Source organism: Brassica napus, chromosome C3 (genome assembly GCF_020379485.1).
Source record: "Brassica napus cultivar Da-Ae chromosome C3, Da-Ae, whole genome shotgun sequence".
Taxonomy (NCBI): domain Eukaryota; kingdom Viridiplantae; phylum Streptophyta; class Magnoliopsida; order Brassicales; family Brassicaceae; genus Brassica; species Brassica napus.
Window position 1 is genome coordinate 24947845 of NC_063446.1, and position 68194 is coordinate 25016038.

A 68194-nucleotide genomic window follows, 5' to 3' on the forward strand; every position below is an offset into this window, starting at 1 on the left:
GGACGTGGCCATGGCCACTATAACACATTTGGCCGTGAGAATCACTATGGCAGAGGCCGTGGGTATCAACCCAATTTGAGCCATGGTCAAGACAGTGGCCGTGGTATATCCTTTAAACCACAAAGCTCGACCAAATCAGTGTGCCATAAATGTGGAATGGAGAACCATTGGGCTAAGATATGAAGGACTCCCAAACATTTTTGTGACCTCTATCAAAGAGAGTCTCAAAGGGAAGAATCCTGAAACCCACTTGGTCTATAAAGATGGTGAAAATAATTTCGAACATGATCAAGATAAATCTAATGGAATATGAGACTTATGATTGCCTAAAAGAATCAAGTTGATAATCTGATTTCGACATCAAACTTGTGTGATTGCTTTGCTTGTATGCTTTCTCTAATTTTTATCTCCTTGAATTTGTTTATATTACATTGTCTGCTTAGATTAAATGAATGAATGATTTTTCTATATGAGTACACTGAAAAACGCCAATATAAGTACTAAAGCAGGTATCGCCAGTCTGAAAGAAGACTATGCCTAGGCTAATATATTATTTGTTGGGGTCGAAAACGGTTACGACGAAGTTAACGTCCAAATCCCCGCAAAATACAAGTATGTCTTTTCGCAACAAATCATGCTCGATCAAGAGAATGTCGCAACGTATGTTCCCGAGATAAAGCTTCGTTCGAATTCTGTTTAGATCAAACATAAGCCCTCGGAAACATACCCAGACTAGTTACGGATAGGTCCGAGTATGACGATCGGAACACGGACGAACAAAGCTCGGTCATTACGCTACTACCGGACATGCATGCTGTCCGGTCGCTACATAGCGACAGAGCGACCGAGCGTCTGTTCCGCTCGGTCGCTACGTAGCGACCGAGCGTTCGTCCGCTAACGACCGAGCTCTTTCGAAACATCGATACGACAATTAGTCCATGCATTCTCGTCTACCCTTTGATGCTATCTCCCGAAGACCGTAGCGAACCCATTTCATGTTTCCCGCCATTCTAAGTCATCGATCAAACTTTACAGTAAAAACCGCGGAAAGTTCGTTCTTTATCGAAAGAAGCCGTAATAAACGCTTCGAGTCAGAAGACGGCCCAAAGGGACCTAAGACATGACTCGAGCCCCAGCTTACGATTTCTTAACCTAACATCCCGTAAGCCGCATGACGGTTTACGCTTGGTTCGCAAGAAAATATAAATGTCAAGTTGCCGCAGATAAATACGAAATTTTGAAGATAATTATGAAGATCGGAAAAATGGAATATCTCCATTTTTACGCTATGACGCCTTAAGGACAGAAGAGGAAAAGCGTAAACCGACCTAGGAGCCAATATATAAGGAGTCCTAGGCGAGAAGCATGGGGAGAGACTTTTTCAGAGCAAACTTAGCACTTAGAGCAATTAGGCAACTTTCCGTTTTTGTTATTTCGAGTTGCGACTCAACTAGGTTTTGCAGTCTTAGGTTGTTAGAACTAGGAATCTCGCCGATAGCTCTCATAGCCAAGGCTTCTACCTTGTTGTAATGCTCATACGCGGATTCGGATTAAAACTCATTTTGCTCTCTTTTACGATTTCTTATTTCTTTTCGTCTTTAATTGTGTGTTCTGATTGCTTGGCGTGTGGTTTAACAGATATCCGGGACCTCTGGAAAATTAGGGTTTTCCTAACTTTCCTAATTTAAACGGAAATCGACAGTGCGAATTTCGGTTCCCACAGTTTGGCGCTAGAAAGAGGGGGTACGGATCAATCTAACTCTCAACCACATCACGCTCAACCAGACACGTCAACTGACGACGCGGATAACGTGCAGACTCCTCTTAACGGAAGCAGTGGCACTGACCTCCACACTCCCGCAGCAGACGTATCCGCAGCCAACGCACCAGCCAACGCCGCGGCGCTCGAGGAGTTTAAAAAGATGTTCGCCACCTACAAAAAAAGGTCGGAAGAACAGGATAAGCTCGTGAGCACCTTGACCAAACAAGTTGAAACTTTAACGGCAAGGACTCGAGCAATTCGCCCCCGAGGAACCACTAAAGTCCGCGGGAAAAGACTTGACTTCGCAACCCACTCGACAGGCCTGGAGCCGCGCAGGAACGACCTTCGGGTCAAAACTCTAGCGAGAAATCTCCCATCGAAAAGGGAAACCCTGAAAGTCCTCTGCCTCCCGCGAAGGCTTCGGAGGACAACGGAGTCGAGCACGTCGACCTGGATCCTAGCGATGTCTCCAACGATACTGATGAGGACGTCGACAGACATCCAAGGAGGACCAGAAGCCGATTCGCTTGGGAAAGCTCTCCTTTCGACAAACCAATGACAGAAGAGGAGGAAATCCTCTATTGGAACGAACAAGAAGAGCTGGCTGAAAAGCAAACCGAGCTCACTCGCAGTAAACGCCGACAGGTTCGGAAATCTGCTGGCGAGACGTCGGATATCCGCGATCTTCGCGACTATATCACCAAGACTGCGGCAGAAGTAAGAGCCATGAAATCCCAAATCCATCACGCTACCACCGCTGCACCCGAGATCGAGAGGCTGCTGGAAGGGGCTCAGAAGACCCCCTTCACCACTCGCATCTCAGATATGAGGGTATCCGATCCGAGGAAATCAAAGTACAAAAGTATGATGGTAGGACCAATCCGAAAGCGCACCTTCAGGCTTTCCACATCACGATGGGAAGAGCGAGGCTGAAGAATGGCGAAAAAGACGCCGGCTACTGCCGCCTGTTCGTCGAGAATCTGGAAGGGGCAGCCCTCGAATGGTTCGCACGCCTTAAGCGAAACTCTATGTTCATAGATAGAGAAACTTCCGATGTCGATCTCTGGAGACTGTCCCAGAGGGAAGACGAACCCCTCCGCGAGTTCATCAGCCGATTCAAGTTGGTAATGTCCAAGGTCAGTGGGATAAGCGACAAGGTGGCCATTGATGCGCTTAGAAAGGCGCTCTGGTATAAGTCGAAATTCATAAAATGGATAGCCCTCGACAAACCGCGGACGATCCAGGACGCCCTCCACAAGGCAACAGACTACATCATGATTGAGGAAGAAACGAAAGTTTTATCGCAAAAACATAAGTCGGCGAGACCATCCTCGAAAGATGTAGATCCAAAAACGAAGAAGAAGAACCCTCGTAACGACAAGTATGTCCATCACGAGGGGGAAGATCTCCAAGGAGCGCACAATTACGCGATCAACTCGGACCAGGGCCGAACCACGGGTAATAAGTGGACTCGCAATCAAGGATATGATGAAAACACTTTCTGCGAGTTCCACCAGTCCCGAGGACACTCCACGACTAACTGCAAAGTCTTGGGAGCAAGGCTGGCCGCGAAGCTACTAGCTGGAGAGCTCTCGGAAGTGACCAGCGTGAAAGATCTCATCCTCGAGACCGATCACCCCCTGAAGGCGGACAGAAATCCTCCCGCGGAGAAATCTCCTCAAAGAAACCAATCTGGGGATAAACGCGGCAGAAGGCCGGACGACAAGGGGAACGATAACAAGCGTCGCAGAGTCAACATGATCATTGGAGGATCGCAATTCTGCAACGATACGGTTTCGACCATCAAGGCTTACTAGCGGAAGGCGGAGTCGACCGCAAACTGGCCTACATGGTCTCCTTCACAAAGGAGGAAGCCGGTGGGATCGATCAACCTCACTGCGATCTGCTCGTCATAGATCTCGTCATACGAGATCTGGAAGTCAGCAGAGTACTCATTGACATGGGAAGCACGGTCAATGTAATATTCCACGACACTCTCAATCAGATGAGCATCAAACTGGGAGAAGTAACTCCAACGCCGAAACCGCTCACGTGTTTTTCAGGCGAAGTATCGGTGACCCTCGGGTCAATCCAGATGCCAGTCATGGCCAAGGAGATCACGAAAATCGTCGAATTATCTGTGGTCGATCATCCTGCCATCTACAACGTGACCATGGAAACCCCATGGCTCAACGCCATGCAAGCCGTTCCATCAACGTACCACCTGGGTATCAAATTCCCGACCTAAAACGGAGTCGCATCTATCTGGGGATGTCAGAAACAGTCGCGACTATGCTTCCTCACGGAGCACAAGTTAAGGCAGATGACGACTTCTGCAACGGTAAATCGCAAGCGCACGAAGATAGATAAAGCTTCGACCAAAAACTCAACACGACTTCTGCTGACGCAAACGCTTCGGGTGTCAAAACTCAACACGAGTCCGAAGCCGACACTACGACTCAACTGGAACATCCGGAAGAGAACACTGACCCGGCCACGGTCATCACGATCAAGGCGGTCAGCACGGCGACAATCGCCAAGTAAAAACGCTCGCGGCATAAAATAGAACTACGAGATGGCTTGATCCTCGAAAGAGGTACGTAGGCAGCTCGTCGAAAGACGAGTTCAGCTATCCCCCTCTCTAAAAAGGGGGGGGGGGAGTGGGTGCGTATACTCGTATACTCCCACATAGGAAAAGATGTGTTATTGTAATCGAGTTTTTTAGAGATTTCGAAATTTTTTACTACAATATGTGTCGCTCCTTTTTAAGACGCTTGCGCTTCAATTAACGCAAAAGTCTCAGAACACGCTTAGAAAATCTACAAACGTTAAGACTCTTGTCAGCAGCCTCATACGGCCCAAAATCGCAAAACAATCTCTCTTCAGCACCAAAAATATGCGTATAGTCTTAGAAATAACTGCGAGACGTCGCCAAGTTAAAATTCAAGACGATGCGAACAAATTGTCCGAACGCGACCACAAAAACCTTACACTCTGTTCGTCGATTGGCCCTGACGAACACATCAGCCGTCTTAAACAAACGCAACTTGATAACTCTTTTGATCTTCGAACGTCCAACACAAGGACGAAAGCGCGCTACAAAAAAAAATCCAAAATTTTGGTCTAGCACTTCCAGTTGGCTTAAAAATTGTCTCTGGAAAGATGCTCGATTCATGCCATACAAGTCATATAAGCCGAGAACCTATCGCGGACTTTAAATCGGTACGAATCAGGTAGAAATCGCAACAGGAAAATCGATAGCCGGCTAGTCACCGCAAAAACCTTAAAACCGAGAATAAACCTAGGTCTTGCCCCAAACCCATCGCATTGGTCTCAGACATCTCAAGACATGATATCTAAATGATACGAGATCCTAAAACATGTCTCTCCGTTCATATCTTGACGTTTCCGAAAGTCCGTAAGAATAAATAATTTTTACGAAAACTCACGTCTCGAACAAACCAACAGATTGAACGCCTCAACATAGTTAAATATGAGAAGACAACTCATGTTTACTTCAAAACCACTCGAAACAAAGTAACTCAGACAAACATCCATTATATATATATAAACCGCATGGCGGTAGGGGTTCAAAGCCACCAACAGCCAGTCCCGGTAAAGATAAAAACGGCCAAAACAGGCCCATACAAAGTTCGAAGGCCACACTCGGCCGGACACATACGAACAAAAGCCACACTTGGCCGCAGAATACTAGATAGAGGAAAAAATTTCTTCCCGTCAAACACTAACCTCTCACAGATCAAAGTTAAAATTCCCGGACAAGGAAGCTCTGAATGCATCCGCAGGATAGTTCACTTCCTCATCGCCACCGGCAAACTCGGTCGTGGTCTCTACGGTATCAGGAGAAACCAGGATGTGATCCCTGAATCCCAGAATCCTCCCGTCGATCGGAGAAATGAGTGTCTCAGCGTGAGCATGATCCTTCATGCCGCCCTTCATTAACTCCATCTCCCTCTCGAAAACGTAGTCATCTGCCCGCGTCTTCCAAAGGCTCCCGACTGAACTGCGACACTCACGGAAGTCGCCCAGTGAGTTGAAAGCATCCTTGAGGTTCCCGTTCTCAACCTGGAATTGAGAGGCGCGAGTCTTCATCACCTCGACAATCTCCCTCTTGCCCTTCCGTTCCGCCCTACGAACAGCCCTCGCTTGATCATGAGCGAGTTGAGCATCTCGCGCCAACATCTCGTCTCGCATGCGAGCAAGATCCTTTTCCGCCTTCTCCGCTTTAAAGCGATAGATCATGGCTTCTCTATGGCTCGCCTCAACGGCTGATCCAAGCAAGTTCAAGCCCTGTAAAACCGATTGACACGTTATAAGCAAAAAATAATAATATATATACACTTGAAACGATCGTCAAAGTTCTTAAAGCCTATACCCCGTTGATGATACGAGATACTTCCGCGACGACTTTCGGCCTCCCCGACTCGTTCGTAGCCGGAGGAGCATCGAAGCCCGAGGGAAGACCAGCGAAGAAATCATCAAAGTCCGGAATAGGGACCTCGCTCGTACCGCTTCCATCGCTGAAAGCAAGGTCTAGATACCATCCTGGAAGCATGTAATCTTCCACAGAAAACTCCAGGTCGCCGAGGTCAATATCTTTTCCCTTCGAAGAATTCAGCCCCGTCGCAACCGTGGGAGCAGCGTCGGGACCTTGGTCATCGGGCTCAGAATCACTCCCTGTTTCCCCGTCCAAAACAGGACTAGGATGCACAAACCTCAACGTCTTTCGAACTCTCTTCGGCGTGAAGAAAGTCCAGAAAAAAGGACCGTTCCTGAGCATATCCCTCACCGCGATAATGTGGTCAGGAAACGGAGCAAGAGGATTGATGAAGGGACGATCGTTCGGCAACCTCCGGAACAATGGGATACAACTCTTTTCGACAGACGCAGCGTCCACACGAACGAAGAAAAAAAACTTCTTCCACGAGTTGAAGTTAGAAGTAAACCCCTTAACCACTGACATGAAGTTCCGAGGGACCAGCCTGTACTTGTCTGTATCCTTGATGATCTGCAACCTAAGAAGCGCATCGAAATGATCGACGGTAAGGGAGAGACCATGCTCATAGCTCAGGATCAGGACTCCAATGAGGTGCTGGATGCCAAGGGGATTCAGTTGGCTTATCGCCACCCCGAAACAATCCAACACACGGACGATAATTTCGGGAATCGGGAACCACAAACGACAGGGCACTACGAATGCTTCGTAACAAGTAAAGTAACTCTCCGGGGGACTACTAGCGCGCTCTCCTAGACGAGGAACCCTGAACTCCACCGCATCCGAAATATGGTAGAACGACCGCATGATCTCGAGGAATTCGCTAGTATTCCTACTTGGTGCACCTTCCTCGACCGGGCGACGGTTCATGACCGGGAACGATTTCTCTTTGGGAGGCGTGATCGAACCATAACACGCCACCCACCATGCCTCGTTCTCAGCCGAATGAGGAAAGAATTCTATCTTTTGCACACAGAGCTCTTCAGAAACGTTCGCGGGCAAGGACCCTTTCTTCGAACTCCTCTTCTTACTCGACATCTCGTGTTTTTCTTTTTTAAGAAGGAAATGATAGAGAGAAAGAAAAAGAAGAAATAATTTTTCAAGAAACCTCTCTATGAGAATGAGTAAGTGTAAAGGTTGTGAAGAAATTACCTCCCTTCTTATAGGCATAAGAAATTACTATTTACTTGCGGATTTTCGGACACGAACTTCGCCCAAATACACCAATCTCATCCGAACTCGCCACACCGCACGTTGGAATCTCACTAGATATCCACGATCCTAATGAGCTGGGGGGCTAACTGTTGGGGTCGAAAACGGTTACGACGAAGTTAACGTCCAAATCCCCGCAAAATACTAGTATGTCTTTTCGCAACAAATCATGCTCGATCAAGAGAACATCGCAACGTATGTTCCCGAGATAAAGCTTCGTTCGAATTCTGTTTAGATCAAACATAAGCCCTCGGAAACATACCCAGACCAGTTATGGATAGGTCCGAGTATGACGATCGGAACACGGATGAACAAAGCTCGGTCATTACGCTACTACCGCACATGCACGTTGTCCGGTCGCTACGTAGCGACCGAGCTCGAGCCGTAGCGACCGAGCGTCCGTTCCGCTCGATCTCTACGTAGCGACTGAGCTCTTTCGAAACATCGATACGACAATTAGTCCATGCATTCTCGTCTACCCTTTGATGCTATCTCCCGAAGACCGTAGCGAACCCATTTCATGTTTCCCGCCATTCTAAGTCATCGATCAAACTTTACGGTAAAAACCACGGAAAGTTCGTTCTTTATCGAAAGAAGCCATAATAAACGCTTCGAGTCAGAAGACGGCCCAAAGGGACCTAAGACATGACTCGAGGCCCATCTTACGATTTCTTAAACTAACAGCCCGTAAGCCGCATGACGGTTTACGCTTGGTTCGCAAGGAAAGATAAATGTCAAGTTTCCGCGGATAAATACGAAATTTTGAAGATAATTACAAAGATCGGAAAAAATGGAATATCTCCATTTTTACGCTATGACGGCTTAAGGGCAGAAGAGAAAAAACGCAAACCGACCTATGAGACAGTATATAAGGATCCTAGGCGAGAAGCATGGGGAGAGACTTTTTCAGAGCAAACTTAGCACTTAGAGCAATTAGGCAACTTTCCGTTTTTGTTATTTCGAGCTGTGACTCAACTAGGTTTTGCAGTCTTAGGTTGTTAGAACTAAGAATCTCGCCGACAGCTCTCATAGCCAAGGCTTCTACCTTGTTGTAACGCTCATACGCGGATTCGGAATAAAACTCATTTTGCTCTCTTTTACGATTTCTTATTTCTTTTCGTCTTTAATTGCGTGTTCTGATTGCTTGGCGTGTGGTTTATCAGATATCCGGGACCTCTGGGAAATTAGGATTTTCCTAACTTTCCTAATTTAAACGGAAATCGACAGTGCGAATTTCGGTTCCCACATTATTGCCTAAGGGTATGCATCTAGAAATCAGTGATGCCTTATATTCACCCAGCTCTAAGAGCAAGAGCAGCCTATTGAGTTTTAAAGATATAAGAATGAATGATTTCCATATTGAAACAATGGGCGAAGGAAACAAAGAGTTCCTTCAGATATATGTGTAAAATCGCTCAAGGCCATAATAAGTCATAAAGACTATACTTGCATTCTCTACTGACCTAGACTATGCATAGATCAGTATGGTAGAAGCTAAAAGCCTTCGAAAATATACAATTTATGGTACGACCGGATTGACCATCCTGGTCCAAACATGATGCGAAAATTGATATTCAAAAGACACACATTAAAAGATAAGAAGAGTTATCCCAAAGAATCTCACGTGTGTAGCATGTACACAAGGGAAACTCATTAGGCCATCACCAGTAAAACGACTACGAGCCCATTTTTCATAAATAAAGACTATATGTCTAGATAATACTGGTGAATACATGTCTCAAGCGTTTAAATGATTATGATATGTGCATGGGGGTAAGTGTGGACAATTCTGTGATACATGTCCATACCAAGAACGGCTTGGCCGAAATCTTTTAAAACGCAAATAGCTGATTGATAGACCATAACTTATGAGGTCAAAACTCTCATTCGCAGCTTGGACCACACGAAATTTACATGCACCTAAGTTAATACGCATCATGCCGTTTAGTGAGCATAGATATCCCCTATCACAATTATTAACGGGTCAAGAGCCAGACATACCCCACCATAAGACATTTCCGTTATTTTTATAACAGTTTCCAATTTTTTTTTTTTTTTTTGGTTTGTGGTAAGATTTACTTACGGTAATTAATACATTTACACCAAATTCACACGTAAGCACTAGTATTTTTTGTGAAGAAAGCTTTGGAACAAAAATCCTGATTTGAATTTGAATTTTAGACAATTTTTTAAAAAGGTATTATGTTAACCTAAGAAAAATATGATTAACTTGACATTCACATTTAAAGAATATTATCTTACCTATTAAAACATAAGTTATGATTTTTTTACTGTGTGATTGTTTTATTTAAACAATTCCTTAGAAATTCATGATTTTTAATGGTTCTATCGTATATTTTCCTAATAATATTAACGTTTATTATTAACTTTATATATTTTCCTAATATCTAGAATATAAATTTATACTTTAGATATATAATATTTCAAGGAATCAAAGTTTTATCGCATCTAAAATAAATATTCCTTTTGTAGAAAATTTATCTTGACCACAAATACAATTTTTAAAAATAAAAGTAATCCAAATTTGGAATATATTGAAAGATAATGTTTTTATTCACAACTACCAGTACAAAATTTTGAGTATAGTTAAATTTTTCAAATAGAATAATGTATTTACTTCTTCATTTTTTTTGAAACGCTATGTATTTACTTATTAAATTCTGCAATTTATTAAAATGATAGATGCTAAAATGTTTTTAAACATAACATGAAAAATAAATAATCTTAAATGAATATATTTTCTATAGTATAAATAAAAAAAAATTAGAATATAGTGTACGTAAACTTTAAAATTTGATTTATTTAATATTTTGAAAATCATTCATTATTTGACGATTTCAGATTATGAATTTATTGTACTAAAATATTAGAAAATATATTAGTATGAAATAACAAAATAAATTATATATAAACGATAAACAATTATATATTAATAAGTTCGAGCAAATAATAAAATTATAAAGTTAAACAATATATAACACCAAAATGTAAATCATATAATTAAACTAGGGTCGGCCCGGGCTACGCCCGGGCTTTTTTATTTAAATATTAATTATAATCATATATTTATGTTATTTTGATATATAAATATTATATATTTTATTTAAATATTAATTATAATCATATATTTATGTTATTTTGATATATAAATATTATATAAATATAAGTAGCTAGATAATTATAAAATTATTTTTAATTATTTATTGTTTTCTGTCTTATGAATTTCAATTAACTCAATTTCTTACAATAAAAATTTCCGTTGATTTATTTATTGAATGAAACTTGTGTAGCTTAAAATCATGCATGCATTTAAGTTGAATCGAATCTAAACTAAACCGAAGTAAATCCGGTTATTTCTGTCGTTTTTCTTTGAAACAAAAGGCTCAAAAGAAAAGACCCAATGGGAATTGAACGCATTGCTTCCTGTCTATTTCCCTTTTAAGTTTAAAATCTGTATCTCATATCTCACCAACACGCATGTCTCTGCGCGTGTATGGTACTTCCATTCATGTTAATTCCCAATAACTAATTAAAAAATGAAATAAAAACTTTTGATTGCTTCCCTTATCTTCTTATGATTCATTCGGAGCAATCTTTGCTTTGATAATATCTATATTTCTTTGGACAAAAAAAACTATATTTCTCTCTTGATCGAGTCATAGCGGAATTGAAAAACCGATCTGATTTACTCGCCACCGCTTAAACTGTGGAATATTTTTATTAATTGGCTCGATTTTCTTTTTTAACCTCTTCAGTGTTGTTGCTCATCATCCTCTTCCCTCTGCCTCTTCATACTCTGCAAAACCCATCGCCAATAATTTTAAACTCTTGAATGTTATTGAGTTACCGGAGGTGGCGGCGAAATGAACCGTCACCGTTGATATCGCCTCCAACCAAGGCGAAGTCAGTAGCATCCAGAAACTCACGGTACGCTTCTTCTTTTCCTTCTCGTTTCCAAAGTTTCAGTGTTTACATATGTTTTCATTATAGTGGCTATCTCTCTGTATTTGGGCTATATCACGGTGTGAACAAAAAGCCCACTAAACCGTAAACAATTATGTAACGCAGCAACCCACATCAAAAGTTAATGAAACGATGAGTTTTAGGCAAAGAAGACAGGTGTCGCACTAACAATCAACGACTTTATGACGTGGCGCAACAGGAATGAGACAAACATTTTTATATATATAGATTGTTTACTATAATATCAAATTTATACATTTAAAACATACGAAAAAAACCCAAACAAATGTGGGGGTCAAACTCTAGTTAATAGTGCTGGCTCCCCATATCATATACAAGCACGACATAGAACAAAGTACCCCAACACAACACTGGTTTACAAACGGTTTGAAAAGTAGTTGATACTTACAACGACGGTGACAATAATGGCAGATTGGTCGGGCAAGACTACTATTGGGAAGAACATAGACCTTCAGTTTGCCATGTTGAAAACTTTGACCAGGTCTCTTATATAAATCTCCAATTGCACATTCAATGTGGAGTGTGATGCTGCAACTGTTGCATGCATATATCCCCCCTGTATTCATTTGTTGCTCACATACTTCACACCAATATTCTTCAACTTGACTTGTCACATGTGAAATCTTGAGAAAATGGTTGTCGTGCTTGTACTTCACTTTATATGGTAAAGTGGCGCAACCAAAACACGAAGAAAACTCACAAACAATGCAATCTAGGAATCCGCCAGAATCGAATGATGAACATATCCGACAACTAGTGTAAGATTCTGTTACAGTGATTAGGAACAAAGGATGAGGATGACATGAATGACTGAACGGCTCGGAAACCATACTACACCGTATGTCTATATAAAAATAACAACCTTCGGAACACACATATGTGTAACCAATGAGTATACGCCAACAAGCTTCACATTGGTAATGATTTCCAGAATCCTTTTGTAGAATAAGAGGATGTACATGCAATAAATGTCGTTTTTTAAGAGGAAGGTCTGCACATGTTTGATGGAGATTAAAATCGCAATCCTCACATTTGTAAACATTTTCGTCACAAAGAGGAAGAATACATGCTTGGCAATACGTGTTCTCGTCATACACTCCATCGATGTTCTCACAAAGCTTCAAGGGATGATGTGGGTGACTAAAATATTGTATCTTACCATCGCCGAGCTTTTTAAATGACGTAATATCTTCATATTCATCTGGCTTGCCCTCAAGTTCCCTTCCATCCCACACATTTCTTTGTGTTGCACATGAAAAATGCGCAACAAATTCACATCCTTTCACGCAAATATATCCTCCGTAACTTCGGTTCATTTCTTTGTGACAAACACCACATAACCAATTCTCGCAAGGAAGGGCCAAACTAAATGATAGACGATGATCGTGACGAGATATTATTATGACTCGTGGCAAGTAGATACACGTTTTATGGACAATAAAATCACATTGGAGACATATGTAGATAAAGTGCCTCTCATCGTCCAATCCACAAATATTACAAGTCAGAGATGCTTTTCTGTGAAAATACAGGAGCATATGCTCATGACATTTTGGATGGTCGATAGAAAGGAGTATGGCTTTCGTTGTACAAAGAGGATGCATACTAAAATCACATATTGAACAATAATAAAAATAACTTATATTACGGTTTCCACAGCAATGAGATACCATATCTGATAATCTAAAAAAATTATCTGAAAGTTGGAGAGGATGTTTGGGATGATAACCTGGGACATTGATCTTATCTGGAGCCTCAACACATTCTTTGTGGTAACTACAATCGCATTCACCACAGAAATAATAGGTGGTGCCGACTGTTGTTAGCCAACAAGCATCACATGTGAAATCGTTTGGTTCTCCTTCTTTATTATTGCACCCATGTAAAGGTCGAATATGATGATTATTTTGAGGTTCGTTTGAAAAATGTGATCTTTTGATTGTGGCATAGCTTTCACCATGGTTTACATAGTATCCGGGTCCAAACACGCATCGTGTTTTAGGGCATAAGAGGAAAGAAGAACCATGAGAAGGAGGAGGGTGGTCGATGGAATACATGATTTTTACAAAAGATGTTGTTGTGATAAAAGAATTTGAACAAGGAAAAATGAACTTCATATAATTTGTTTTTCTCTAAAGAGAATATTCTTTTCTTTATGCAACCTACAAAATCATACAAGAAAAGAAGGGTGCAAAGAGGGTATCATATTCCTTTCTTAATGTTTTTTTCCCATCTCTTTTTGTGTTGCTTTCCAAGAATATAATTTTAGTATAGAATTTTTATAATACATATACTATATACTAGGTAATAACCCGCGCCTTGCGCGGAATGTGATTATTAGTTTCGTTATTTTTTAATAAGGAGACATTAATCTGTTTAATTTGGATATCGGTTCGGTTTTAGGTTGTTTTTAATCTCCTGAAATATAACTATCATTTTAAATCAATATTTATTTGGTTTGTTCGGTTAAAATGTTTGATGTTTTTTATTTTTTTTTCCTGTGATAATAAAAAATTGCTATTATTTGTTTGTTTTCATGTTATGAATCTTATATAGTCGTGATGTCGAACCAATGGTTTCATATTATAGTTTCTAAACGGATAATAGTTAAAAAAAAGAAAAGAAAATTATTAAGACAAATCATTTTACTACAATTTGGTCGATAGTGAAAGAATCATTAAGAAAAAAAATATTTTAACTTTCAAAAAAATTAGATATTTCAGTTGTGGTAAATACTTAGTTATAAGGTGCTCACGTCAATGTGCACATGTATGTGTATGTAAAAGTATATAAAGATGGTTAATAAATATATAAAGATACTGTTAATTAATATTAAATGACATTTTTTCAAAATAATACATGAAAAATAAAATTCTTAAAATGAAATTATTTTAAAACAAAAATATTATAAAAATTATATAAACTATAATATATAACTTATATATAATTCTTTAAATATATGTATATATATATGCATATAACGGATCAAATTGGATATCCGTTCCTATAAATATTGATATTTGTGATTTACTTCTTTTTTTACGGATATTGCATTTTAATATTTGATTTGCTTCGTAGAGTAACAAATATCCAGATTTTTTGGTTCGAATCAAAACGGATAACGAATCAAATCAAAATTTATGAATAATTTGTCCAACTCTATTTGTAAACAGTAAAAATAACGTAAAGAAGAACCATGCATATGAGTTTTATATTAAAAAAACGTAAAGTACATAGTGTGAACGCATTTATTACAATGCTTGGCTGAGAAACTCTTTACATGTGACATGTGTCCATTTTAGCGTGAACGCATTTATTACAATCCTTCTACACTGACATGTGTCGAGTTTAGTGTGGACGCTTTTATTACAATGCTTCTCCTTTGATATATAAGAGATTCTTTTCTTAATATAGTTGGATATCATTTAAATTAGGAAAGTTTTTTTAGTGGAGATTGTTTATCTTTGGGAAAATTGTCATTTAAATCTCAAACTTTCAAATTTGGTTGAAAAACTATAAAGTTTCGCTTGGACCATTTAAAGCACCAACTTAATTTGAATAGTCACTTTAAACCTCACCTTAATTTGACTAAACAAAATTAAAGACGACGTTAATTCGAATAACGGTTCAAGAGAAATGTTGGTGCTTTAAATTGTCCAAAAAAAGTTCATACTTTTTTCAACTAAATTTGAAAGTTGGTAATTTAAATGACAATTTTCTCATTTGTTTTTATATAATTAATTAACTTTTTTGTTTGACTGCTATTAAGTCCCAATCCCACCAACCCCTAGCTTTGAAAATATTACTATTGTCCAAGACTATTCAAAGATAATAACCCACTAACAATTAAAGCATAGTGTGAATGTTGTGAACAAGACCTTCAGGTGGATTTTTCTTCAAACATCTAATATACTTCCTGTGTTATGATTTTTATACACCTCAAAGCACAAGTGTAAATAGCTGTGCAACAATTCATAATGTAAAGAGAAAAAGAAAAGAAACAAAATAAACAAGAGAGAGAGAGAGAGAGAGACGTGTGGTGTGAGAAAGAAGAAGAATCTTTTTGTGGAGGGAGTAAGTAAAGAATAAGTTATAGTTTCTATGTCTGTTTGGGGAGATGATCACAGATGGATTCCCCAGCTCGGCTATTGTCTAGATGATGACGCTATGTGGATTTGCTCTGATTGTTTGTTGAGCTTCATCACTCCATTCAGAGGCAAAGCTGCTGGGACTGAATCAAGTTCATTCAAAGTGATAAATATTTAAACCCCACAGTTTTAGAGACGTTTCCACCATCATGTATACATCATATATATGCTCCTCCACCTTAATTGTAAATTGGCCAGTTATTTTAACATTGTTCATAACTTATCTTCTTCTTTTAAAGAGATAAAGGTCACATGGGTTCAAAGCTTTTACTTGCACATTTTTCATTCAGAAAAAAAAAAACGGGACCTAGTGACCATTCAAACTTAAGAAATGGCGCGCAGTTTCAAGCTAAAAAAAAAATAGCGGACCCGACCGAACCAATCCGGTTAATCAATTTTCAATAACCGGCCAGATCAGATCTAGGAACCGAAAAATTTGACCAAGTCTTCAACAATACTCAAACAACGAAGCGAAACGGGCTCAGTGTACGTACATTCATAGCAAATCCTCTGGATCTCAAGCGTCAAGGTAATCCTCCTCCTCCTCCTCCTCCATCGCTTCTTCTTCTCCGATCTTCAATTCCGGTGATCGTTTGCGTCTTTATCACTCTACATTGCTTTCTCAGATCTTCAATCGCAAGTTCAATTTTTGGGTTTGTTAGGATCAGCTTAATTGGGTATTAGTAAACGGTAGAGATCTGATCTGGGTTGTGTGATTTCTTCTTCTTTTCTTTTGTATGGAACTTTTGCTTAGTGATTGTATATGTGGATCCATTTGGGGCTGTAAAAATCTTAGCTTTGATTAGTTTAATCGCTGATAATGATTTTCTTTTGTGTGTTTGTAGTGACGATTAACTCAACAATGTCAGGCTTTCACGGGACTCATGTAAGTGCATTTGCATATGCTAAAGCCTCCATTTTTATCATCCTCTCTGTTGCATCTAGTTATGTCGCAAAATGTTCTTAGCCCTACATGATCTCTTGTTGCTTCGTTTCTCCCCTGGAACTTGAATACTCTGTTTTGTCTGTTTGAATAGGATTCATGTCCTTTGGTGAAGAACATTCTTCTTCTAGACTCTGAAGGGAAGCGTGTGGCTGTCAAGTACTACTCCGATGACTGGCCAACTCATGCTGCCAAGTTGACTTTTGAGAAGTATGTCTTCTCCAAAACCTCTAAGACCAATGCTCGCACAGAAGGTTAGAAGACCATACGCATGGGCTCTGTATGTAGTAACAGTCAGTTTCTTATAGATGTGTGTTATGTTTGGTTTTAACATTTTATGTGCAGCTGAGATCACACTCTTGGACAGTAATATCATTGTCTACAAGTTCGCTCAGGACCTTCACTTCTTTGTTACTGGAGGCGAAAACGAAAACGAGCTCGTCTTGTCTTCTGTTCTTCAAGGCTTTTTCGACGCTGTTGCGCTTCTTCTGAGGTATTTGCTCGACTTAACAATCTAATATTTTCCCTTAAACAGATTAACGTTTGATGCATCTCCTTTCTTCACCAGGAACAATGTGGAGAAGATGGATGCTCTTGAGAACTTGGATCTCATCTTTCTGTGCCTGGATGAAATGGTCGATCAGGGGTAATGCAAGTCTAATATCTTATACCTACACGAGTCTTGAGCTTGTGAAAGATTTGGTTTTGAGTTTGTCCTCAGTACTTAGCATTTAGCTATTGTTTGATTATGTGTTTGTGTTCAGGGTGGTTCTTGAAACAGATCCTAACGTCATTGCGGGGAAAGTAGCAATGCAGAGCACAGAAGCTAGTGGTTCACTCTCTGAACAGGTTACGACTATTACAGCTTCCCTTTATATAGTCTTTGATCTAGTTTTGGATCAGTTTCGTATTGGTTTGGCTAATCTTAAATTGGGGTTTACAGACATTAACTCAAGCACTGGCAACAGCTCGGGAACATCTGGCAAGAAGTCTGCTTACATGAGTTTCCTCATATGAACTGCATGCCCATTCATACTATAATGGACTTCCAACTTCTATGAAGAGCACCTTTCATGGGATTTGTCACCGGGTTTTATAATCCTGTAATAATTCAAACGTTTTGCTTACTCTAATATTTGGGGTTATATTATATGAGAATTTTGCTGTGTGTGCAATGCTGGAATATTTTTGCTAAGACTGGATATTGCAGAATGAAGAAGACTTGTTTCTTTACTTGAAAATATTTTCATTACTTATTTCTTCAATTTCACAATCCAATATTTTTTGACAACACATACTTTAGAAAGATACTATATTTAAATATTAACGTTTGGGATCTTCATTACTCATATCCAGGATCCTGATAAAACTAGAAAAATATCATGAAGAAAAGAAAAAATCTTGTCCGGACAAGGTAGTCCAAGTGGAAGGACGGGCCCTGGTTGCTAAAACAATCCGGGTTCGATCTCCCTCATGCGGAAACTACCCTGCCTCGTCTGGACACCAAAGCGGGTACTGGGCCTTCGGGCCCAGGGAAAGCCCTCCCGGGTGAAGCTGGCCTGCTGCCTGACCGGGCCCAGGGGAATGACCCGCGTAAGCGGGGAACCCCTGGATTACAAAAAAAAAAAAAAAAAAAAAAAAAAAAGAAAAGAAAAAATCTTTAGCTACTTTTTTGCTGCTGTAACATGCACCTTTTTGGTCTATTACTATTTGCGTTTTTTATCCATCTACAAATTACTTTTTTTTTAATGGATTTTAAGATTAAACATGGATTATTATTTAGAGATAAGAGATGATAAATAAATGTATTGTTAAAATATGTTGTAATATACAACTTGGAACCATACATTATTAAATTTTCTGTCAAACTGTATTTGAAATACAGTTTAAAAAAAAAATCTAGTTGGTTAAAATTACTCACTAAATTGAACTCTATAAATTAATAATATCAAGAATCTATAGTAAAATATTTTTTATTTAAACACAAATAACGAACTTACCAGTATGCGCCATAAATTAACTACTTAAAATGTAATAAATAATAAACGACAAAAGAAAAAAAGAGCGGACCAAACTTAACCTTTTCAGCTAAAAAACAGACAGTGATATAATGAATGAATGAATGTATGAATGAGATCAATCAATCACATATTCTCAATCAATCTAAGGAACCCAGAAAAAAAAGGTGTCGCCTTTATCCTCCAAAAAAGGGTTCCTGGTTGATTCTTAAACTACAGTTTTTGATATTGATTCTGTAGTTTTAGATTCTTCTTCTGCTTTCGTTCCCACTTCGGTGATGGATGGTAGAGATCAACCTCGCGTAGAAGAACATAGCTCTCTCCCTCCTCCACCTCAAAGGGTAGATTTTTCATAATCTATATTATTTTATGTTGTGCTTGATTTGGATAATTGAGTCTGTTATGTGAAAAAAGATTAAGCCTTTTAATGATCTTATTATCTCTGTTTCATATCGGATTCGAAATGATCTTTGGTGTTGTAGGATGGAGATTCTCCTGAGATTGCACAAGAAGAAGACCCATGGAGACGAGGCATTGTGTCGGGAACAACACCTGAAGACACCGGGGAGGATCTCTCGAGACGAAATGCATCCTTAACATCAAGCCCTGTTGCTAAAAGAGTGAACTTTTCTCCAATGTCGAGTCCTAGAATCGGCCAACGCGGCGCATCACTCAGCCCTCCCTCTTCAAGAAACAAACCTAATAGTTTGAAGAATCTAGTCCCAAAGCTGAGCTTCAAAAACAGGAACAGCGATATCGAGAAAGCTGATGATTTGGCCTTTGAAGGCAATGGGAGGGACAGGTCCACGTGGACTCTCAGTAATATTTTGACTCCTAGGTTGAAGAAAACTGAGTCCTTGCCTGTTACCCCTTTAGCTCACTCTAATCCTGGGTCCACACACGGGAGATATGTGGCTGATCCGGTTACTACCATGGTGAGTAACTTGAACAATGGTCGCCTTAGTTATACTGTGGTTTGTGCTATTATCTTGTTGGCAAGAGGTGGTTTCTTGTCTTGTACTTCACCTTGGTCTCTCTAGATTATGTTTAAGTAATAATGGTCTTTTCATTTAGATTCTCATGTGAATTATACTGTGGTTTGTGCTGTTATCTCGTTGGCAAGAGACGTTTTCTTGTCTTGTACTTTGCTTTGGTCTCATTAGAGTATGTTTAAGTAAATGCATTTTGCTTGTAGGATAAGTTTAAGTACTAATCAGGTTATCTTGTGCTTTACTTCATTGTTGGTTTGACCAGAATTTTAATTTTTTAATGTTTGTCTCAACAGAAGAAAGGCCCTCCACTGCCTATACACCGATCACGCTCCGTTCCAGCGTTCAACAAAGATGGTAGTCTAAGGCAAGCAGGTGTTTTCCGGGTGATTCCTACTCCTAACATGACGCCAGCAAGAAATAATATTAAACTTAACGGTTAGAGCATTTGTTTTTTTTTTCCCCAGTCATTTGATGTTTAGAACCCTTATATTGGGGGTAATGTTTCAGACACGGATGTTGATGGAGGAGAAGATGTTCCTGAAGAAGAAGCTGTGTGCAGGATCTGCATGGTGGAATTGGGAGAAGACTCGGATGCCTTCAAGATGGAGTGTATGTGTAGAGGTGAATTAGCTCTTGCACACAAAGAATGTACAATCAAATGGTTCACCATTAAAGGGAACCGAACGTGTGATGTGTGTAAGCAAGAGGTTCAGAATCTCCCTGTGACTCTGCTTCGAATGCAGAACTCGCAGGGTAACTTTGGAGATGCTGATACGGAGGCTTCTCACTACAGGCAAGTGTTGGGCATTCGATTCCGGTTCAGGTTGGGGTATATAGGACTCATTTAAAAACTGGACATCTTTCGGATCGGTTCAGATAATGTCGAGTTCTAGTCGAGTTTCTATTTTTTTATAAAATCCAAAACAGAACCGAATTATAAATGGTTTGGGTTTGGTTCGGATTTAAAACCGAAAAAAAAACGAAAACCTGAGTAGTAAAACTAAAAAAGTTGAGACTTTTTAATAAAAATAATGATCGATTTATAAATTAAATTATATATATAATTATCTTAGGATCGGGTTTCGGTTTTGGTTTAGAAACACGGTTTTGGTTCGGTTTTGATAAATTGTACTATTCGGGTTTTTGTAATTTTTGGTCCAGTTTTTTATTTGGTTCGGTTCCGGTTCGACTTTTCGGTTTCAGTTAATATGCCAAGGACTATAACACCCCTTGAAAAAGATTTCTGACTTTATGTATGTTATTGACTGGTACCCTCGTTCTTTTCAGTGTATGGAAGGATGTTCCAGTGCTTGTCATTGTAAGCATGCTTGCATACTTCTGTTTCCTCGAGCAGCTTCTGGTAAGAGTTAGTGAATTTATGATTCTTACACTTTTTCATGTACCAAGCTTATGTAACATCTTCTTGTCCTAATATCATTAACAGCTGACCAAAATGAAATCCGGCGCCATTGCAATATCTTTACCATTCTCTTGCGTTCTTGGTCTTCTTGCCTCTATGACAACAACAACAATGGGTAAAAGTTCCTTTAGAGTAAAAAAAATTGCTTCCCCATCAGTTTATTTGATCTCCTGTTCATTGTTGTGTAGTGAAGAAGCAATATATCTGGATTTACGCAACAGTTCAGTTCGGTCTTGTAGTTTTTTTCTCTCACATTTTCTTCTCATTGGTGAGAGTCTTTATTCTCTCAAGAACAGAACATGATATAAACTCTGGTTCTTGTTTTATCTCCTAATTTGTGATGGTTTACTTGTCCAGGTTCACATGAAGCCGGTCGTGTCCATTCTCTTAGCCACATTGGTTGGGTTTGGACTCACCATGAGCGGGCAAACGGGTATAGCCGAATTTGCAAAATGGAGGAGAGTCCAGAGGACAACTGAACCTCCAAGCAGTAGTCCAGCTCAGACAGCAGGTTAGAGCATCTATGGATCATGAAACTGAAGCCAGAGCTCATGAATGCTGATCACATGTTCCACTAGCGGTTTAGAGATGTGAGAACAGATTGGTCATGTGGATTAAGTAGTGATGATACCTGGAAGAGTTTAAAGATTGTTTTTGGGTGGTCTCTTTTGTGTGTGAATCTGAGAGTATATCAGGCGTGTTATAAAGGCTTATTTTTTGGTACTGTCTTGCGCAAAAATGCAAGTACAAAGGACATATATATATACTCATCATGTTTTATTCTACACTGACCCCAAATGTTTCTAATATTACAAAACTAACTCCGTGTACTAGCAGCAGTGGTCTCTGTTATTTATGCATCACCACCCATAAATTTATTTTATTCTACATTGACCCCAAATATTTATATATTACAAAGATAACCCCGTGGACTAGGGAGCACTGTCGTCTCAGTTATTAATTGCTGAATCTTCTTAGAAAATGTTTTAGTCTTCGCAACCGACTAGTGCTGATCTCTCGTAGCCATGGCCGATGAATTCTCTGTAAGATCTTATATGAATAATATGTTTGTCTACTACATGTGTAGTGTTGTTTCCTTGTTAGAACTCTGAGTTCAAATCTCGTTGCTTTCGATGACGAATCGCTAGATCTGCATTTGACTGTGTTCAAAACTTGTTATCTTCTTCGCTGCTCTTGGTTTGGTGATCAGATTCTGATCCAATTGGTTTAATCCATGACGTTCCGGTTCTAAAGATTGAATTTTGTGAGCATTTTGAGTCCATTTCACATGATTACATGAAGTTTTAGCATGGATCGGTAAAGTTTTGGTCTTTGCAGAGTTTCATGCTTGTTTGAGTTCTGCTATTGTTGAGCACTTGTGTCACTTCTCATATTGTACTCCTTGCATCTTGATTTCATTTTCTAAGTTGATAATAAGAAGCAATGAGACAGGGAAAGATCGAAAGCAAAGGGCTTAACCCGGGACTGATAGTCCTTCTTGTGATTGGAGGGTTGCTAGTGGCATTCCTCGTAGGGAACTTCGTCCTTTACACATACGCGCAGAGGAACTTGCCTCCGAGGAAGAAGAAGCCGGTTTCAAAGAAGAAGATGAAGAAAGAGAAGCTGAAGCAAGGCGTTCAAGTTCCTGGCGAGTAGAACTTTTGTTACCTTTTAGTTTCAGATGATCCTTTTGTTGATTACTCACTACACATCATGTGACTCTTTATTAGTTTTGAATGTTCCGATGTTAGTATGTTGTTTTCTTGAGTTGACTGTAGTTTGTCTACGATGACTTGTAGACAACAGCTAAAAGTATCTACGAGGACTTATAGATGAAGTAAGCCAATTAGCAACTGGAACCACACATAAATACAGGCTTATTCCTCTCTACGGAAGCCTAGGCAGTTAGTAACCGACCATCTTATCCAATCTACTGATCATATACTTGACACTCAAATCTCAAGAGTAAACGCAACTATATATATCATTATATATACCCAAAAGATCCAAAAGTCAGAAGAAACGCATGCACACAGTTCAATCATCGAATTAGACTGACCTCAGGACGCTCTTTAAACGTTAACCAAGATTCAAATGTTTCCCATCATGCAAGTGATAGTAATCCCACAACAGCATGAACATATACTTTTTGAAAAATCATCAGAGTTCCAAAAAGCACTAAAACCTTGTTGATTATTATTATAAGATGACCCACGTTTTGAAGCAGAAGCAGAAGCAGCACCCGAAGTCCTCGGCTTAATTAATAAACATTCATAAAAGGATTAAAATAAAAACTAGTTATGACTAATGAATATAGAACAGTAGATTTTATATGTAAGGATTTCAACAACTTTTTGGTATATACCTTTCAAAACAATCTAATATCATTTGTCCCAAGAATAAAATAATATCAAATCTGACTAACCGTGACAGAGAATGATGTAGCAAGACTCGTGCATTTAGTGTTAAATAAATCAATGTACTTAAAAAAATCGTTACATATAAAAAAAAGAGCGGCAAACTGTTAAATAACGAACTCAAGGTAGGCCCCCACAGAAGTTGCTAATTAGTGGGATCTCACAATAGACACGAAACAAAACAATGGACTCTTAGATCACAACGTGATCGCAGGATTTCATCTCAAGAAGTCAGCAAAGAATGACAAACTTGACCGATTCAAATTCTTCTTATTATTAGCATTTTTCATTTCTTTAAAAGTCGCACTAATTAAACCACTAGAAGAACTCTCTGAGGGATGTTTTTGGAGAAAGAAAGATTATATGTTTGAATTTTAAGCTTCTTCTTCTCCTGTTTTTCTCTCTAACTGATCAGAAAAAAAGTGAGATGGTCAAGAAAGCGAAATGGCTGGAGAACGTAAAGAAGGCTTTTAGTCCAGATGTAAAGGTAATCATCAAGCTTGTTATCTTTTAGCACTATGAGCTTTTATATTATACTGATGTAAAATCATATGCAGAAGTTGAAACACCAATCGGTTGAGGAGAGTGTCATTTCTTACCCTGTATTGGTTGCAAGATCCAGAAGCTCTCCTCCTCAGTTTGAGGTCAGAGTTGATGAGGTCAACTACGAACACAAGAAGAAGAAGAATCTATCTCCTCCTCCTTCAGAAGAACAAGAAAATGTTCTTGGAGATTCAACTCCTGAGTCTGTTCCTCCACCAGCTTCACCTGATAGGTTTGCAGGGGAAGAAGCAGCTGCCATCTTTATCCAGTCTACATTTAGGGGACATTTGGTATGTACTTTGGTTATTCATACTCATGGTTTTGGCTTCACTAGGACTTGATTAATAATAATATTGCATCTTTCTTGTTAAAAAGCTGTTTGAAATTGGATTAAACAAAATTTACTTTATATCTCTTTCTGTTTAAAATAGATTAGATAGAATTAAGCTGTGTTTGGTTGATTTTTCTTTGAGTTGCATGCAATATGAGGAAAAATTTATAATTTCTACAATGTAGGCAAGACGAGAAGCGCTGAGGATGAGGAGGTGGGCTAGGCTTAAGTTATTGATGGAAGGATTGGTTGTACAAAGGAAAGCTGCAAATACTCTTAGATCTATGCAGACTTTCACTCGTATGCAGTCAAAGATCCGGTCTATGAGAATCCGGATGGCAGAAGAGAGTCAGGCTCGCCATAAGCATCTCCTTCAGAAGCATGCTAAAAAGATAGGAGGCTCCAAGGTCTCTCACCTTTTGTATAATCTCAGATGCAATTTTCATTCACCACTCTATGTTTCATTTATTCTTCCCACAGTTTTTTGCTCACTCAGTCACATCTTCTGATGGGATCTTGATTATCTATTTCCTAATCCTAACATGTTTGCTCTTTCTTCTGTAGAATGGGGTCAACAATCAGTCCAAGAAACAAGTTGAAGCAGGTTTGCTGAATAAGAACGAGGCGGCCACAATGAGGAAGGAAAGGGCATTGGCTTATGCATCCACACATCAGGTACTTACTTTCACACTATAAGCTGAAGTGTTGCTACAAATAAAGTGCTAGAACATGGAAGTTAAACTTGTAGACAAAGCAGTTTGAGGCATGGAGTTTGATATCTTGACAAATGTGGCTTAATAGTATTGAATTCACTCGGAGTAATGCCTAATGATCATCATATGTGGCTCATATTTGCAGCAACACTTGAAGAGCAACTTGAAACATACATATACTATGTTCATGGATCCTAATAACCTTACTTGGGGTTGGAGTTGGTTGGAAAGGTGGACGGCTGACAAGGAGAGCTCAGAGAAAGAACAAAGCAACACCGTTAAGCCAGCGGTTAAGACCTCGACTAACCGCAGCTCCCATGGAGAAGAAACCACAAAATCTTCAAACCGCAAAAAGCTCAACAGCTCGACTCAACCAAATACCACATCAACATCATCATCATCATCATCCACCACTAGAAACCCGAGAAAGAACAAGCCAACCACACCGTCTATAAGACCCAAGACCACTGATGAAATCACCAAGAGCTTTGACAAGAACCGTAGGAACATCATTGCAAGGTCATCGGTTAGTGATGACGAAGGGCTAGTTAGCTCAACGGCTAGACGTCACAACATGGTTCCCACAAAACCAGCCGATGAAATCCCCAAGAGTTCGGAGAAGAACCGTAGGCAGGGCATTGCAAGGTCATCGGTTAGTGACGACGAAGGGCTGGCTAGCTCAGTGGCTAGACGTCGCAACATGGTTCCCACAAACCCAGCACGTGGCAACCTCAAAGCACAGAGCTCATCTGCTGCGACCAAGGCAACCAAAGAGGAAAGTAATGATGTTTTACGGGAGAAAGCACCAGCAGCTAAGAAACGAGTTTCTCCTGCACCCAAACCAAGACGATCCTCAGCTCCGCCCAAGGTTGAAAACAGCGTTTTAAAGGCGGTGAAAACGCCGTGTGCTTAACCTGAGTATTATTTATCTACCATTATATATACATATACATTTTTGCACCAAGGATGGTGTTCTGAGTTTTGTATCAACTACATGCAAGCAATGCGATGTTGGTTACAAGAATGTGCAGCATAAGTCTCTGTCAATCATATAACCTTTCTAATGTATTTTTTTCGATATTTTCTATCGATATATAGACGGTTGAATTGCTTCATATATATGTTACATTATCGAATAGTTTTGATGTTATTAGTTCTGACTTCTGAGCCTGGATCAAACCATACCAAAATTGATTTGTAAACTTAATTTAAGTAAACAGTTTTTTTCTTGTCTCTCTTTCTTTCTTTCTTGTCACATTGAAAACAAATGACTAAAAAGCAAATATCTTACGTAAATTAAAACGCCAAAATGTATAGAAACAAAGATTATAAAATATGGTTTATTTATTTTTAAAAAAATTATTCAACAAAATCCACTAAAAACCACAAAATCCAATTAAAATCTCAACAATCCGTCTTCTTAAAGCAAACCGGTTTATACCAGACCGGATTGCATATTAGTTGACGACCACTATATATAAATAGTTTCTTAGCTTTAGGGTTCCTCTCTCCACGTCTCGCCTTCCGCAGTTGCAGCAACAGTCTCTCGCCGTCGCAAACATGGGGTATGCTTTCCTCCCTTGGATCCTTTCTATCCAACCTCATCTCTATGCTCGAGTGTCTATGTTCTGTTTTCATGTTTTAGGTGAAACGCAATGATTAGTTAACTTCCATCATACATGCCTTGTCTGATTAGGATTGCTGTTTCGTTGTCTTCTGGTTGTGCTCTCACCTCTAAGTTCTCTACGCTTAATGATGGAAATGGTTAATTTGGTTGATTGTGTTATGTTAATCACAAGTAAGGATGCAATGCTTGTCTTAACTGGATTTCAGATAAATGTTATAACTTTAGTGTGATAATACAATGCCTCACTGTCTACTTTCACTCTCTCCCTTTGTTTGATAAAGATTCTAACTTTATGTCATTGTGACCTCAATGTGTTTGTTTTGTCTCCTCTTCCCGTTGGGTTCAACTCTTATGTTAATCACAAGTATGGTTTCAATGCTTGTCTTTACTGAGTTTCAGTTAAATGTTACAACTTTAGTGTGGTAATACAATGTCTCATGTCTAGTTTAACTCACTCTCTTCTTAGTGTTCCCTAGCTGAAAGTGTTTTGTTTGATAAAGTTTCCGACTTTATGTCAATTGTAACCTCAATGTGCTGTCTTGTTAATCGCATCAGTAAGACACGTGGTATGGGAGCTGGGCGCAAGCTGAAGAGGCTCCGTATTAATCAGAGGTGGGCTGACAAGCAGTACAAGAAGAGTCACCAAGGAAACGAGTGGAAGAAGCCTTTCGCTGGTTCTTCCCACGCTAAAGGAATCGTCCTTGAGAAGATGTAAGACTTGCACCACCTCTCTCTCTCTCTAACCAACGCATCTCACTTTCTTCCTTGATTTTGTTCTGAGCTTGTTGTTTGATTATGCAGTGGTATTGAGGCTAAGCAGCCTAACTCTGCCATCCGTAAATGTGCCAGAGTTCAGCTGATCAAGAACGGCAAAAAGATTGCTGCTTTCGTCCCTAACGATGGTTGCTTGAACTACATTGAAGAAAACGTAAGTTAGATTAATTATCATTTATTTCATTAGTAATGTGCTTACAACCTTTTGATTCGTTGATGAATGTTGTGCAGGATGAGGTGTTGATTGCTGGGTTTGGGCGTAAAGGACATGCCGTCGGAGATATTCCCGGAGTCAGGTTCAAGGTGGTGAAGGTGTCTGGTGTCTCACTCTTGGCTCTTTTCAAGGAGAAGAAGGAGAAGCCTAGGTCTTAGAGACTCTCTACTGTTTTTTTTCTTTGTTAATGGATTCTTGTTACTTCAAGGCTTGAAGCCATTACCTCTGTTCTTCTGCTTCAAAGATTCTCAAACATGTACCAGTGGTTGAGTTTTAAACTTGGTTTTATCTCATCTGTTTTGGATTCAGTTTGCCTAAAGTATTATATTTACTTTGAAGCTTTCACTATGACTCTAATTTTAGCTAGCGTTAGATCTCAGCTCATGATCAGTGGAAACAACAAATAAGTTTGTAACCTTTTTCTCACTCAAAGGCTTTGCTTTACTCAAATATAGTCAAAAACAAACCTGAACTTAGAAAGAAAAACAAAAGTTGTCTACAAGAGTATCTATAACCGAAGTCTTGTTCTTGATTAGTGCATTAGGCGGTAAAGCTGAATCTTCCTTCCATCAGATCAGTTCTTGTTGACAAGCTGCTCAGTTAGATTGCTGCTGTCCACAACAGTCGTCTCACCCACAATGTTCTCAGCTTCTTTCCTATCCTCCTCATTTACCATCTGTTCATCATCTTTCAAGTCCCTCGACTCCAACACCACCGAGTCTTCCACAATGTTAGTACTAGCTGTCTCCTTTACGACATGTTCAAGCTCTCCTGATTGCAGCTTGTCTTTGCTGATGGGATTGGGTTTCCCACTTGAGGCTTTGGTAGTAGATGCAGAGTGGCGGCTTGAAAGCGATTTACTAGGAGAAGGCTCTCCACTGCCATTGTTCTTGCTGCAGGGTACGAGTCCAGTAGGTGTTGTTGAACAATGCATCTGGTTTGCTACTCTCAATATGCTCGCCCCAATTCCAAAACATGTCTTAGCTTTCTTTGGTGTAATCTTTTGATCATTCTTAGGAGAAACTGGCGATCCTGAATCTTCTTTCTGCAGGTTGGTCTTCATCTTTTTAGCAGACTTTGTCGGTTTCGTATCCACAACCATGCGTTTCTTTTCACCATGTGATCTCTTCCCATTACTCTTGCTTAAGCGTATCTCAGCAATGAACTCCGCCAAAGTCTTCTCCTTCTTCTTCTTCTTCAGAACAATAGTATCCTCATACTCAAACACTCCATCACGTTCACAGTGATCTTTGTCTTCTGTTTTTCTCCTTTTAGTACTCTTTTTCGGTTCAGGAGCTGACTCTTTCATCTTGGGTGCAGACTCTACTGATCCTCGAAGAGTCTCAAACTCAGGAAGTTCAATAAAGCCTTTCCAGCGACTAAAAGCGAGTAGCCTAGCCCTCTGACTCACAAACATCAGCTCATCAGAAGCATCATACCTTGGATAACATGCTAAGCCCTTCACATACTCCACAAGGCTTCCAGGTTCAAAGAAGACAGCACTTGAGACCTTGTCTCCCCCTTGTACCCGACTTGACTCTTCTCTGACTCCAGGGTTGATTACCTTCTGAGTCTTAACCCTCTCAAAGACTTCCTTCCCTACACAAGAACAAGCCAAACCGAACTCTATCCTTCTCGACACCTCTTCCAAAGCAAACCCAACCGCATCTACAAAATCAGGAAGGCTGCTCTGCTTCGCCAATTGTGAGAAATGCTGTCGGAAAGGCTTTATCTTTGTCGCGTCGTTCCAAGCGTAGGAGCAGTCTCCGAAGTACGTCACCAAAAAGCTTCCTTTCTTGAAGTGCTTCTTGGCCTTGTCTGAGGAAGCAGAGGCGTCGAACACTTGTCCAGGCCACCAGGGGTGGCTCCTTACTTTGGCCCAAACCAAATCTGAGTCAGAGAGGAACTTCACTTTCGACCTTACAGGGGCATTGCCATTATTGTCCAAAGGACTCTCGTTCTTGCTCTCATATGGCTCTAAAGCCATGAAAGAGTCCATATCAATCAAGCTCTCAGCTTTTGTTCCTGAGCCATCAGAACCCTCCTTGTCAACCAGAAGCTTCGTTTGGATCCCACCAGAATCTTTTTCACCATTCGCCTCTTTGCAATTAACTGAGACTTCCTTCTTCTCACTCTCCTTAGTCACTTCTTGCTCGTCTCCATCCAGCTCCTGAGCTGGGAGATCAGACATTTTGGCCTCAACCCTCGACGCCTTACAGTCATCAGAAGCGTCGGAGGACACCGAGGGAAGACGTTCTTGTTCCGTCGACATGACAAAACCCTAAAATAGAAAATGTAATCAGAAATTACTTTACTTTATTTCTCAACAAATCAGATACTAGTATCTACAGTGGAGAAATAGAGAGAGAGGGTGCGGTCAACGAACCTACGGTAGTTGTGGTTGTGAGACTGCGGTTTTTCCGGCGGCGGGAGGTGGTTTCTTTGAAGTAAATGAAGACTCAAAACCGAATCAGACAGAAACGGGTTTCTTGTTTCGTGTCTTTTTTTTTTTTTTTTTTGGTAACTTCTTACAGTCCCATTGTGAATCAAATGCTGAGATCGACCAAATGGGCACACAAAAATCTGGAAAATGACACTTCTGTTTTTATTTTTTTAATGAATTAATAATAAATCGAAATTAAGCTGAAAATACTATAAAACCTAAAACTTTAACTTATTTACATATCCAACCAACCTACCCCACCCACTAACCCGACCCGCGTGCCCTTCCCGGATCCTTCCCCCTAAATCAAACTAAATCCCTAATTCCTCTTCCCCGACATAACCAACAGAAAAAAATTCACGATCTCTCCCCCTTCCCTCTATCTCATCTCACTAATCAAACTCTACCACAATCATCACGATCTCCCTCTATCTCATTTGTTTCTCTATTTCGTGTTACTCTTTGAAACACTATGGCTCCAAAGACTCGTTTCACCGAACAAACGAACAAAGAAGGTGCGCCGGAGAAGAAGAAGAAGAATGAGTCAGTGGTGGAGAAGAAGAAAGCTGCGGTGGAGAAGAAGAAAGCTGAGGCGGAAAAGAAGAAGAAAGACTCTGTGATAAAGAAAAAACAAGCAGCGGTGAAAAGGAGGAGAGAAGCCGTTAAAAAAAAAAGAGATGCAGAGAAAAAGAAGATTGAAACCGCAGAGAAGAAGAGGAAGCGAGACAGTGGTGTAGACGATGAGTCCTCGTCCAATCCAACCAAGCGGCCTCAGACCGCATCTTCACCAGAACATCAAGCCGATCCTGATCATTATCCGCCACTATCAACGGAGTTACCTTCGCAGGATGATAGAGAGGGTACGCCAAGCCCATCAGTTCCGATTGAGCCACAAAAATCACCTACTCAAACACCCAATGAGGCGGAGAATCCACTGCAAGCTCCAATAACTTCTACCAACAGAGAATCAGGCTCACCCGAGGCTGCCATTAACAATGACGGGCAAACGGTAAACAAATCAATTAAAATGGTTTTGGAATTTTTATGATAAAATTGGACTAACAAATAGGAACCGTGAGCAGATTGGATCTAACAACATAGATTCAAATTCACATGAGGCTGCTATTGGATCTGCTGCCATTGACAACGACGCTCCAAGAACGGTAAACAAGTCAACTTAAATGGTTCTAGAAATATTTATCATAGGGTCGAAAAAAAAAATAAGTAGTGATTATATAAGAAGTGTAACTAGTACAACTAAAAGAATGAAACTAGTTCAACTGGTAATAAAATGTTGTAAAACAGAATCAATGGAACTAGTATAACTAGTACAACCACACTTCTTATAACTAATATAACTGGTATAACTATGAAAAGTATAATTAGTCTAACTAATACAACCGAGTATTAAATTACTAGTACAACTAAAAGAGTGAAAATGGTGCAACTGGTAATAATATGTTGTAAACAAATTCAGGATAACTAGTAAATTTTTTTTTATAAGTAATATAACTGGTACAACTACGCTTCTTATACGTAGTCTGACTAGTATAACTAGAGAAGTATTTTGTATAACTGTTTAATGAGATGGTGTTGTTGTTGTATAACTAGGCTTGCTGGTAGAACTAGTAATATTATTTTTAATTTAATTAGTGTAACTGGTACAACTAAGTGTTTATGTGTTGTATAACTCAGTTATTTATTCTTTGTATTTTGTTTGTATTTTTCAGGTTGAGAGTGATGATATGACCGTAGAAGCTGACAGACCTGCTGGTTTTTTCTTCAATCCGAGCAACTATGGAAAGGGTTGCAAGCTCTCCTCAAGGTGCCATCAACACGATTTTCTGAACAAGACGATTGGTAAGTTGGATGCCTCAGAGAAGAGTTGGTTTCAGGAACATCCTCAGTTCAAGCATATATTCCACATGGATTGTACCTCAACAAGAAAAGTGATGGGATTGTGGATGTTGCTACTTCGTACTATGCATACAGAGAAGGGTCGACAAGCTTGGTTTGGGGTAAACGGTGTTCCAATTAGATACTCTATCAGGGAACATAGCCTCCTCTCTGGTTTATACTGCCACTCATATCCAGAAAACTATCAGAGCATAGGGAGACTGAAGTTTGCGAGAAAGTATTTTAAAGTGAAGAAGACAAAGGATGGGAAGGAAAAGGGTCTGCAAGTGACAGAAGCGGATGTTAAGGAGAAACTTCAGAAGATGAAATTTGATGGTAGTGGCGATCGTCTGAGGATGGCGGTTCTTTACTTTCTGGCTACAGTTTTAAGAGGAAGGTCCAAAGCAGGATACTTCATTGAGTATTTCCTTCTCCAAGCAGTAGAAGATTTGGAGTTTTGCACCGAATTTCCATGGGGCCGTTACACCTTTGATGATTGCATGAAGGAGATTTTTCATGTAAGGGATCATTTTCGTGATGGGATCCCAGAGCATGCACAGTGGGTATTTCCTGGGTTTATCAACCCTTTGGAGGTATATGAATAACATTTTTCATAAGCATATTTGTTATAATATAACTAAAGTGATTGTGTGAAATGATGTGCAGATATTAGCATTTGAATGTATCCCTGTCCTTAGGGAAAGATTCAGAGAGCCTGTTCCAAACTGTTTTGATGGTTGTCCAAGAATGTGCAAATGGAAGTTCAAGAGGACCGGAACAACAGGATTTCCACTTGACATGATTTATCGGACGCTAGGAAACACAAAGGTAAAAGCTTATAATTTTTTTAAGTGTTGTTTATGTCATTTTCTTCAAGTTCATAGTTAATTAAATGTGTAATTTGTTGTTGGTCATTTCAGGAGATTATCAGTGTTTTGGAACCAAAAGGAAATGAAGTAGACCTTTTGTATGAAATAATGGATGAAGGGACTTTTGAAGACTTGGAGCTGATAGATGATTCGGATACGCTAGACATAGCTGTTGACAGTTGGAACAAGATCCTAATGGAACCAGGGAAAAAAATCTTCTGGCCGGATCTATATGAGATGGATGTGAGAACCCGAGAGCAACAAGAGGAGGCAGGAGGCGAGGCAGGGGGCGAGGCAGGAGGCGAGGCAGGAGGAGAGGCAGGAGGCGAGGCAGGAGGCGAGGCAGGGGGTGAGGCAGGAGTTCAAACAGGGGGCGAAGCAGGTCGTGAGAGTTTAAGAGAATTAGAGTTGAAGTTGAACAAAAGAATGGATGATGGATTTGCATTGAGAGACGAAACAATTCGTCTTCTGGAAGCAAGAGTAAAGGAGTTGGAAGAAGAAAAAATCCAGAGAGAAAGTTGGTCGTTCCAGGAGGGCGAGATGTATGGTGATAAGGAGGCTGAGATACTTGGTGATAAGGAGGGCGAGATGCATGGTGATAAGGAGGGTGAGATACATGGTGATAAGGATGGTGATGAGACTAACAAGGATGGTGATAAGGCTGATAAGGATGGTGATGATGAGCCTGATAAGGAGGGTGAGGATGGTGATAAGGCTGATAAGGATGGTGATGATGAGCCTGATAAGGAGGGCGAGGATGGTGATGAGGCTGACAAGGGTGATGAGGCTGAGAAGGATGGTGAGAAGCAGATTGAGGCAGAGGCTGACAAGGGTGATGAGGCTGAGAAGGATAGTGAGAAACAGATTGAGGCAGAGGCTGAGAAGGATGGTGAGAAACATATCGAGGTAGAGGCTGAGAAGTTGATGCAAGGTAAGTCATGATAACATATAACTTCAAATTTTATTTTTAATGATGATGATCTAAGTCAGGATGTATTTTTGTTCAATGTAGATACTGAAGATGGAGATGAGCAATCTACACTTCAAATTATGGCAGACACTGCAGAGAGATTTGAGAAGGCTGCTGCGGAAAAAGCTGTTGTGGACAAGACAGATGAGGTTGTAGATGATGATGCTTTGGAGAAGGAAGGTGAGGTTAGAGTTGATGACGCTTTAGAGAACACAGCTTCGGTTGGAGATTCACAGGATCCTGCTGAGATGCCAAAGAGGGTGCCCAAGCGTTCTCATTTGTTGAGGTCTCCTTTTACGCCAAACTGATTTGGCTGAACTATGTTGTTGTTTTTGGAACTTGTATGTGTTTGTTTTAAAACCTAAAACGGATGAACTTGTATGTGTGTGTGTTTTAAAACCTAAAACTTGTATGTGTGTGTGTTTTAAAACCTAAATCCAAACTTGGTGGTTGAACAGGTTGCAATTACAGGTGGGAAGTAAAACAACATTACAGCATCAACTATGCCAAAAAATATGAAAGTAGTATAACTAGAAAAACTAGTACACCTAGTGTTAAATTAAAAAGTGTAGGACTTATCTGGGAATCCACTTATTTGAAACTCATTATGCACACAAAGTTGTTTTAGTTTTTTAGTTGTACTGGTTTCTACAAAGTTGTACTAATTTATTAGTTATACTGGCTTGCACAAAGTTGTACTAGTTTATTAGTTATACTAGTTTGTACAGAGTTGTACTTTGGCAGTGAAACCTGAATATATTAGTTGTACCAAAGAGAAATACCATTATCTAAGTTGTACCACTCATTTATGTTAACATGTGTTTGCCCGGATACAATGAAATCATCACTATTGTGAAAATACTTGTCATGTATGTTTTTCAAAAAATATGTGGACAAATATGTTAACAAACCTTAAAAGTATAAGGTAGATCAAGCAAACTTTTGTGATGGAGGTAGAAATCCAGAAAAAAAAAAAAAACAATACAAAACACAAAGAAACCTATCCAAACACTTAAAATTAGACCATTTGAATGTTTTATTAATATGAAAAAACCTAAAATAATATTTAAATTTCAGATCCTCCATAGTTGTACTAGTTATTCCAGTAGAACCTATTTTAGTAAACTAGACATAGTTGAACTAGTTATTCCAGTATAACTTATTTTTAGTTTTACTAGTTGTACCAGTATAACAACACAAAAACATGAATGTTAGGTTTAATGAAGTTTTACCAATTGTACCTGTTGTACCTGACAGAAACAACACATTACATAAATAAGTTCTACAACACATAAATAAGTTTCATAACACATAAGTAAGACTCACAAGACTAAGCAAGTTCCATAACACATAAGTAAGACTCACAAGACATAAGCAAGTTCCATAACACATAAGTAAGACTCATTCATCAATTCCATCGCTTCCACTTTCATCGCTGTCAATTCCATCATTCTCACACACCAATGGTGGATACTTCTTCTTTTTCTTCCTCCGATATTCCCCAGCTGATGGAAATCTAGTTTCTTGTAGTCTTCCTTTCTTTCTTTCCACATGCGGAGGGTAGACAACCTGAGATAGGATTTCATCTGGAATTTCATAACTTTCCCATAATGAATGATGAGGCACTGGATATATTGTCTTGTAATATGCCAAAGTCCACTGCTCCATATAATAATACTTAGAACAATAGTCTTCAGACATTTCTCCACGCGCGATGATCGCAGCCTGTGCATGCACACAAGGATACCGATCAATATCAAAACACTTGCACTGGCATGTTCCGTTGCCTAAATCAACATAATAACCTTGACCATCTTTGCCAATCACAGTGTACTGACGTTCAAATCTGTTTAGCTCCATCACCGTGAGCTTTTTTGCCTTCGGATAACTGTGATGCAATATCCCATGCACGTAGGGAATTAGTATCTGTCTCTCTGGAACGCGTAAAGATAAATCACGATATTTGTTAAACCATTCTACCATCTTCCCAATGATCACATCAAGCATTGGCAACAATGCATATTTCCTTGGTTCCTTTAAAACACCATTGATTGATTCAACAGTGTTGGTTGTATCTATGTTGTACCTTTCTCCCGGAAATTGACATCTTGCCCATTTGGTCTCATGAACACTCTCATCTAGATACTCAGCGGCTTGAGGCAACGTTCTCCTGAAATCATTGTAGCTTTTTCTGAACTCGACCTCTGTGTACATACCAGCAATTTTTCTAAACTTTCTGGCAACCCCTTTCTTGTTAACTTTGCTGCATGCTCCGGCAACATTATTAGACAAGTGAAAAATGCAATATCCATGGATCGCCATTGGGTACACCTCGTGCACCTTCTTGATGATGCATTGGTTTCTATCAGTACAAAAAACAAGCTGAGGATCATCTGGTATCAAAGTTTTCAGTATAGTCAAAAACCACTCCCAGCTCGCATTTTTCTCACCATCTACTACCGCAAAAGCGAGGGGATAATGATGATGATCTGGATCCTGAGCAGTGGCAATGAGAAGCACTCCTCCATACACACCCTTCAGGTGAGTTCCATCCATTATTATCACTTTCCTCATTGCTTGAAACCCTTCGATGCAAGCTTTAAGCGCAAAGAACATATACTTAAACTGCTTCTTCTCATCCACTACTAATCTTGTGATGGTACCAGGATTCATTCTTTCTAACATGTACAAGTAAGATGGAAGTCTAGCAAAACTCTCCTGAGGGTTACCACGCAAATCACTGACAGCTTTGTGTTTCCCTCTCAAAGCTGTAGAATATGAAACCGTGACACCTAGTTTGTTCTTCACCAACTTTATGAGAGACTTTGGATCTGGAGTCTTGTATTGGCCTGGATAATCTTCATGCACCACTCCTGCGACCAAGCTTGGTGTTCCTCTTTTCCCCCTCTTGGTTACACTTCCCTCTCCCCGAGTACACGTATGCATCTTTCTATACGTTCTGACACTGAAAAAGGCTGAGTTTTTCAGCCTTGCAGCTCGTAAATACCATCTGCATCCAACCCCACGACATTTCAATACATAAACAGTACGATTCGTCTTGATTATATCAACCTCAAAACAATTCGAATGCACTCCTGCGTCCACTAAATTCCTCAGCTCTTCCTTAGTCGCAAATTCTTGATACAAACTCATATCAATACCATCATCCCACTCAGCATTGACAATTGTGTCTACAGATGGTGTAACAGCCGGCAACTCCTCCCTATCATTCATTTCATCACCCTCTTCATTGCAATCCTCATGCTCATACCTATCTGATTGTCTTGGAGGAACAATTGCTAACTCCTCATGATTATACCCATCTGATTGGTTTTGAGGAACAATTGCCAACTCCTCAACTCCAGCCATACCATCATTAGCTCTGGCATCAATCTGAATTTCCTCGTTCATAGAAAACTGCTCGTTACTCTGATTTTCTGAGATATTTTCGGAAAACTCCACATGCAAAACACTACGCCGGTTTTTCCTATCCACCTCCATTAAATATCCTAAAACATCTTCATCATCCAAAATATAACAAGGCCTCTTATTATCCACGACCAGGGGATAGTAGCTCAGTTGAAGCTTCGTCGCAGCTACATCGATATTCATTTTCTTGCCTATTCTATCAACCAAGCGAGAATAGGTTATCTCCTCATATTTTCCTCTCATTACTAATGTATAAATATTTTTGTCTCCACCATGATCAAAATGTATCACCACAGCTCCAGTACCATCCATAGTTCCTGAAAAGAGTTAAAACCAACATTACAGCTTACAAGTTATATCAGTTATACGAGTTCTAAAGTCGCTAAAATACGGGTTATACTAGTATTACCAGTTATACTGGTTTACATGTAACAGTCGTTTATAAGTTATACTAGTTATACTAGTATTTGACTTGTCAAAGGACTACTAAGAGTTATACAAGTTTTACCCATAGTCTTATTCAGTGTTACTTAGAGTTGTACCAGGTTTACTAGTTGTACTAGTGTTATTCTTAACGAGTTTTACCAGGTTTACCAGGTGTACTCAACGTCTGTTGTACCAGTGTAACCAATGTAAAAAATGATTTAATCTACAATATCATGATTCATACTATAAGAACGTTATCTTAAACCATGGAACCTGACTCATAATGGTAACATACATATTATGGGACTAAAACTAAACAGAAAACAAATAAAAAAGAAGAGAAGAGTGAGAGAGAAGGAGAGGGAGAGAGTATACACTTACCAAGCGATTTCAAGACCAAGGACGAGGCACATTTGCTGTTTCAAGGACGAGAAAAGCTGTAGAAGAACCCTAAGAAACAGAATTAAAGGTTTGTGGATAAAAACTTGAAGAAGAGAACTTTGGTTGGTGATTGAAATGAATTTTCGTGGGTGGTTGAGTAATGAAGAAGATGAAGATGTGAGGGAGTTAATATGGATTTTGGGTGGGACCCAGGCGAGAGAAAGAGAAAGGAAGAAGAAAATTGGACGACCGAGATTAGAGTTTCCATTATTTGATCCAATGGTTCACATGCCACTTTCATTAATGGCAAATTGGTAATTTACCAGCCCTTGGTCCATGATAGATCACAATTGGTCTATGTAGACTTCTTTTTGTCTTTTTGGTCTGTTATAGATCATTGTCCTTACATTGTGCGGGACTGTCCACGTGGCGAACAACTAAACATTTTGCTTTTGTAATAAATGGGCCTAGGGTTTAATCAATTGGGCCGATTAATAAAACCCATAGCTAGAAACCCCTATTACTTTATTGGACTAATCTTCGTTTCCTTGGCTTGTCATGAGACCTACAGAGCGTGACTAAACGGGTTTGAGGTTTTGAAAATAATAAACTATCAAGCATCTTCAATCTCCTTGAAGTGATGGAAAAGCTTGTAACAGTTCAAGAGACTTGTTAAAGTGAGCATTTTTTTTTTTAGGTTGTCCGATATAAAAAAAAAAAAGTTCTAGCCTTTAAGGAAGAAAGAGTTTATCTTTACTGGTTGTAACAATGTACATATCCTGTTTACTGATTCCATTTTGGTCTCTTTGGCAGGGGGGGGGGGGGGTGAGAATGCTTCTGTGTCATTGTTAACTTATCCAGTTCTGGTGGCTGCTGATATCCTCTTGTATAAGGTGATGATGCTTTACTGATTCCATTTTGGTCTCTCGGATAAGACCACAGGAGGATTCGTTGAACAATGCAATAGACATGGTTGTTGGAACCCCTGGTAGGATCCTTCAGCATATCGAAGAAGGAAACATGGTCTATGGAGATATCACATATTTAGTATGCTCTTATTCTGGTATCTTGACATTATATGTTCCATGATTTTGGAAGTAAACAAAGCTCAATGATGATGTGTTCTTTACACAGGTGCTGGATGAGGCAGACACTATGTTTGATCGTGGCTTCGGTCCTGACATTCGTAAGTTTCTTGCCCCACTGAAATAGCGTGCGTTGAAAACAAATGACTAAGGGTTTCAAACCGTCTTAGTCACTGCCGCCGGAATAAGCACATGGGCTTCCTCTTGATACTCAACAGTTTACAATGTGAGTGATTGGTGTTGTTCTGTTTCATGTTACATGTTCTTCTTTTGTTGTTCTTGTTATTGATTATGGTGTGTTATTACTTGAATTGTGAAGATATACCAAAACTTATTTTCATTGATGTGTTGTTTTATCATAATTTTTTAAAAAAATCCTTAAATAAGAGATTTGCAATGGAGGATTAAAAGTTGAAAATTCTTAACTAAGTCTCTTAACCAAATTTACTATTTAAATAGTATTAAAAATTAATTAAAAATTTTTTAAGGGGTCTCTAGGATAATGATGCTCTAGTAATTAATATTAACATGGATACTGGAGTTATGACTCAAAACGGATTATTTGGGTGGGAAGGAGCCTAATAACGAGATAACAAGACGCTTCAACATTTTCAGACCTAATAGTAATAATGAAAAGATTTAATCTGACAAAAACTTAAGCTTTGTCTTAATTTAGATCAAAATAGAACAAGCATTCATTTTGAGGAACAAAAAAATATATAAATAGTAGTTTGATTGATGAAAGCAAGGTCCAAAAATGAAAAAAATGAAAGGTTATGTTCGTTTGAATGTCGCAGCGACCCGCGACCAGCGATCTGAGACTGCGACTCGCGACTCTATATCGCAGGTTATGTTCGTTTCATAGTCGTGCGATTAGTAGTTGCGTCATTGTTTTTGTTGTTGTCCACGTCTAAACCTAAAAAGAAAATCAAAAATCATCATAATGATATTACTTTCATGGTACGATAGTTGTAAAATTTATCACTTTATTTATCATTTATAGCCATAAACAATACACATATCAAATCTACATAACACTTTGTACAAAGATCAAATTGAAATATAAATTTTCATATGAATAGAAATTGACATTTTCATATGGTCACTCGTGGTAAAAGTGGAATTGTCAAACCACGTCTTCCTGTGTGTCTTCATACTGACACCTATATCTCCCCTATTCCTTTATCTCATGTTCAGGCGGCTAAGGATCCATTTTGGAACAATTCAACGGATGTAGAGTATGGTGCTCTTATTAAAAAGAGAACGTGGATCCTAGTGCCGCGACCTAAAGATACTAACATTGTGCGTTCTATGTGGTTGCATAAGCATAAATTTAATGCAGATGGAACTCTCAAGAAATACAAGTCCCGCCTCGTTGCAAATGGGAAGTCCCAACAACTTGGAATTGACTGCGATGAGACCTTCAGCCCCGTTGTCAAACCGGCTACAATACGCACAGTTCTTCACATTGCTCTTGCTCGAGGCTGGCCACTTCATCAACTTGACGTCCAAAACGCCTTCCTCCATGGCGACCTTGCGGAGACCGTTTATATGCATCAGCCCCCAGGCTATGTGGACAAAAGCAAACCGGATCATGTGCTTATTGAAACGCTCTCTCTATGGCCTGAAGCAGGCACCTCGCGCCTGGAACACACGCTTTGCCTCCTACGCTAAAAGTTTGGGTTTCAAACAGAGCAGCTCCGACAACTCTCTCTTTGTCCTCAGTTCTGGAGCTGACCTGGCATACCTCCTTCTCTATGTAGATGACATAGTCCTCACTGCCTCCTCTACAGCGCTCCTGAATCGCCTCATCTCAGCTCTCAGTTCCGAGTTTGAAATGTCTGATCAAGGACCACTTCATCATTTTCTCGGCATCACGGTCAAGCGCAATGACTCTGGCCTTCTGCTTCATCAACAAAAATACGCAGCTGACATCCTCCTCCGCGCAAACATGTCAAACTGCAACCCCTGCCTCACTCCTGTAGACACGAAGCAGAAGCTCTCCGCCGACGACAGCCCACCAGTCTCTGATCCTACAATGTACCGGAGCCTAGCAGGCGCACTCCAGTATCTCACGTTTACCCGTCCCGATCTATCCTTTGCGGTGCAACAAATTTGCCTCTTCATGCACGATCCAAGAGAAAACCATCTCAATGCTCTTAAAAGGATTCTTCGGTACGTCAAAGGTACCATCTCTTACGGTATCAAGATGACACGTTCTACCTCGCTCTCCATCACTGCTTACTCCGACGCAGATTGGGCCGGCTGCCCCTCCACCAGACGTTCAACCTCTGGCTACTGCGTCTACATAGGATACAACTTAATATCTTGGTCATCTAAACGCCAAGACACAATCTTCCGGTCAAGCGCAGAAGCTGAATATCGTGGTGTAGCCAATGCAGTTGCAGAAACGACTTGGTTGCGCAACCTTCTAATTGAACTCAAGATCAACGTCACTCGTGCAATTAACCGTCGTTTACTGCGATAATGTCAGCGCCATATACATCTCCTCTCACCCGGTGAAACACCAAAGAACCAAACATGTTGAAATTGACATTCATTTTGTCAGAGAAAAAGTTGCCCTTGGTCATGTCCGGGTTCTACACGTACCATCCTCACAACAGTTTGCTGACATTTTCACAAAAGGCCTCCACTCACCTCTGTTCATCGAGTTTAGAACCAGTCTCACCGTTACTCCAACTGACGCTTCGACTGCGGGGGAGTGTTAGAATATATGATCAGATATGATTAGATATGTAAATATCTTTGTGATACACTTAGATACTCTCTATACCCTTCTATTGTATCCTATATATTCCTCTCATTACTAATGAATAGACTCACGGAGTTTACCAACTTACATGGTATCAGACGCTTTAACCTAGCCCCCAAGCTAAAGATCCCTTCCAACTACCGATGTGGGACCTTTGTCCCTAATAGAATCATCATCTTTATAAGCACAAAAGCAAAACTCAGAGACAATAATCATCGATATTCTCAAAACTCAGAGACAGCGAAAGAAGGGTAAAGAGCAAACCTTCGGAAAGCAATGGATCCGACGGAAACGGTTCGATTAGAGAATGAGCTGCTAGGTGTTACTCAAGAACGGTGAAGGGAAGTTTTCAGAAAAGAGCTACTAGATGCAGATTCCTTTGTCCGACGATGAATAAAATCAAAAGAGGAGAAAGAGTTAATTTAGGGTTGGGTTATTTGTGATTCTTACAAACAGAAAGGGTATTTCTGTAATTTATGATGTATGGTCGCAGGGTATTTACCATAGTCGCTAAAAATTACATCGTCTCAAAATTCTAAACGCAGGTCGCTGCGATATGTCGCTGCGTTTGGTCGCAAATACGTGCGACAAGGAAACGAACAGCAGCTGCGGGCCGCGGGTCGCTGAGACCCAGAAACGAACAGGCCCAAACTTGTCCAAAGCTGAACATTAGAGCATCATTAACGGGGTTCTTAGGACGTAGCTCTTAGTAGAATATAAGAACCCGACTCTTAATTTTTAAATGCTAAGAATCGACTGTTACATAAGAGATTTAAGAGCCGACTCTTAACTTTTTCAGTTAAAAGTTAAGAGTCGGGTTCTTATATTCCGCTAAGAACCATGTACTAAGAATGTACTAAAACCTTGCATTAATGATGGTCTTAGTATTACGAAAAGAAAAAACCAAACAGATATAAAACCAAAACCTTTCCCTAAACATGAAACCGTCTCAACCATAATGATAGTATTACTGGCTAGCACAGAGCCATTTTGTGAAGTTGTCAAAATCGGTGTAGTCACTGTCGGAGATCATAGTCTGGTGCCACGACTTCCCTGCTGCTTTGATCGCCAATGACTCCTCCTGTAAGATTAACAAATTTAAAACAGTTAGAAAAACTCTTAACTTCTGATTACTAATGTCTACAAAACACTAACAAAGACAAAACTCGAGATACACGAACTAAGACCATAAAAGCAAAGGCATTTAGTTACTAAGCCACCATGATCTAGTCTCGGAATCGATTTAATACAACACTACTAAACCACATAACATATACTAACAGATTAGCAATAGAGTAAACAATAAACAATCAAGATTACCTTGGTGACTGTCTTCCTCTTCTTGGCAAGCTTCTCCTTCTTAGCCTTAACCCTCTCAGCCTCCGCCAACAAAGACATCCTCTTCGCAGTCTTAGCATACGGATTCAATTTCAACATCACATTCAAATTCTTCAACGGATTCTTCTTCATCACCTTCCTCGTCGCATCCTTCTCAATCGGTGTCACTACACTCTGCACCTCATCAGAGTTAATAATCCTCGCCAAATCAGCATTCACCATCTTGGCCCTAGGAAGCACATAACCCTTCTTCTTCTCCGACCCCTTCTCAAACGAACCATAGATCCCCTCAAGCTTCTCGAAAGCAGACTTGGTCCAAACCACAAACCTCCCTAAATGACCACCGGGCGCAAGCTTCAGCAAGTTGAGCCTCTCCACGTGGCAAAGCTCAACACCGGGGAGGTTCCTAAACGCCTTCACGATCTTGGAACCTTCGGTGCCGTAAACCACAAGAGGACCTTTCCTAGAGACGTAACGCCTGTTCCTCATCTTACCAACGCCAGACCTAATCCCAATACTCTCTTTAGCCTTCTCAGCATCATCATAAGCACCAATCTGCTTCAGAACCTTGATAGCAGCTGACGTCTTCTCCACGGCTTCAACAGAGTCGCTAACCACGAGAGGCATCTCGGGTACGTTCTCGATCTTGTGCCCACGAGCGACGACAAGAGCGGGAACGGCGGTGGCTGCGATGGCGGAGACGATCGCGTGGCGTTTCATGTTGACGTTCACGCGCCTGTGCCAGAGACGGTAGACCTTCGTCGGGGCGAACATGCGTCCGCCGCGGCACTGGTTACCGAAGGCAGCTTGTCCGGCGCGGTGAGTTCCGCCGCCGGGGACGCGGGGGATACGCGAGACGGCGCGTCCGGTTCCCCACGACTCGGCGGAGGTCTGGTGGCCGGATTTGGTGGAGACGGCGTAGGGCTGGCGGGAGTTGTTGGAGATTTGGGCGTGGACGAAGCTGACGATGTCGGGGCGGACGGGGGCCGTCATGACGTTGGGTAGGACGACGGTTGGGGATTGGTCGGTGGTCATGTCGTTGTCCAGGCCTTGGACGGTGACGAGGGGGCGTGCGGCGGCGGTGGCCATTTCTCTCACTTTTAGAGTTTGTGTCTCTTCTCTCACTGTGAGACGTCTACGGGTTTTCGAAGCTGAAGTGGTTAATAAGAGCATGTTTATTGTTGAGACCCTTAATGTCTCTTAAATTGTCCTTAATGAATTTTTAATTATTAAAATCAAGAGAAGGGACATCGTTAAGAGACCTTTAATTTTAGTGGTTTATTGGTTGTCCCTTGACTAGAGGTTATTTTTAAAAATAAATTATTAAACATAATTTTATTGAAGATAAAACTTAAACATAACATTTTAAACATAACATTTTAAACATAGAATAAAAAAAACATAAAAAGTACAAAAACAAAGGATAATAATTTCAAAGATGCATCGAAGCTCAGTTGTTGTTTTAATCAGTTCCAAATTTAGCCCATATATGTTCGACCAAATCCCGTTTTAGTTGTGCATGCACATTTGTATCACGAATTTCAGTTCGAACACCCATCTGATTGGCAATATTTGTAGGCATTCTCCTTGTTCGACGATCGACATGTGAACTTCTGCTGGCTTCTCCTTCTTCGAAATCTGAAAGATTAAATTGAGTACCTTCATCTCGTTCGTTTTCTACTATCATATTATGGAGTATAATACATGCTCTCATAATCTTCCCGATCTTGATTTTATCCCAAGAAAGTGTCGGATTTCTAACAATGGCAAATCAAGCTTGTAAAACTCTGAAAGCACGCTCAACATCTTTTTGGACAGCTTCTTGACGTTGCGCAAATAAGACTGCTTTCGGCACTTGTGGAAGTCAAATAGATTGGATGAAAGTTGCCCAATTTGGATAAATGCCATCGGTGAGATAATAACCCATATGGTACTCATTTCCATTTACCGAGAAATTTACTTGTGGGGCTTCACCATTTATTATGTCATCAAAAACAGGTGACCGATCAAGAACATTATTATCATTTAAGGTACCTGGAGCTCCAAAAAACGCATGCTAGATCCAGAGATCGTATGAAGCAACCGCCTCTAAAACGATAGTGGGTTTTCCCGAACCCCGAGCAAATTTCCCTTTCCAAGCGGTGGGACAATTCTTCCACTCCCAATGCATACAATCGATGCTTCCTATCATCCCGGGAAATCCACGATTCTCTGCATCATGAAGTAGACGTTGAAGATCATATGGTGTTGGTCTTCTTAGATACTCATTGCCGAACACATTTATTATTGACTCTACAAAATTTTCCACACATAACCGTACCGTGGTTGCACCGAGCCTGAGGTATTCGTCGACCGCATCAAGGGCAGAACCATACGCCAACACACGTATAGCTGATGTACACTTTTGAAGTGTTGAGACACCAAGCCTTCCGAGACCGTCTTTTTTTTGTTGAAAGAATGGAACTTCGTTGGAGAGACGATTCACAATATATATGAACAATGATTTGTTCATTCAGAATCGTCGTCGGAAAAGATTTTCAGGATACGTTGGAGTTTCACTGAAATAATCATTCCATATACGTATATTGCCTTCTTCACGATTCCTTTCGATAAAAACTTGTTTTTTTCTTTTCTTTCTTTCATCTTCTTGATCATCTTGAGCATTGACCAGATTCTGCTTGATCAAAATATTGTTCGAACATATCATCAAACGGGTCTGTAGATGCCATGAATTGTATTGAAAAGAAAAGAGAAGTCTTTTGATAAGTTGTGAAAGAGAGTCTGCTGAGTTAAGAACAAGAAATAAAAAGATAATGAGAGATAAGAGAATGAGAGAGACGAGATAGTGAAATGAGAGAACTCGTTTGATAAGTTGTGAAAGAGAGTCTGCTGAGTTGTGAATGAGAGAATACTCGTCAATTTATAAAGAAAATATACACTTGTGTTACAAGAGGCAAATTAATAATACAACTACGCATGCGATCCACTCTCGTGACTTCAAATAATACAACTACAAGACAAGATAACACTACAAGACAAGACTAGATACAACACTTGCGTACAACTCTCCTGACTACAAAGAAACAGAGCTCACAGCACTCGTGACTTCAAAGAAACAAGACTGTCGTGTCTTGAAATAAACAGACTCTCCTCCCCACTCCACTCTCCACTCCCGTGACAACTACAAGACAAGACATGACTCTCCACTCCACTCTCCACTCCCGTGACAACTACAAGACAAGACAGGACTCTCCACTCGTGACTCCACTCCATTCTCCACTCCCGTGACAACTAGCAACATGATTTCCAAACGTGTACTGTCTCACCTGCATTGACAACAACATCATTTTAGCATTTTTATACAATGACGCTTTGAAAATACATAACAAAACAAATAAACAGAACTTGAAAGAAACAGAGACTAAACATCAACATCAACATCATTTTAGCATTGCAGATCATGAACAGAAACAGAGAGTAACATAAACTTAACAACAAGAACAAGTACATAAACGACATTAAACAAGAACAAGCAACAAACAGAAATAGAAACATAACTAGAATCAGAACTAGAAACACAACAAGACACAGAACTAGAAACACAACTAACTAGACATAACGTCAGTGATGAGCTTCTTCTTGAGAAGTTTTTCCTCCTCATCTAGACCCTCTGTTCTCCCAATGAGACCCTCAAGCAGACTCATCTTAGCCATACGTTCTTTCACTGCCATATCCTTCTCTCTGATTGTCCACATATTCTGAAACTCATTCATAGTATGCTGCTGTACTTCTTTGTTCTTACCAGTCGCCTTTGCGGCCTTAACACCCGGGGGACGCTTGCTATCAGTGGCTTCATAGGTTGATGAATCTGCAGGATCCTCACACTTCCTCTTCTTTGAACTCCCATCGTTTTTAGCAGAAGTAAGGTCACACCACTTCTGGTCGTTTCTTAGCTCCTTCCATGCGTGTTCTAGAGTGAATCTCTTCTGATGATTGTTGTAGAATATTTGATGAGTTAATTTGACAACATCATTCTCATTTTGCCCACTACTTTTCTCCCTAGTAGCAGCATCATACGCTCCAGAGAACTTTGACACAAGGTCATTGATCCTGTGCCAACGCTACTTGCAGTGGCTTGGCTCTCTCTGTGCATTATGACTTGCCTCAAAGTAGGCAGAAACTCTAGCCCAAAACCTCCCTGCTTTTTGGTCGTTGCCAACCACAACATCTTTGCTCGTGTTTAACCACGAGCTGATGAGGACAATATCATCTTGTGGTGTCCATTTCTGTCGTTCTTTTTCCGCTGCATGACTTGAGGCTTCGTTACGTTTACTGCCTAGGAAAAGAACTTGCGATGAAGATAGTTCAACACTATCTTCATTGTTACCAAAGAAAACAGTTTGTTGACTATTAAGTAGATCAACAAACTTTGAGGTTCCAGTAGATGGATTGGAATCCATAGATGAGAAGGGAATGAAAGCAATAAAGATGAGAAGGAATGAAAACAAGAAAGATGAGAAGGAGAAGAACACGGTTTGCAATGAATTCAAGAAAGAGGAGAAGTTCATATTTTTATAGACTGAAGAGAAGATAAACGCATTGATCACAAACATTCAACACAGACTTGACATTTATCTAACACCTCCTTCACACAAGACCATTCATTTCTATCTAACTATAATCTATTTAAGACAAGCATTATCTCTGCCTAACCACTTTATTAAACAGCTGTTTATTACCAAATCTAACACATACTTACGCAAACCACAAACCACTATATTCACAATGGTTTATCCAATTCAAACAAGTGTAAAAATCCATACTAATCGCAACATATATCAGAAACCACAAACCAATATATTCACAATGACTTATCCAATTCAACAGAGCAAAGACAATAGTTTTATCCAATTCAAAATTCATTTCAACCAAGGCTAAAATTTAACAACAATTGCAATAAAATTCAACAACAATTCGTAACCCAGCAACGAATATAAACTATGGTCTTTCCTATTCAACAGAGCAAAGAGATTGATTTTATACAATTGAAAAGACCAAAGACAAAGATTTTACCTTATGAACAATCGTGGGGGTTTGTCAGACAAAGCCCAAGCTTGAGCTTCGATCATGCCTCTTCATCACTCCATATGAAGACACAAACACAGAAAAAAAAACAAAAATTAGTGGATCGAACTTATCTAGATTCACGATGAAATAACATAATCTAAGCCTAGTTTTATTAGATTCCCCGACATGCACAAGCTAAGACGTGCACAAACAAACTCATCCTTACCTTTCCAGCCACCGAGAAGAAGAAGAGCCACGGCGAAGAAGAGAGATCTCACCATTATCCTTCGCCGATGAGACCAACCGATAGAGGGGATTCCGTTTTCCTTCGTCAACAAGACCCGCCTAGAGAGCCACCGAGAAGAAGAACAGCCACGGCGAAGAAGATATATTGCCTTCTCGATCGCCTGGAGAGGAGAGAAGGAAGAGAGAAACAGAGAGATAGAGAAATGAAGAACCGAAACGAAACAACGCGTTCCATTTTTCCTCTTCCCAATTAACTTCAGACACGTGTCTGTCAAGAGGCGCCCCTTCGCGTCCGTAATTAAGCTGCGTGTCTTCATATTTTGGCTGTGATTTAAATATTTTTACTCTATTTAATACTAAGGGAAGCAGTTAAGAGCTTGCAATAAACATGCCTAAAGTATTTATACTAGGGTCAGTGATCTATTAGTGGGCCTGATGATAAAGCCCAACTTGCCCGTTACTTTGGCCCCAAGTCAACTGGAACAAGCTTGTAGCTGAAGTAAATAAAATATAAAGTGATTAGTTTCGAAAACATTATAGACATAATATATTTTATTTACTTATTTTTGGTCAGTAGCTGAAGTAATAAAATATATTATGTTTATAATGTTATCAAAACATAATATATTTAATAAAGTATATAATTTTTTGATAAAAATAGATATATAAGTCAAACTAAGTGATTTTCTAAAATAAAAATTAATAAAAATATTATTATTTAAACAAAAATTATTATCGAATAGGATAATTTCGGTACCGGCTTTGCTTGTAATGTATTTCATAAGAGCAAAAATATTATATTAATTATTAAGTGTAGTAGCTTAACTGCAAAGGTACTATAGGTAAAAATAATGTAAAGATTACATAGTGGTTTTGAGGTGGAGACTATGAGCTTTGAAACCTCTGATCATTTGAAAAAAGTACAACTTGACGAAGAGTATTTCATCCATATTTCGTCTTCAAGTTTGTGATAATGAATTCTGCAAACGAACAAATAAATAGCTTTGCTTATGATAAGTACTGCTTTTATTAAGTTGAATGTTTGACCATTACAAAAGCAACCAAAATAAGGACATTAGAGCATCATTAATTAATTAATTAAGAGCTGGTTCTTAGTTTTTTTACTAAGTTAAAAGATGTTTTCTTATACTTTGCTAAAAACTCTACGAATCCCCTATCATGCTATACAACAATCAAGTAATCAACTTAAAACTTTATCATAACCATTCCAAGAACAAGTCCAATCCCCTCGTGGCTTTATATATGTATATACAAGAAAGGAAGAAAAAAAAACATGTTTTCAGTCTCTATAACATCTCTCGTTACTGTGATTGATCGAAAGGGCTTTCACCTTCGTAATTCCCACGTGGATTATACTCACACACCACAAGAAACCCACGACCTTCATCACATTTCACACGTGCGCATCCAACAGCTGTCGTGTCTCGCCACACGATCTGCGTGTAATGACCGCACATCTCTCCCGACGCGCCCGAGTTTGTTTTCGAGTCGTAGCTAAACCTCTCTTCATACCATTTCATCACCACTCTCTCCGGCCACCACGTCTTCCTATGCCGGTACAAAAAAATATTTTCGCCGTAAGGCCCACCTGAATGTTGCATACTGCAATCGGGCTTACGTTGTTTGGCCCATTTATCAGCGAACCGGGCCAGGCCTCTGTCCCATCCAAGAGGTGGCACGCCTGAAGACTCGCGTGCTGTGTTGTGAGCGTTTAGAAACTCGCTCGCTTGTTTTGCTTTCCTCGCTCTGTTGAACATACGTGCAGCTGCATTTGACATGCCGGGGATGTAAGTTCCGGCGGCGGAATGGTGATCGGAGAAGAGAAGGAAGAATAAGAGTAGACATGATGATGGGTGAGACAGATTGACAGACGTCTCCATGTCTTTGTATTATTGTTGTGTCTCATCATGAGTTTCTCTGTTTCTAAGGTTTGTTTTTGTTACGTTGTTCAGTTAGAGAATTGCCATTTTAACAGATTGTGCAATTATTATTTTTGGGTTGATACAAAAACATTATAAAACCAAAAAAACTGTCGTTATTTTTAGATTTTGTTTTAACTTCCAACTGTTAAGGTATGCAAGTACACACTACTAACCAGTGTTTAAAAAATAGTTAAAAAAATTGTGTGGAAAAAAACATTTTTGCTTATGACTAATTTGATACCTTAATGGCTTGATAGACGCCTAAACCGATTATTAGAATACTGTAGAAACATTTTCCACTGCCACTTTGCCAAACAATTATGGTCAGAGGTTCCTTTCAGGTTTGACTTCGATCCAGGTCAATTTTCTTCTCTAAATGAAGCTGTACTACATGGTTTAAAACTGCAATGTCTGCCCCCCCCCCCTCCCACTGGAACCTCGATACCGTTATTCTTATGGCTTTGCTGGGGGATTTGGATAGCTAGGAACAGTCTGGTTTTCGAAAACAGAATGCTCTCTGTCACTGAAATCCTGACCAAGTCCATTAGAAGTTCTAGAGAATGGCTCCCATGATTGAGCCGGTTAATGCACCTATATTTGAGGTTAATGCACCTATATTTGAGGCTGGAGCAAACTGCATATCGGTTTATACAGATGCGGCTTGGCGAACCTCTGATGGTGCAACAGGATGTGGCTGGATTTTCCAACAAAAGGTGGATCAACTACTCAGCAAGGATCAAAGCGCTTCCACTACACACCATCACCACTGATAGGGGAAGCTTTAGCACTAAGACTGGCCCTCTCTCACTCCCTGGATTTGGGTTTTCACAGCATCTGTGTCTTCACAGACTGCGAATTGCTCGTACGATCTATCTCGTCGAAGTCACCACTGGTAGAACTCTAGGGAATCTTCCGGGACATCGACATTTTATCCTCTATTTTCGAAATTTTTTCCCTGTCTTTCATTCCTAGATCATCAAATTCTGAGGCAGATTTACTAGCTAAATCTGTGCTTTGTAACACTGCACCCTCCATGGGATAACTTGCTCGTGTGTTTGTTTCTTAATATAAGTACTAGATTTTGATCAAAGCGCGGGTTTATTTTTTTTTTTTTTCAATTGTCAAAATATTTAGTAAATTTCATATTTCATATATTTGTGTTTTATTTTATAAAAGACTTAAATTTTTTATCTTTCTTTATCATGTTTCATTTTAAATGACTATTTATGTTTAAAAAATTAAACTTTATTTTTTTTAATGAATTAAGTTGGTATAACTCTGATGAATTAATTTTATTATGTGGTTAATATTTTTAATAAAAATAATTATATACTTTTAATAAAGATTTATATTTTTCAATGAAAAAATCAATTTTTTATGAATGCTTAAATTATATTAAGAAAAGAAAAAAAAAATTAAGAATGGTTGAAAAAAATTATTTGAACTTAGACTCAATGGCCTAAAGGAAAAAAAATGTGAGAATTGGATCTGATTTCTTAATCGGCCCAAATGGCACAAGAGAGATCTGATGTGAACAGTGGGCTGGATAAAAAAAAAATGGCCCAATATAGATGTGTTATTAATATTACTTGATTGCCGTTAATGAAACATGCAATGTTAGTAAAGAAATGAAAGGCTAAGGTAAAAATGACAATAGGATCCTGCTTAATAGTATAGATGTTTTGTGTCAAAAAAAAAAGAGTAGAAACTCTAGAAGGTTGTGAAAAACCTCTTGTAAGAAATTGAACATCAGCAGATTTTGAGTCTGTCTCCTTAACCACTCGGACATATTGACGTTTAATGGAGTTTGTTGGCATTGTTTTCAAGTGTGTTTGCTTACACGTCCACTCCATAAGAAGATTATATAACCCATGGAACTTCTGGAAACTACCAGTAGAAGAGGTTGACTAAAGAAATCAGGTAGATACGAGCTATATATGATACGAGCTAAAAGCAGAAACTTTTCTCTATTTGTAATGTCTCATGTAAGGAGTAAATACAATATGAAAAAAACTATATATGATGTGAGAATGTTTTGCATAAGACCTTAGTTTTTGTTCCTTTTCCCAAATACATAGGAAAAAAAGTAGAGAACCTTTGCATTTGGATATAATTTGTAGGTATCATATAATCTTAATTATGTTTTCGGACCTTCAAGGCCTTGTTGAATGGAAGAGAAGAAGAAAATAACAAAGATCAACATAAACTTAGAAAGTTAGCAAGATTACAAAACCAATCCATGAAAAATGTAAAAAAAAAAAAAAAAACCTAATCTAAACAAAACCAACACTTTGAATTTTTTAACAGGAAGTGTGTAGGCTAACAATAGTTTGCGTTAGTGTCATAAACACTTGTTTTCTGATTTTCCTTTCAGTCACATGTAAGACAGTTCAACTCTTAATGGTAAAAAAAAAATACTACACTTACATAAATCAAGAACCAAAAAAAATATATGAGTTTCCATTGATAATCAATCATCATCGTCGATCAGATAGCGTAAATTGGATTAACCTCCGATTCAGTCTCGGATGGATTCGCATTATGCCATGAGCCTGTCCCCGTTCTGCCAAACTTCTTCTTCTTCTCCTTCTTCCTCACCTTCCTCGTTCTCTTAGACTTCACAACATAATAAGTCATTATACTCAAAATCCCTGTCATCGTCACGGTTCCTATAACCGTAACCACAACAGCAGCGTATCTATTTCTCCGACCAACCACAATGTAGGAGGAAGAAATGAACGCCACGCTGGTGCAGACAGAGGCAAGCCACATCAGTTTATTGATTACTTCCACCACACGTCTCTCCGTTTTAGTCTCTCCTCTCACTAACGTGATTTGCACGACAACTACTGCTAACGAAGTGAAGAGCGCAATCGCGTTGAATATAAAGAATATCTTGAATGATGTTGCGTGTACCATCACGGCCACACCGTTGTCGTCATCGCCTCCCGGAACCGTGAAAATGGCTGCGAATGCCACGGTGGCGAAGAGGACAGCCACGACGGTTACAGAGTTTGTAGCATTGTTGATCCCAGCTCTGTGGAGTTTCCTTAGCTCCTTGGCGATTCCGTCGACGTTTTTGTTGGTTCTTCGGGTTTGTTCTAGCTGCGTGTGGACGTCTTTTTTAATCTCGGTCACGGTCTTTCGCAGCTCGTCTCTTGGCTGGTTCAGCTCGTTTGCTTTGAGTGCACCGCAACGGGATAATATTTCTTTGATCTCTTGCGTTTCCTCTGAATGAGTGAGTCCTTCAGCTATGTCGTAGGCGGTCTTATGATCTCGTGTTAGCGCATTCACGTTTGTATCAGGAAGTTGTAACAGTTCATTCACAATCTACAAACCAAATCAGGAATAAATAATCATAAACACAAGAACCAAGAATCATAAAACAAGCTAGAATCAAGAATTATAAACACAAGAAATAAAACAAGAATAAATAATCAAGAATCATTAAAAAAAAAATCAAGAAGCATTAATCATTAACCAAGAATCATAAAACTAGAATGAAGAATCAATAGTCAAAAATCATAAAACAAGCATAAATTATCAAGAATCATAAAACAAGAATAAATTATCAAGAATAAATGATCAAGAATCATAAAACAAGAATAAATTATCAAGAATCATAAAATACGAATAAGGTATCAAGAATCATAAAACAAGAATAAATTATCATGAATCATTAACCAAGAATCATAAAACTAGAATCAATAATCAAAAATCATAAAACAAGAATCAAGAATCAAGAATCATAAAACAAGAATCAATAACCAAGAATCATAAAAACAAGAATTCATAATCAAGAATTAACAAGAATCAAGAATCAAACCGAACAACAAATAGTGTGAAACAATCAATTTCATTATTTTACCTCTGCTCTTTTCTTTCGTGTAGCGATATGCAACACGGTGTTACCAAACTTGTCAGGAAGCATGACGATAGCCGGATCAGCTCGAAGGAGTAATCTCACGACTTCTGAGCTAATTCCTTTCACAGCCATATGTAAAGACGTTTGTCCTTTCTTGTCTGTTCTTCTTGCTAACTGCGGATCTTTATCAAGCAACGTTCTTACAATATCTACATGACCTTGACGTGCAGCTAGGTGAAGCGCGTTTTTCCCATTAGATCTTGATATCTCAAGCAAGCTTGAGTCTTTAGCAAGCAACTCATTAACTACTTCTGAATGCCCTCGTGTTGCAGCAGAAACAAGTGGTGTTGCGTTTGATTGAGCTACTGTTTTACTCAATAGAGGTTCATGCTCTAGCAGTAACTGAACAATAGCTGCAATAAAAGAATACCGCGGTTAGAAAAAAACAATGCAATCATTCTTATTAAATCCAAACTTATCATAGACTTCCAACTTTGAAACCAATTGACGATAATTGGATTAGTCTTATCCTTTTATATATTAGTTAATTATTTCTCCAACTATCGATGTGAGACTTCATTCATTCATTGAAATTTGTGGTTAGTGAGACTCACCTCGATGGCCTTGACTGCAAGCAATATGTAAAGCGTCGAATCCAGAAAGATTCTTCTGCATAAGAGACTCTTTGGTGGTATAACACAAAAGCTCTTTCACAACATCAATATTGCCTTTCTCTGCTGCTGTAAAAAGTGGTGTCTCTCCTAACTCATTAACCTCGTTTACCACTGATGTCATTATTTGTGCCACCTTTTAAGTTTACAACACAAAACAAGATAATCAATACAGTTTCATTTTGAGCTTTAATATGAGCAGGGAGAGGAAGGTTTCATCATACCTCGTCATCAAAATCAGATCCTGAAATGGTACCAGTAATCTGAGAATCAATGTCACTAAGAATCTGCTTAACAGCAGCCAAGTCTCCTCTTTGAGCAGCTAGATGAAGCTCGGTGTCGTTGTGGCGGCCAGTGACTTGTTTCACATACTTCTTTTTACCCGTTGGATCAAACCGTTTTCCCGAATTGGAAAGTCCTAAGGACTTGCTTGAATTAGACACCATAAGAGCCTTCCCTGAATTGGACAGAACCAGAGTCTTCCTTGGGGTTGGAGTTGGTGACGACAGGTCCGCTACAGTACTTCCTGCCGGACTCACCGGATCCGTCGCCCAACCCTTCTCCATATCTGGTTCCATCTCCTTCTCTGCAGGAGTCAGATTGATAATACATTGTTTGCTTGTGTATCACGCAAATGACAAATCCATCAAATGCAATTTAAGACCTAACCCTAAAGGTGTAGCTAATCTATTCGCACGTTTTCTAATTTCTTAACAAATTCTCTTAACGATTTGAGCCAGGATCTGGAATTAAGGGAAATGAAAAAATTGTTTCCTGTTTCATATTCTATCAATATTCAATCGTTGTACCTTCTTGGATTCTAGATCCCATTTTCAGAGATAAAAGCTGAGAGATTTCAAAGCGGGATCATGATATTGTAGGTTTGATAGATAGACCACTGATGCTGCTGGTTCGGCTGGAGAAGAAGGTTACGTCATAAGAGCCGTCGTCGTCGTTGGCCAACGGTACCTTCACCGTCACGGCAAGGGTTTGAGATCCGATTATGGTTTCATATGAAGCAGAGAACTTAGCCTTTCTTTGTTTGTGTAATTTGGGTTGTCTTGTTTCGATCTTCTTCGGTTTCAGTTAGGGATGTTTACCACGTCAGCATCTTACATACAAAAGGACAGAACATATGGTGTTGTAAGCTCATCTTATTAGTTTACCCGTTTTTAGAATGTTTGCTCTTTATCCCTGCTTTCAATACGGTTTAGGAAACATTGTAATTGGTATTTTAGTTTCCGGCCGGTTTGGTATTCATACTTTCTTATCGTTAGACAATGAATTTAATATGCGATCATGTTATAGTTGAACTACGTATTGACATACATCAGATAAAAATATCTAAGAAAACCAACGTTGAAACTACCGCCACCCGGTTCAATTCACGGTGGAAAGAGACTATTTACAATGCTTGGGTTCCCGGCAAAGAGGTGAAACCACCTTTTTTTACACCAAAAAAAATATCTAAGAAAATCCTCTAATCCATTTCTTATTTTATTTTTTAAATAGATAAAATTTAAAGGTTAAATTCATTCGAATATGTTTCTTGATCTATATTATATTTTTCTTTTACTTACAAAAAACTATATTTTAGCGAAAAATAGAGTAGGATTAGACATAGTCTAATAAATTTCAAAATATTTAAAACAATACTATTTTGATTATAAGAATCTACTGTTGGCAACAACAACAAAAAAAAGAAAAAGAAAAAATAAGAGAGGTCTAAATATGTTTTCACACAGTTCCAACAAAGATAACATCTATGGTGAGTTTCAGTTTTTTTTTTTGGTGAGTTTCTGTTGCAACAAAGAGTAATTACAAAAAAACTGAAACTGTTCGGAATTAAATTCTATGTTTGTTATAAATAGTGATGGGAAACTTGCATGGCCTTCGCAGATCCCATCACGCCGGTGAAACCCCCAAAGCCACTTACCCACCATCTTCATCTGCACCATCCGGTCCCCAAATGACGTTGGACCCTTATTGCCACGTAGATTGTAGCCTCCGCTCCCTCGCCGGAAAGGCTGAGGGTTCCGGTCAAGCCGCCGTTGGTGGACTTAATGGTCCAGTTTGTCACGTCACTTCTTAAGCTGGTAAATTCAAGATTTCACACTTTCAATTATTCATACATTTCTTGGATTTATTGGTCTTTCTTTTCTTTTTAGAAAAAATTTTATTTACTTCTCTGTTTAAGAAACTGTAATCAGAAATCCAAAATATAATTATCTTAGTAAATATTTTTTTTATTTCTTGATCATTTCCATGTTTATATTGAATGGCTAGTAACTTTTTTTATAAGTATTTTACTTGCATATACGCAGAACATTTTTTTTCTTTTTAAATTTGGTGATTGGTCATGTATTTCAATGTGCTGTGTTGAAGATTCTTGATGTGAAATGGAACTACCACTGGATCAAAGCTTGTGACTTAAATTCAAAAGTTTTGCTCATCATTTTCGCAAAAGTAGTAAATCTTGATGTGATAGTGAGATACCTTATACCTAGCTAGTTCTGGTTTAATAGCTCTATAAAAACGAATCACATGTGTTTTTGTAGACGAGGGTCCATGATCTACGAGAGGCATTTAAGAGGCCAGAACGTTATATGGATTGTGTTCGTTGTTTCGGGAACCATCAATCTATCTTCGTTTGTGAATATGTCATCACACAAAACGGTGGACGGAAGAGGTCAAAGGGTGAAGATAACGGGGGTTAAGGCTAAACAATGTGAAAACGTTTCGAAGGGGTGTAGGACCAGACGCAGACGCTATTCAAATCAAACCAAAATCAAGCAACATTTGGATTGATCGGTTCAGTTTCAAAAATTACCATGATGGTTTGATTGATATCACACGAGAGAGCACTGACATTACTGTCTCAAGGTTTTTTTCTTAACTTAGTACTTATATATTTTATTTTAAATAATGTTTAAATTTTTTTTTCCATATTAATTAATGTTTTCAAGTTTCTATGCAATATTTTATTGGTGCTTTATGAGCGTTTATAATATACTCCCTCTGTTCTTAAAAGATTCGTATTCTAGTTTTTTCACACATTTTAATAAAATATATTAAATTTGCATATTTTTTTGTGTTTATTTTTTCCCCATAATTTTAAGCCAATAAGAAATCAATTAGTGCAATTAAGTTTTTTGAAGTTTGCAATTAGTTAATAAAACATGTATTGAAAATATAAAAAATGGATCTTTTTGAAACAAAATTTTTCTCTATAATATGTATCTTTAAGGAACGGAGGGAGTATAAGATAATTTTTATTGGTTGAATTAGATGCAGTTAATTATGTTTTTGTGTTAATTATTTTGATGAAATTGTTTAGATGCCATTTCATGAACCACAACAAAACAATGTTGATTGGTGCAGACCCAAGTCATGCATAAGAGTTACGACTCATCATTGCTTCTTCGACGGTACACGTCATCGACACCATCGCGTTCGCTTCGCAAAAATCCATCTCTACAAAAACTACACTCGTCACTGGTCCATCTACGCCATTGGAGCCGGCGTCGAAACTCAGGTCCGTTTCTAGGAAAAAAATCATATGTACACATAACCATCGATTGCATATTTTCATAAATGTTTAATTACATTTTATGTTATTTTGATAGATCATTTTTAGTGCAACATTTATGAAGCTAGTGAGAGGAAGACCGTCTTTTAAGTACATCATTGAGAAGGTACTACTACTTTGTATTCTTTAGGGTTCGTAAACAATCTTTATATATAAAAACAGTTTCCTTCTCCTCATTTGGCTATGTAGAAAATTAGAAGAATGTAGTACTGATACAACTCATCTCCAAATTGATTCACTATTTTATATTAAGTGGATTTGTTTCAAATCTCATTGTTAATTTGTTGAGTTTACTTTGAACGGGCTCTTATAAACTGTTTGGGCCATATATAGATGTACAATATACATTGTCTTCGGGATCTTCGTCTTCTCAACGAATGCTCATCTCGACATATTTCAGCTGAGTCCAAGCGTCAAACATTATGGTAGTCTGCTTAACCTAAACGTTGTCTTTAACGCACATATTAATAACTGATATCCACTCTTCTCACAATTTGTTATTCAATGCATCTGCTATTACTTCTTTCAATCATTTGTGTAAATCTTCTACTGTAAATAGGTAAGTCACATCCCGTGAAATTCATTAGTTCAATCTTCTCAATCAGTAGCTTCTCTAAACTTTTAGCGATAATAATTGCTAACTCTTCTCCCTACCTCTCCGACTTGAAGGCTGGCCAGTGTACCTCCACCGTCGAGGTCCGCCTTTTTGGAAGCAAGAAATGTGAAACGCGACAGTGAGATTTTGGAGTAGACATGCTTCTCCTCGACGCAAAAGTAATTATGTGTGTTTAAAGAAATAGTTTGATGATTATAAGTTTTGCTTGCCGGAATTACCTTTGCATTGAGGAGGAGCATATCTACCCCATAAGCTTTCTGTCACTTTAACATTTCTTGCTTTCCAAAAGGTGGACCTTGGTGGAGGTACACCAGCCAACTTTCAAATCGGCGAGGAAGAGTGCAGAGTTATCCATTCTTATCGCTGAAAGTTCAAAGCTAAATATTGAGAAGATTGAACTGATGAATTTCACGGGATGTGACTTACCTATTTATAGTAGAAGATTCACACAAACGATTGAAGGAAGTACTGGAAGATGCATTAAATAACAAACCGTGAGAGGAGTTGAGGGTTGTTGTTAATGTATCGTTAAAGACGAGGTTTGGATTAAGCCAACTACATAACGTTCGACGCTTGGATTCAACTGGAATATGTCGACGATGACCATTCATTGAGAAGATGAAGATCTTGAAGACAATGTATATTGTACATCCATATACAGCCCAAACAATTTCTACAAATCCTGTTCAAATCAAATTCAACAAATTAACAATGATCCCCGGAAGAAATCCACTTAATCTAAAGTCGTGAGTCAATTTTGAGAGGACACACGTTAGTATTTCATTCTTCTAATTTTCTATGTGGCCAAAGGAGGAGAGAGGTAACTGTTTTTATATATAAAGATATGATGTGAGAGTCAATTGATGAAAAACACGACAAAGAAGAAGTTGAAGAAGAAACTAAAGATATAATTAACCAGGTAGTTATTGCAATTTCAGTCACAAGATACATACACACACATACACACCTTTCGTTAGTTTTCTTCATGCTTTTGTTGTTCTTATAGGTGGTCGATCAGAATACTATTTATGATGCATCTCAGTTTGGCTTTTCTTAAATAGTTAAGTTAAATTTCTCAAGGAAAACATTACGAGTGGTTTAAAACTAAAACTTTGTTTTGTTTTTGAAACACTTTTTAAAGAGGTGAAACTTCCCGGAGGTCACCCAAACTAAAACTTTGTTTCTTTCTTTCTAAACAGTTATCTTCAGCTCTAAAACGCCGAATGGTACAAAAATTTGTGATATGATGAAAAATGAGCGCTTGATGTGCAAGACATGTTTTTAACTAAATTATAATTATTTGGTCTTTGTATTAAAAAAATCTCTCAAACTTCTCCGGCTAAGAATCTTTGATGCTTAATTATGAAGAAGAAGAACGAAAAGAAAATTATTTGAGATAAGGTCGGGAATCTAAAATTAATTAGCAGAAACATTGTTCGACTAATATGATTTAAATAAGTTAATCGTCTACATTGATAACACACAAGTCGACAGGCTGCCTACCTTCTTTCTTAGTACCTTAAGGGACACAAGTCTAAATAAAACCACATTTTATTGAAACACATACACAAGGCTTTACAACCCGGCAGGAAGCACAAACACCTCCTAGTATATTATTATTAGATTATAGGAATTGGTTAAATGTTGGTTAAGGCTTCCTTTTACCTAACCAACTGGTTTAGCTTCCATTTACTAAACCATCGATATATATACTGAGATTGAAAGGTTGTAAACTTAATTTTAAGGGAAATAAAACTTTCTTTTTCCCGTAACAAACTCTGTAATCTCTCTCAAGCTCAAAGTTTTAATATGGTATCAGAGCAGTGAATCATCGCTTTCTCGCTTCGTTTTCTCGGGAAAATTCAGCTCATTCTCGCCGATTCTACTCATTCTCGCCGATTCTACTCATCTCTCACCTTCGATGAGTCTTTCGATTCGAGATATTCTTGCTGTTTTCTTCGATCTTTGTGTTCGTGAAGTGTTTGCGATCTATCATCTTCTCTCTTTCACGATTGCAGTTCTGATTTCGATTTCTACCTTTCTTTGACCTTTGATTTGCGTATTTTCTCTCGCGCAAACAATTTCTTGATTTCATCTTCCTCACTTACGATTCGAGTCTGATGGCGACGGTACAAGATTCAGTTGCTGATGATGAGAATCGACCTCCTTCAGCGTCTCTCCTTGACCCGAACTCCAATCCTCTGTATGTTCACACCGCCGATCACGCCGGTATTTCTCTTGTCTCTGAGAAACTTGCTGGCTTAGGGAATTTTAATACTTGGCGTAGATCGATGTTGATGGCATTAGGAGCTCGGAACAAGTCTGTGTTTGTTGATGGAACGTATCCTGAGATTGCTGTTGATCATCCTGATTATGCTTCGTGGTCACGTTGTAACAACATCGTTTGCACCTGGATTGTGAATGCGGTTGACAAATCTATTGCTAAGAGCATCATGTACCTGGACACGGCTCGTCAGATGTGGCTTGATATTCATGACCAGTTCAAGCAGAGTGACGGTCCTCGCACAGCCGAGATCAAGCAGCAAATCTTTGCTGAGATAAAGGGAACACAGACTGTCAGTGAGTATTACACACGACTGAAGCAATTATGGGAAGAGTTAAAGAATCATGAAAGTCCATACACATGTTGCTGTGGTCGCCGTGATTGTGCAAGTCTCAAGCGGATTCTTCATAGAGAAGAACAAGATCGTGTCTTGAAATTCCTCACTGGGTTGAATGATACTTTCACTGCCACCAGAGGTCAGATTCTCATGCTGGAGCTTAAGCCGAACCTGTCCACAGGTGTTCAATCTTGTATCTCAAGAGAAGCGACAGAGGTCTATGAAGAGTACAAGTGTGGTGGCATGTAAAGTTACTAACCCATTACCTGAGGAACAAATGGTGGCTGCTTACAATGCAGGATACAACAAGCAAAGACCCCGCCCAATCTGTTCTCATTGTGGCATTGCGGGTCATACAATGAATCGCTGCTATAAGCTCCACGGATATCCACAAGGATACAAGTCGCATAATCAATCTTACAAGTCTTCTACTGGAGTGAACTCTAATGCTAAGCCTCGTACGGAGAATGTCGCCAACATGCTTGTCAGTGGTACTGGTGGTATATCGTTTGTGGATCAACATGGTGTGCATTTGGGGTCAGTAACTACAGATCAAGTGACCAAACTTCTAAGTGTCCTGAATGTCAACAAGGGTGCTTCTCACGACAGCGTTTCACAGATCTCTGGAAGTACAATTTGCTTGTCTGATGGAACAGCCTCAACGTCTAAACCACAACCCCATCTCATTCCACAAACTCTTACTGAACATCCTCCTTCAGGTACCATTCACTCTACTAGCTCACATTACGTTTCTGTGGGAATTGATAATCGCCTTACTTTTACGCAGCATGATTGGATAATAGACACTGGTGCTAGTTGTCACGTTAGTTTTGACTTAGGTTTGTTTGAATTCACTGAAACCATAACCCACACTTTTGTCACGCTTCCTGATAGCACACGCATTCCTGTTACCCTTTCTGGCACAATCAAACTCACAAACACTCTTACTCTAACTAATGTTCTATACATTCCCCATTTCAAGTTCAATCTCTTAAGTATAAGTGCTTTAACTCGAAATAGCTCCATTTCGGTTCTGTTTTCATCTGACTCGTGTTTCATCTTTCCCAATAATCCATTTCTACTTCAGGGGCTTACTCAGGACTCGATGATTGGGAAGGGTAACCTCCACAACAATCTCTATGTCCTGGAAGCTTCCTCTCCTACCATTTCGTCACATCCCACCTCAACATCCACATCTTCGTCTCCTCAAAACACGATTTTTCAAGTTTCGTCTGATATTTGGCACCAGCGGCTTGGTCACCCGTCTCAAAGCAAAATACAAGCACTTTCAAAGCTTTTAAACATTTCTTGTAAACATACTGATCAAAAGAATCCTTGTAATATTTGTCCTTTGGCAAAACAAAACGTCTTTCTTTTCCTTCTTCTCCACAATTATCAAAAATTCCTTTTGACTTGATTCATTTAGATATATGGGGTCCATTTTCTCATCCTACACACGATGGTTTCAAATATTTTTTAACAATTGTTGATGATTGCACACGAGTTACTTGGTTATATCTCTTGAAAGACAAAAGTTCTGTGGCTAACATTTTCCCTGAATTTCTTCAATACATTCAAACACAATACCAAACACACGTTAAGGCCATTCGTTCTGACAATGCCCTTGAACTTGCTTTCTCATCTCTTCTTAAAGAAAAAGGCATTGAACATTATTTCTCATGTCCTTACACACCACAACAAAACTCAGTAGTGGAACGCAAACATCAACACATTCTAAACGTGGCACGTGCTTTGTTATTTCAATCTAAAGTTCCACTTCAATACTGGGGAGAGTGTGTTCAAACATCTGTCTACCTCATTAACAGAACTCCTTCACCTGTTTTACAAAACAAATCTCCTTTTGAACTTCTTACTAAACGTGTGCCTTCTTATGATCACCTTCGTGCTTTTGGATGTCTATGCTTTTCTTCTACTTTACTCAAAGACAGAAACAAGTTTTCACCACGAGCAGAACAATGTGTCTTTTTGGGTTATCCCCATGGTTACAAAGGTTACAAAGTCCTCAACATTGACACTAACAAAATCTCCATAACTCGTAATGTCATTTTCCATGAAACTGTATTTCCTTTTCACAACATATCCTCTGTTTCATCTCCTTTGTCACCTGATTTTTTTGATCAACAAGTCTTACCTTTACCTGTTCCTGACTCTCCCTTTCCGGCATTTTTTGATTTGGGATCCAATGTTTCATCAAATATCTTTCCAGACAATAGCTCACATGATTCATCTCAACACTTTCCTAATACTTCCTCTACATCACCTTCGGTGATTCTTGAACCATCACGAACTAACACACGATCAAAACGACAAACAAAAACACCAGCATATCTAGATGAATATCATTGCTATCTCCTGAATCAAATTCCGGGCATTCCTGTTCATCCTACTCACACCACATCATATCCTATTTCTGCTTTCTTGTCTTAGGAATTTTCTTCTTTCAATCACAACCACAAAACCCCCTAAGACGTTCAAAGAGGCTCTTCTATCAGATGAGTTTAGAACCTCCATGAAATCTGAGATGACTTCCCTAGAAGAGACGGGCACTTGGTCTATTTGTTCTCTGCCCCCAAATAAACACCCCGTTGGTTGTAAATGGATTACTACATACAAGTATCATCCTGATGGGACTGTTGAACGACCGAAGTCACGTCTGGTTGCAAAAGGGTACACTCAGTTAGAGGGTTTAGACTATCTGGATACTTTCTCTCCAGTTGCGAAGTTGGGGACATTTCGGCTTCTTCTTGCTCTAGCGGCTGCAAAAGGCTGGTCTATCTCTCAATTAGACATCAGCAACGCATTTCTTAATGGTGATCTAGATGAAGAAATTTACATGCGTCTTCCTGAAGGTTATGAAGAACTAACTGGCAAGAAGTGTCCACCAAATTCAGTTTGTCGATTACACAGTCCCTGTATGGCTTGAAACAAGCCTCTCGTCAGTGGAATCACAAACTCTCAAGCGTAATCCTTGGTGATGGCTTTACTCAGACACATTCTGATCACTCGCTTTTTGTCAGATACGTCGACAAAGTGTTCCTGGCTGTGTTAGTCTACGTTGATGACATCTTGATTGTCTCAAATGATGAGACAGCTACTATTACTTTCAAGGATGTTCTTAAAGCGGCTTTTAAATTGCGTGATCTTGGTCCAGTAAAATACTTCTTGGGGTTTGAGATTGCAAGAACAGAGAAAGGTATCTCCCTCAATCAATGAAAGTATTGTTTGGAGCTGTTAGAAGAAGCTGGTCTGCTTGGCTGTAAGCCAGTCTCAGTCCCTATGGAACCCAACCTTAAGCTGGCTGCATCGACAGGAGAAGTATTATCTGATGCTAGTGTCTACAGACGTCTTGTGGGTCGTTTACTATACTTGACTCACACAAGACCAGACATCACGTATGATGTTCATAAACTGAGCCAATTTATCTCAGCTCCAACTCAGGATCAACTACAAGCGGCTTATCGCGTTCTGCGTTACTTGAAGAATGATCCTGCTCAGGGTCTCTTCTACTCTGCATCTTCCGCTTTAAAACTTACGGCTTATTCTGATGCAGATTGGGCTGCTTGCCCTGACACTCGACGCTCAGTTACTGGTTACTGTATGTTCTTGGGTGATTCTTTGGTATCATGGCGATCCAAGAAACAACAGACGGTCTCTCGGAGTAGCTCTGAGGCGGAGTATCGTGCAATGGCTGATGCCACCTGCGAGCTTATTTGGCTAACTAACCTGCTTCAAGAGCTACATTGTCCTCCAGTTGCCCCTGCAACTTTGTTCTGTGACAATCAGTCAGCTCTCTACATCGCATCAAACCCGGTGTTCCACGAACGCACCAAGCACATTGAGAATGACTGTCATGTCGTCCGTGAGCGGTTACAGAGTGGATTCATGAAGACTCTTCATGTCAAGTCTAATCTCCAGCTTGCTGACATATTCACGAAACCTGTTCAACCTGGTCTGTTTCGAAGCTTAATACGCAAGATTGGAACTCACAGCTTGTGCCTTCCACTACAAGAAAACACATGCTTAACGACGAAAATTAACGAGGAAAAACAATCCTCGTAAATTTGCGTCGAGTTTACGACGAATTTACGTGAAAAACTAAAGTCATCGTTATTTCCTCGTAACGTAACGACAAAACTGTTTCGTCGTAAAGTGGATGTAATTTTACGAGTATTTTACGAGGAAAAACTATTTCCTCGTAAATACGACGTAAATTTTGCGTGGTATTTACGAGGGAATAGTTTACGTGTATTTGGCGAGGAAATTTTTGAATCCACCAACTTCATAGGTGTTACACGTTTTTTTTGCCCACCTAATTAATTTTCGTCGTAAATTCATAGCAAAATTACAACTACCAGATTCGAATTTTCCTATAAATATGGATGTTTGAACATCATTTTAAACACATCAACAACAAAAAACGTGAAAGAAAAAAAATGGCTGGCTCCGGGACTATTTACGAGTTGCGGAAGTGGATGTATATGCATAGAGATGCTAACGGGAGAGTGACGAAAGAATACCTTGCGGGTCTGGAGACATTTACGCATCAAGCAGATTCAACACCGCTCGCCCAAGAAAGTGGTAAGATGTTCTGTCCTTGTCGGAAATGCAACAATTCGAAACTGGCAAACCGTGAAAATGTTTGGAAGCATTTAATAAATAGAGGTTTCACGGCAAATTACTATATCTGGTTTCAACATGGAGAAGGTTTTAATTATGATCAGAATGAAGCTAGTAGTAGTAATAGCAATTTTCAGGAAAAAAAACCGGTTGATCATCATTTGCATAATGAACTTAGTTACCATCAGGAGGAGATGGTAGATTATGATAGGGTTCATGATATGGTAGCTGATGCATTCGTAGCTCATGATGAAGATGAAGAACCTAATATAGATGCAAAAAAGTTTTACGAAATATTAAACGCGGCGAATCAACCACTTTACAGTGGTTGTAGAGAAGGTCTCTCTAAATTGTCGTTAGCTGCTAGAATGATGAATATTAAAACTGATCACAATCTACCTGAAAGTTGCATGAACGAATGGGCGGACTTGTTTAAAGAGTATTTGCCGGAAGACAATGTGTCTGCTGATTCTTATTATGAGATTCAGAAACTGGTTTATAGTCTTGGGTTGCCTTCGGAGATGATAGATGTTTGCATCGACAACTGCATGATCTATTGGGGAGATGATGAGAAGCTAGAAGAATGTCGATTCTGCAAGAAGCCACGATTCAAGCCGCAAGGACGGGGACGTAATAGGGTACCGTACCAAAGGATGTGGTACCTACCAATTACAGACAGATTGAAAAGATTGTATCAATCAGAGCAGACTGCTGGAAAGATGAGATGGCATGCCGAGCATACTCAGACGGATGGTGAGATGGCTCATCCATCAGATGCAAGAGCCTGTAAACATTTCAACAAAGTACATCCAGATTTCGCTAGCAATATCCGGAATGTGTATCTCGGATTATGCACAGATGGATTTAGTCCGTTCGGAATGTCAGGGAGACAATATTCATTGTGGCCAGTCTTTCTTACTCCATACAACCTGCCACCGGAGATGTGCATGCAACGGGAGTTACTATTCTTGACCATATTAATACCTGGTCCGAACCATCCAAAAAGGTCCCTGGATGTTTTCCTACAACCACTGATAAAAGAGTTGAAGGATTTGTGGTCAACAGGGGTGAGGACGTATGACTGTTCAACGAAGACGAATTTTACGATGCGAGCGATGCTTTGGTGGACCATAAGTGATTTCCCTACCTATGGGATGTTGTCTGGATGGACTACACATGGGAGATTAGCTTGTCCATATTGTAATGGAACGACAGATGCGTTTCAACTGAAGAATGGTAGGAAGACAAGTTGGTTTGATTGTCACCGTCGATTTCTTCCCATTGGCCATCTTTACCGAAGAAACAAGAATTTGTTTAGGCACAAAAGGGTTGTGAGAGACACTCCTCCTCCATATCTAACTGGAGAACAAATTGAAGCGCAAATCGACTACTACAGAGCTAACGAAACAGTTCGTTGGGGTGGTAATTGGCATGTCCCTCGTAATATGCCAGATTCTTACGGTGTTCATCACAACTGGCACAAGAAGAGTATATTTTGGGAGTTGCCATATTGGAAGGATCTTCTTCTGCGCCACAACCTCGATGTGATGCATATAGAGAAGAATTTCTTTGAGAACATCATGAATACAATATTGAATGTCCCAGGGAAGACAAAAAACAACATAAAATCGAGGTTGGACTTGCCGGATATTTGCTCAAGAAGCGAGTTACATATTAAAAGCAATGGACAAGT

The 68194-nt window shown here is 39.3% G+C and overlaps 12 protein-coding genes, 1 long non-coding RNA gene and 1 pseudogene across 15 annotated transcripts; 8 read left to right on the plus strand and 6 right to left on the minus strand.

The window, feature by feature from the left end:
- Positions 1-16063: 16063 nt before the first annotated feature.
- Positions 16064-17819, plus strand: LOC106388966 (coatomer subunit zeta-2). Of its 3 annotated transcripts, none has more exons than XM_013829144.3 (7): positions 16064-16172; positions 16489-16529; positions 16681-16840; positions 16932-17079; positions 17155-17232; positions 17351-17435; positions 17530-17819. In XM_013829144.3, exons 2-7 carry the CDS (start codon positions 16506-16508, stop codon positions 17587-17589), a joined length of 555 nt encoding a protein of 184 aa, XP_013684598.1. In that variant the 5' UTR covers positions 16064-16172; positions 16489-16505; the 3' UTR covers positions 17590-17819. The 3 variants fall into 3 exon arrangements, with proteins under 3 accessions (XP_013684598.1, XP_048606132.1, XP_022555188.1); XM_048750175.1 differs by having other exon boundaries at positions 16168-16228; XM_022699467.2 differs by lacking the exon at positions 16064-16172 and adding an exon at positions 16263-16333.
- Positions 17820-18695: 876 nt separating this feature from the next.
- Positions 18696-22769, plus strand: LOC106388965. The gene is made up of 9 exons (XM_013829143.3): positions 18696-18945; positions 19087-19539; positions 19890-20031; positions 20104-20389; positions 20884-20956; positions 21041-21131; positions 21205-21284; positions 21374-22059; positions 22444-22769. Exons 1-8 carry the CDS (start codon positions 18883-18885, stop codon positions 21530-21532), a joined length of 1347 nt encoding a protein of 448 aa, XP_013684597.1. The 5' UTR covers positions 18696-18882; the 3' UTR covers positions 21533-22059; positions 22444-22769.
- Positions 22770-23779: 1010 nt separating this feature from the next.
- LOC106386865 (protein IQ-DOMAIN 1) lies at positions 23780-26132 on the plus strand. Its single transcript, XM_048750176.1, has 5 exons — positions 23780-23914; positions 23991-24266; positions 24493-24714; positions 24872-24982; positions 25166-26132. The coding sequence occupies exons 1-5, from the start codon at positions 23861-23863 to the stop codon at positions 25931-25933; spliced, it is 1431 nt and encodes a 476-aa protein (XP_048606133.1). The 5' UTR covers positions 23780-23860; the 3' UTR covers positions 25934-26132.
- A 315-nt stretch (positions 26133-26447) lies between these two features.
- On the plus strand, positions 26448-27980 carry LOC106388964 (40S ribosomal protein S23-2). Its single transcript, XM_013829141.3, has 4 exons — positions 26448-26585; positions 27203-27358; positions 27449-27575; positions 27653-27980. The coding sequence occupies exons 1-4, from the start codon at positions 26581-26583 to the stop codon at positions 27791-27793; spliced, it is 429 nt and encodes a 142-aa protein (XP_013684595.1). The 5' UTR covers positions 26448-26580; the 3' UTR covers positions 27794-27980.
- Positions 27981-28039: 59 nt separating this feature from the next.
- Positions 28040-30160, minus strand: LOC106388963 (PWWP domain-containing protein 2). The gene is made up of 2 exons (XM_013829139.3): positions 30022-30160; positions 28040-29916 (listed from the first exon to the last, which is right to left on the minus strand). The coding sequence occupies exon 2, from the start codon at positions 29905-29907 to the stop codon at positions 28210-28212; it is 1698 nt and encodes a 565-aa protein (XP_013684593.2). The 5' UTR covers positions 29908-29916; positions 30022-30160; the 3' UTR covers positions 28040-28209.
- A 159-nt stretch (positions 30161-30319) lies between these two features.
- On the plus strand, positions 30320-34225 carry LOC106363016 (uncharacterized protein At3g43530-like). Its single transcript, XM_048750177.1, has 6 exons — positions 30320-31087; positions 31161-31241; positions 31809-32567; positions 32641-32802; positions 32895-33774; positions 33856-34225. The coding sequence occupies exons 1-6, from the start codon at positions 30551-30553 to the stop codon at positions 34119-34121; spliced, it is 2685 nt and encodes an 894-aa protein (XP_048606134.1). The 5' UTR covers positions 30320-30550; the 3' UTR covers positions 34122-34225.
- An 839-nt stretch (positions 34226-35064) lies between these two features.
- On the minus strand, positions 35065-38447 carry LOC106419035. The gene is made up of 2 exons (XM_013859782.3): positions 38050-38447; positions 35065-37559 (listed from the first exon to the last, which is right to left on the minus strand). The coding sequence occupies exon 2, from the start codon at positions 37552-37554 to the stop codon at positions 35215-35217; it is 2340 nt and encodes a 779-aa protein (XP_013715236.1). The 5' UTR covers positions 37555-37559; positions 38050-38447; the 3' UTR covers positions 35065-35214.
- A 422-nt stretch (positions 38448-38869) lies between these two features.
- LOC106388961 lies at positions 38870-39478 on the plus strand. Its single transcript, XR_007320390.1, has 2 exons — positions 38870-39096; positions 39184-39478. It is a non-coding gene; the product is annotated as an uncharacterized LOC106388961 (long non-coding RNA).
- A 998-nt stretch (positions 39479-40476) lies between these two features.
- LOC125582982 (uncharacterized mitochondrial protein AtMg00810-like) lies at positions 40477-41622 on the plus strand. Its single transcript, XM_048749486.1, has one exon. It carries the CDS (start codon positions 40477-40479, stop codon positions 41620-41622), a length of 1146 nt encoding a protein of 381 aa, XP_048605443.1.
- A 1134-nt stretch (positions 41623-42756) lies between these two features.
- Positions 42757-44403, minus strand: LOC106388960 (60S ribosomal protein L4-1-like). Its single transcript, XM_048750178.1, has 2 exons — positions 43228-44403; positions 42757-42988 (listed from the first exon to the last, which is right to left on the minus strand). The coding sequence occupies exons 1-2, from the start codon at positions 44332-44334 to the stop codon at positions 42875-42877; spliced, it is 1221 nt and encodes a 406-aa protein (XP_048606135.1). The 5' UTR covers positions 44335-44403; the 3' UTR covers positions 42757-42874.
- A 2447-nt stretch (positions 44404-46850) lies between these two features.
- On the minus strand, positions 46851-47705 carry LOC125582983 (glutathione S-transferase T3-like). The gene is made up of 2 exons (XM_048749487.1): positions 47409-47705; positions 46851-47333 (listed from the first exon to the last, which is right to left on the minus strand). The coding sequence occupies exons 1-2, from the start codon at positions 47703-47705 to the stop codon at positions 46851-46853; spliced, it is 780 nt and encodes a 259-aa protein (XP_048605444.1).
- A 2172-nt stretch (positions 47706-49877) lies between these two features.
- LOC106384228 (pathogenesis-related protein 1-like) lies at positions 49878-50856 on the minus strand. Its single transcript, XM_048750179.1, has one exon. It carries the CDS (start codon positions 50457-50459, stop codon positions 49881-49883), a length of 579 nt encoding a protein of 192 aa, XP_048606136.1. The 5' UTR covers positions 50460-50856; the 3' UTR covers positions 49878-49880.
- Positions 50857-52164: 1308 nt separating this feature from the next.
- On the minus strand, positions 52165-56335 carry LOC106387010 (ankyrin repeat-containing protein ITN1-like). Its single transcript, XM_013826839.3, has 5 exons — positions 55847-56335; positions 55262-55623; positions 54981-55173; positions 54370-54779; positions 52165-53831 (listed from the first exon to the last, which is right to left on the minus strand). Exons 1-5 carry the CDS (start codon positions 55866-55868, stop codon positions 52989-52991), a joined length of 1830 nt encoding a protein of 609 aa, XP_013682293.1. The 5' UTR covers positions 55869-56335; the 3' UTR covers positions 52165-52988.
- Positions 56336-56511: 176 nt separating this feature from the next.
- On the plus strand, positions 56512-59352 carry LOC106384226 (annotated as a pseudogene).
- Positions 59353-68194: the final 8842 nt, after the last annotated feature.

What these genes read in the sequence shown, in the direction of transcription:
- LOC106388964 (XM_013829141.3), top strand. An exon ending in GGAATCGTCCTTGAGAAGAT is followed by an intron (nt 27,359 to 27,448) that starts GTAAGACTTGCA and finishes TTGATTATGCAG; the next exon opens with TGGTATTGAGGCTAAGCAGC. An exon ending in TGAACTACATTGAAGAAAAC is followed by an intron (nt 27,576 to 27,652) that starts GTAAGTTAGATT and finishes AATGTTGTGCAG; the next exon opens with GATGAGGTGTTGATTGCTGG.
- LOC106388965 (XM_013829143.3), top strand. Translation starts at nt 18,883, where the DNA reads ATGGATGGTAGAGATCAACCTCGCGTAGAAGAACATAGCTCTCTCCCT. An exon ending in TCCCTCCTCCACCTCAAAGG is followed by an intron (nt 18,946 to 19,086) that starts GTAGATTTTTCA and finishes TTGGTGTTGTAG; the next exon opens with GATGGAGATTCTCCTGAGAT. An exon ending in TATGACAACAACAACAATGG is followed by an intron (nt 21,132 to 21,204) that starts GTAAAAGTTCCT and finishes ATTGTTGTGTAG; the next exon opens with TGAAGAAGCAATATATCTGG.
- LOC106388960 (XM_048750178.1), bottom strand. Translation starts at nt 44,334, where the DNA reads ATGGCCACCGCCGCCGCACGCCCCCTCGTCACCGTCCAAGGCCTGGAC. An exon ending in AGAGGAAGACAGTCACCAAG is followed by an intron (nt 42,989 to 43,227) that starts GTAATCTTGATT and finishes TTAATCTTACAG; the next exon opens with GAGGAGTCATTGGCGATCAA.
- LOC106363016 (XM_048750177.1), top strand. Translation starts at nt 30,551, where the DNA reads ATGGCTCCAAAGACTCGTTTCACCGAACAAACGAACAAAGAAGGTGCG. An exon ending in GGACGCTAGGAAACACAAAG is followed by an intron (nt 32,803 to 32,894) that starts GTAAAAGCTTAT and finishes TGGTCATTTCAG; the next exon opens with GAGATTATCAGTGTTTTGGA. An exon ending in GGCTGAGAAGTTGATGCAAG is followed by an intron (nt 33,775 to 33,855) that starts GTAAGTCATGAT and finishes TGTTCAATGTAG; the next exon opens with ATACTGAAGATGGAGATGAG.
- LOC106387010 (XM_013826839.3), bottom strand. Translation starts at nt 55,868, where the DNA reads ATGGGATCTAGAATCCAAGAAG. An exon ending in GGGATCTAGAATCCAAGAAG is followed by an intron (nt 55,624 to 55,846) that starts GTACAACGATTG and finishes TGACTCCTGCAG; the next exon opens with AGAAGGAGATGGAACCAGAT. An exon ending in GATCTGATTTTGATGACGAG is followed by an intron (nt 55,174 to 55,261) that starts GTATGATGAAAC and finishes TAAACTTAAAAG; the next exon opens with GTGGCACAAATAATGACATC.
- LOC125582982 (XM_048749486.1), top strand. Translation starts at nt 40,477, where the DNA reads ATGGAACTCTCAAGAAATACAAGTCCCGCCTCGTTGCAAATGGGAAGT.
- LOC106388966 (XM_013829144.3), top strand. Translation starts at nt 16,506, where the DNA reads ATGTCAGGCTTTCACGGGACTCAT. An exon ending in GCTGTTGCGCTTCTTCTGAG is followed by an intron (nt 17,080 to 17,154) that starts GTATTTGCTCGA and finishes TTTCTTCACCAG; the next exon opens with GAACAATGTGGAGAAGATGG. An exon ending in GATGAAATGGTCGATCAGGG is followed by an intron (nt 17,233 to 17,350) that starts GTAATGCAAGTC and finishes GTTTGTGTTCAG; the next exon opens with GGTGGTTCTTGAAACAGATC.
- LOC106386865 (XM_048750176.1), top strand. Translation starts at nt 23,861, where the DNA reads ATGGTCAAGAAAGCGAAATGGCTGGAGAACGTAAAGAAGGCTTTTAGT. An exon ending in AGAAGGCTTTTAGTCCAGAT is followed by an intron (nt 23,915 to 23,990) that starts GTAAAGGTAATC and finishes AATCATATGCAG; the next exon opens with AAGTTGAAACACCAATCGGT. An exon ending in CTTATGCATCCACACATCAG is followed by an intron (nt 24,983 to 25,165) that starts GTACTTACTTTC and finishes TCATATTTGCAG; the next exon opens with CAACACTTGAAGAGCAACTT.
- LOC106419035 (XM_013859782.3), bottom strand. Translation starts at nt 37,554, where the DNA reads ATGGATGGTACTGGAGCTGTGGTGATACATTTTGATCATGGTGGAGAC.
- LOC125582983 (XM_048749487.1), bottom strand. Translation starts at nt 47,705, where the DNA reads ATGGATTCCAATCCATCTACTGGAACCTCAAAGTTTGTTGATCTACTT. An exon ending in GAGTTTCTGCCTACTTTGAG is followed by an intron (nt 47,334 to 47,408) that starts GCAAGTCATAAT and finishes CTTGTGTCAAAG; the next exon opens with TTCTCTGGAGCGTATGATGC.
- LOC106388963 (XM_013829139.3), bottom strand. Translation starts at nt 29,907, where the DNA reads ATGTCGACGGAACAAGAACGTCTTCCCTCGGTGTCCTCCGACGCTTCT.
- LOC106384228 (XM_048750179.1), bottom strand. Translation starts at nt 50,459, where the DNA reads ATGGAGACGTCTGTCAATCTGTCTCACCCATCATCATGTCTACTCTTA.